Source organism: Fistularia commersonii, chromosome 5 (genome assembly GCF_037954325.1).
Source record: "Fistularia commersonii isolate RoL2024-O1a breed Wild chromosome 5, RoL_Fcom_v1.0, whole genome shotgun sequence".
In the NCBI taxonomy this organism is placed as follows: domain Eukaryota; kingdom Metazoa; phylum Chordata; class Actinopteri; order Syngnathiformes; family Fistulariidae; genus Fistularia; species Fistularia commersonii.
The window spans coordinates 2,025,173-2,096,016 of NC_141288.1; the positions used below are offsets into that span (position 1 = coordinate 2,025,173).

The 70,844-nt window shown below is 44.5% G+C and overlaps 6 protein-coding genes and 1 long non-coding RNA gene across 10 annotated transcripts in view; 4 read left to right on the plus strand and 3 right to left on the minus strand.

Moving 5' to 3' along the window:
* The first annotated feature begins 8,189 nt into the window (after positions 1-8,189).
* LOC147233781 (G1/S-specific cyclin-D2-like) lies at positions 8,190-19,341 on the plus strand. Its single transcript, XM_086146350.1, has 5 exons — positions 8,190-8,495; positions 9,504-9,719; positions 13,517-13,676; positions 15,798-15,946; positions 18,038-19,341. Exons 1-5 carry the CDS (start codon positions 8,301-8,303, stop codon positions 18,200-18,202), a joined length of 885 nt encoding a protein of 294 aa, XP_086002476.1. The 5' UTR covers positions 8,190-8,300; the 3' UTR covers positions 18,203-19,341.
* A 3,380-nt stretch (positions 19,342-22,721) lies between these two features.
* On the plus strand, positions 22,722-27,247 carry tigarb (TP53 induced glycolysis regulatory phosphatase b). The gene is made up of 6 exons (XM_086146099.1): positions 22,722-22,811; positions 23,094-23,131; positions 24,043-24,164; positions 25,364-25,441; positions 25,534-25,644; positions 26,808-27,247. Exons 1-6 carry the CDS (start codon positions 22,780-22,782, stop codon positions 27,198-27,200), a joined length of 774 nt encoding a protein of 257 aa, XP_086002225.1. The 5' UTR covers positions 22,722-22,779; the 3' UTR covers positions 27,201-27,247.
* Positions 27,248-35,845: 8,598 nt separating this feature from the next.
* fgf23 (fibroblast growth factor 23) lies at positions 35,846-39,822 on the minus strand. 2 transcript variants are annotated; one of them, XM_086146101.1, is made up of 4 exons: positions 39,686-39,819; positions 38,922-39,209; positions 38,728-38,831; positions 35,846-37,684 (listed from the first exon to the last, which is right to left on the minus strand). In XM_086146101.1, exons 2-4 carry the CDS (start codon positions 39,136-39,138, stop codon positions 37,208-37,210), a joined length of 798 nt encoding a protein of 265 aa, XP_086002227.1. In that variant the 5' UTR covers positions 39,139-39,209; positions 39,686-39,819; the 3' UTR covers positions 35,846-37,207. The 2 variants fall into 2 exon arrangements, with proteins under 2 accessions (XP_086002227.1, XP_086002226.1); XM_086146100.1 differs by having other exon boundaries at positions 38,922-39,822.
* Positions 39,823-42,600: 2,778 nt separating this feature from the next.
* LOC147233784 (fibroblast growth factor 4B-like) lies at positions 42,601-47,879 on the minus strand. 2 transcript variants are annotated; one of them, XM_086146354.1, is made up of 4 exons: positions 47,237-47,879; positions 46,666-46,769; positions 44,769-44,994; positions 42,601-42,927 (listed from the first exon to the last, which is right to left on the minus strand). In XM_086146354.1, the coding sequence occupies exons 1-3, from the start codon at positions 47,568-47,570 to the stop codon at positions 44,818-44,820; spliced, it is 615 nt and encodes a 204-aa protein (XP_086002480.1). In that variant the 5' UTR covers positions 47,571-47,879; the 3' UTR covers positions 42,601-42,927; positions 44,769-44,817. The 2 variants fall into 2 exon arrangements, with proteins under 2 accessions (XP_086002480.1, XP_086002479.1); XM_086146353.1 differs by lacking the exon at positions 42,601-42,927 and having other exon boundaries at positions 43,904-44,994.
* Positions 47,880-52,801: 4,922 nt separating this feature from the next.
* Positions 52,802-64,031, minus strand: LOC147233785 (uncharacterized). The gene is made up of 4 exons (XR_015106089.1): positions 64,006-64,031; positions 63,820-63,885; positions 57,374-57,413; positions 52,802-52,989 (listed from the first exon to the last, which is right to left on the minus strand). It is a non-coding gene; the product is annotated as an uncharacterized LOC147233785 (long non-coding RNA).
* A 225-nt stretch (positions 64,032-64,256) lies between these two features.
* rad51ap1 (RAD51 associated protein 1) lies at positions 64,257-67,058 on the plus strand. Of its 2 annotated transcripts, XM_086146357.1 has the most exons (9): positions 64,257-64,546; positions 64,620-64,666; positions 64,975-65,101; positions 65,196-65,302; positions 65,385-65,477; positions 65,556-65,684; positions 65,790-65,972; positions 66,267-66,389; positions 66,459-67,058. In XM_086146357.1, the coding sequence occupies exons 1-9, from the start codon at positions 64,530-64,532 to the stop codon at positions 66,584-66,586; spliced, it is 954 nt and encodes a 317-aa protein (XP_086002483.1). In that variant the 5' UTR covers positions 64,257-64,529; the 3' UTR covers positions 66,587-67,058. The 2 variants fall into 2 exon arrangements, with proteins under 2 accessions (XP_086002483.1, XP_086002482.1); XM_086146356.1 differs by having other exon boundaries at positions 65,385-65,684.
* A 2,971-nt stretch (positions 67,059-70,029) lies between these two features.
* Positions 70,030-70,844, plus strand: part of LOC147233787 (putative polypeptide N-acetylgalactosaminyltransferase 8) — a 9,227-nt gene continuing 8,412 nt past the window's right edge. The window contains 1 exon segment of the mRNA XM_086147373.1: positions 70,030-70,222. Coding sequence (XP_086003499.1) covers positions 70,030-70,222 — 193 coding nt within the window.

A 70,844-nucleotide genomic window follows, 5' to 3' on the forward strand; every position in this document is an offset into this window, starting at 1 on the left:
CTTTCTAAACATTTTTCAAAATATTTGTCATATTTCTAAGTATTTAAGTATTTTAATTTATGATACTTTTCAAGTATTTTTCTGCATCTGTTCCTGGATAATAACCTTGGAGCTATCACTGGAGTGAGTCAAACCATTTTTACAACAAGTACATCTCACCGTCATCTCATCGCAATGTATCCGCAACATCAACAAGCGGAATTGAGAAACACTAATGATCCCTAAATGTCCAGTAGGAGAAAAGCTGATGCAGATGGAAGGCTGTTTTCAAGAAAGATGGAAAAGCGAATACATGTTTGTGGGTCAAGAAGAAAAAGCGGTATGTCTTTCGTTTTATGAGGCAGCGTCGCTTGTCAAAAAGAGTTCAATCTACCTCCGAACACAGAGCTAAGTATGCTAAAGTTAGCATTCCAGAAAAGCGACAAATTAATATTGATTTATGTTATAACGGAGCAACTAGTGAACATTTTTTTGTTTAACATCTATGCAAAAGCAGCTGGACTAGCGCTAGAAGCTCGACAGGAAGCCGAAGCATGAGATACGGCTGAAACGGTAGAAGATTTCCGCGGGAATGGTTCTCGGCAGCGTCGGAGGGGGGAAAAGAACGTCCTGGCGGTCTAATCCGATTGGATATCCAACACGGCAACCGAAGCGCCGCCCGTTTTGGAAAAAGACATTTACAGGACTGTCAAGACACTTGACATTCCTGGAGTTTAATGCTACGTTAGCACGGAATCCGGCGAAGGCTGGACGGCAAACCCGATCCCTGGTTATGTGGGAGTGAGCGGGATGGGAAAATCAGGTGAGCGTCGCGGATAACAGCAGATGAAAGCGAAGCGCGACGTTAAAATGTAACTTCGCCGTCCCCGCGGAATTTACAAGCGGATATTATGTAAGCGTTGGCCCAGGTGCGCCTCTTTCATTCTCCGCGCTGAAATAAATGGAAGAAACTTACGTTTTCGAGGGAATTGAGCGTAAATATCAAATTTAGAGGAATCCGCGTTTTTAGAAACAGCTGTATTACCAAGTCGACGCAGTAACTCTTTTAGATTGAACGTATTCAATTTGTTTTTTTTTCAAGCCATCGCCATAGCAACAGTTCTTCGCTGGTGTTTCGTGTTGCCCCCTCCGTGCACAAATTTTATCTCACTTCCTGTCTGCCGGATTCCATCTTAGCGCTGCGCGGCGTTTTTCGAAACGTTTTCGAAACGCGGATTGTCGGTTGCCGTGGAAGCGGAGCGACGTTGAACCCCGTCTCTCGTCCAATGACGGATTAAGCGATGCAGAAAACGAATGAATGAAACCGACCGTCACAGTTTTCGGAGCGTTCCTCTCTGCGTGAGGGCGGAACGGACGAAACTCCAAAACCGTCATGGATTGAAATATTTTTCGGGCGTTTGGAATTTCTCAGCCGTCGCAACCGTTGGGTTTTTTTTTTTTATCGGGTTTGGACCGATCGGCTCTGCGATGCAGGAATCCGACGGAGCGTTGGGGGGGGAATCCTGAACCGTTCGTTCGCGACTCGAGCTGCTCCGTGCAACCGAAACCGACTCGAATGGCTTTCCGGGGGTCGTGATTTTTTTTTTTTTTTCTTCCCCTTGCATTTCCTGCGCTGTAATTGCACCCCATTGGATAATTGTTGTTAGTTTTTGCAATGCAAATTGTTGTCCAAGAGCTTTAGACTGGTTTCAATTTTAAAACAAAGTCATTACATCAAGAGTTACCTCACATAAACACTATTCCCCACCCTCACTCGGATCTATTAAGCTGTCAGTACTTATTCATGTGCATGGAGATGTTTGGGCGGCCTTCAGTTCACAGCCTGCCTCTCTGTTTCCAATACATGAGGGCCATTGTTGTGGCAGGCTCCAACTCTCACACTGATAACAAGTCGATTTCCATCCTTCTGTTTGAATGCATGAGATGTTTTGGAGGTGGGAGGTGGTAAGGGGGGGCTTCTGAGTCTCCCTGCTGAATTTAATCAAGCAATGAGACCAATGAGGTGAATTAAGGCTGGCGCTGACTCAGCCTTACAGAGGCCTCTTTATGCCACTGCTGAAGTCAAGGGGGCCCAGAGTTAGCATGCATCACACACAGGAAAACACCAGGCAGTCTCCAGACAGTCCAGGCCCCGGCAGTCCACCTCCGAATCCCTCCCCGCTCGCCGTTCGTAAGGGGCATATCGCCACACAAGAGCTACTTTCAAAGAGCTTTTCCTTCGCGTCGCGAGGCCCCCCGTTTCCTCCCGGCTCTCGGGAGGGAAACGTAAGCGTGCAGGAGTGGAAATGTCGCAGGGTTGAATGGAAGTGAACGGATGAGGAGAGCCGTGTTATTTGTGGAACATGAGGCCCGTCGCCTTAAAATAAACGTACAAAGAAAAAGGAGAGAAAAAAAAAAAAAAAAGTTACTGGAAAGTTTTCGGCTCGTGATTAATGCTTCATTTTTCTGCGGGCACGGAGAGGATCTGAGAGCGGCGCGAAGAGCAAAAGCCAAACTTTTGTTCACTTCAAGGTCATGAAGTGGCCAGCTGCAAGGCCCTCTGCCTCCAGAACCCCTGGGACACGTCTTCCTCGTGGACATCCTGCCTCCGATGAATTGTCACTCTTCTCATTTAAGATCACACGGAGGAAAAGGCCGGGCGGCGGCGGCGGCCAATCGTCTCGCTCCGGTTGTCCAGCATCTTTTGCAGTCAAGGAAAAAAAAAAAAAAAAAAAAAAAAGGAAGAGAAAAACCCGCAGCTGCCACAGGAGCTCCTCCGCTGGAATTTTTGTTTGTGTCCTTCCTTCCCCTAATCTCTGACCACACACACTTGTTCACTTGTGACAGGCAGCCGCCGCCTCCTGGCCGCGACCCAGCCCCCCCCCCCCCCCCCCCTTCCCGACCCCCCTTCACCTCCCCCTTCCTCCGTCCTCTGCACTTCCCTGAGACATCTGTGCGTTGTGAGGCAAATGAGCAGGCAAGCTAGGGGGAACTTGAGAGTCAACTGCTGGAACAGAACAAGGGGGCCCCCACAGCAGAGTTATATAACGCAAATCTAACCGTACGCTCGCATGAAAACACGGCTCTCCTCTGCCGATGCATTCCTCGCCGCCGTCGCTTCCGCCGTTTCCCTTCGGTTTCGGCGGATTCCTCCTCGGAGTCGTTTCGCCGTCGAAGCGAAGCGGAGAGGATGTGACCTCACCCGCTCCGAATCCGACCTAATGTTGTTTGCCGCTTATGACTTAATCCAGGCTTCCCCTTTTGTGTCCCTTCCGCCGAAGCGAAGAGAGAGAGGAAAAAAAAAACAACAAAAAAAAACGCGCTTTCGCTCTCTACGTTTTCGCAGAAAGCAGGTAAGGAAGCGGGTGGTTCGGGACGTTTCTCAAGTGTCCCTCAAAGCGCGGCGGCGCATTCCAGGGCGCCGCCGTAAATGCCTTCTTCTGGCTCTTTATAGAACTGCTTTTGTTTAAAATATACCCTCTTCCTCTCCCCTCCTCTGTCTGCTGTTACCCCTGAGCGGAGAATAGGGCAATGTTCTCAGAGGCTCTGGTAGGAGTGAGGGATGCAAGCTGCTGGACGTCAGACCCGTCTGCAGACTTAACCGGGGTGTGAAGGGGGGGGTTCGGCGGTGACGAGGCCCGAACTGCAGAAAAGAAACCCTCTTGTGTTCGGAGACGCGGACCAAAGACCAGGCCCGGATGTTGCTATCTGTCTCTCATTGTCTCCTCAAATGTTGGCATTTTAGTTTGAATGATGGCTTTCAGTTTAGCCAAAACATTCCAGAGCCGCAGTGTGGGAAACACCCTCTTCTTCCTGTGCTGATTCCACGATGCGCCGCTTGTTTGCTAATGTGGCCGCGGAGCTTCCAGTCGGGAGGGGATTTAAGAAAGCGGATGCGAGATGAAGGCGGCGTTATTCGGGGCGCGTCGCCGCCGCCGCCGCCGCCGCCGCCGCCGCCACGTGAGTCGGGCGGACTCCTGGAAAGCGCCTTCCTCGCCGCGCCGCAATGAGTGGCGCTGACGGAGCAGCTTTGATGCGCGACACTCGAGATAGAGGCCTCGTTCCTGATAGCGCGACCAGAATAGCGCGAGAACAACGCGACGGCCCTGGTGAAACCTCCCCGACTTTTTCGGGGGGGCGTGACCGGTCGATGCGGAAGCGTACGGCACGCGGCCATGTGACGGACAGAGGCCACTTTATCTGCTCCCTCGCCGAGCGACGGCGCCGGGAGGAGCGTTCACCGCTGTTCACACCACAGCATTCCAGCCATAGCATCCTCTTCTCTACTGTCAGTAAACCCAAACAGCGAGCCGCGCTCCGGAGCGCGTTTGCAACCTGTAATCAAGCTCGGCCCTCAAACCGGCATGTAAAAGTAAATCCTCTGTTTATATCGGAGGGAGGCCTCCCTCGTGGAACATCTTACTCGGCGCGGAGCAGGAAATACACAAGATGATGTGAAGCTTCAAAAGCAATCTCCCGGATTAAAGCGGCCCTATTGTGCCGCTTTCCAGCGCGTTATTTTTATTCCGGGACTCCTCTGGTGTAGCTTTGAAGGAGTCGCGGCTATTTTAGAAATATTCCGCATCCCTCGCCGGCCCTTTATGGAGATCCCGGGACTGAACATTTCACCCGCCGTCCTTAAAAACCTGACTTTTTTTTTTTTTTTTTTTCTCTCAGGGGCTAAATACCAGAAGCCTGGTGAGGGGCAGATTCCCCCAACACACACACACACACACACATGCACAGATGACCAATTAGACTAGGTTCAAAATGAGAGAGGAATCCGCCACCAACATACTGAACATTTTCTACGCAGACGTCGAGGACTATAAACTGCCCATGAATGCCTCGTATGTTGTCGGCACGACAAACACGACGTGACGTAACCGAATCGTCACGTTACCTGTTGAGGAATTGCGGAATTTAGCTCGGCGCATCAGCTGCATTAGCATGCATTAGCATCGCATTAGCTCGCGTCTGTAAAAATATATCCAAATTTTTTTTTTTTTTTTTTTTTTTTTTTTTTTAATTCCTCTTCTGCAGCTGAGCGATAACGATTAAAGTTATAGAAAACCTCGGTGCCGAAAAGAGAGAGAGTGGAGGTTTTAACCGGACTGGCTAACATTAGCACGCCAGCTACTTCGGCGAAGATTTCCCCTCCTCCATCGTGAAAGCGCGATAAACGTCCTTCCGAACCCCCGCGCGTTCTCATCCGGTCATTTCGGCCCGCGATTCTACGGCGACGACGATAACAAAAGCAGAGGTCTCGGCTATCTTCCCCCACCTCTCCTGTCTTATTTTTTTTCTTTGTCTGTTTCTCTTGATCTGTGGCAGCCTGCCCATCTCCGGGCCCCTGTGCTCTGGTGGGTTCATTGGACTGGTATGCAGCAGGAATCTTTGGATCAAGGTGATTTCACGCTCCTCCACGTTTTCCCAGGACTTTGGGCGCTCTCTATTACCTCTGTGCAGACCGCAGTGTGTGATAGCGGCTGACATGTGTTATCATAGGACACATGCACAAACAGCAGCAAAAGGGTAAGGCTGCTTTATCTGTCTAACACCTCTGTTTCCCTCAAGTGTCAGGCTTTGGCTGTCTGGTATGGTAGGCTTCTTTGGCCCCTGGGGAGAGACCCCCTTTGGATGAAAACACCGAGCGGCGGGAGGTCGCGGGGCTGGGGGTGGGGGGATTCGTCCGCCTCTTCATTTGCAAACAAAACGACGACACGAAATCCGAATTGGAAGACGACTCCCCTCGAACACGCGGCCCCGTCTTTGAAGTGGAACTAATCTTGCTAACCTTGACATTCCCTCGGAGACAGTTCCCACTCTGGCTTCACAATCTGCTCTCATAATAGCTCCACAGTGTTCTCTTTTTTCCTCAATGAAACTCCATATCTCATTCAGCTCTTTGGTGGCGGCGACGGTGAGGAGGAGGAGGAGGAGGAGGAGGAGGAGGAGGATCAGGAGGGGGTCGGGAAGTGTTTCGGTTCAACCCCTGTCACTCAGCTGGACTGAGAATTTCGCTCTCGCTCCAAATGGGCCCACACATGATCGGAAATAGACAATTCGGCGAGAAAAAAAAAAGGACTTTCACAAGTGTTGATGGGGAATTCAAGATAGGCGGGCGACCGCGAACGCATCGCTTCCACCTTTCTGCAGATAAAAAAGGTGCTGCTTTGTGACAAACACTTTTAGACATCCTGGAGACGCCGCACAAGCGCGCTCGGCAGATGTGACTCCTCGTACTTTCATCCTTCGGCATACCGCGACGCCGGAGGACTTCCTCTACGGGAAGGGCTCAAGACGTCGTCCACACCCGAGGATGTCGACAGCGTGTCCCCTGGATTCCGGCTCATGTGGCAGGACTATGACCTGATTAAAAGGAGCGATTGTTTCAGATAGTGCGCTGATGTTCCACTGGTTGACACATAGTAAAAGATATTTATGTGACCATCGCGGACGTGCGTTGACACGTATGGAAGGGAAAATTTACTGCCGAGCGGCACTTCTCGACTGAGATATGCGTCGTATAAATGCCGTGACACACGCTGAAATGCCTCGAATTCCTGGCTGAAAAATGTTTTGCAAATAAACGGGAGCTGAAAGGCCACGGAAAAAAAAATGAAAACACACACAAAAAAAAAAGAAAAAACGCAAGGTTAAACGGCGTTCGTCGCTTTGGCTCCGTGAGGAAACGACGTGAAACGGGTTTCTGACCGGCCGAATGTGTCGAGCTCGAGCGGAAATAACCTTTTCGAATGTGTCGGCGGGACATTTTCGATAGCATAGCATAGCATATTTACGCTACCTACCCGTGTGTGTTTTAGTTGAAATCCGTGGCGATAGCGGCTAGCCTCGGGCCGGAAAGGTTAGCTTCCCGGTGCGAAACCGCCCGCTGGGAGATCGTGAACCGTACGCAACGGTTTATTTTGATTTTGGAGGCACGGCGCTGGTCTTGTTTTATGATTAGTTTGTTTAGCAAATTTACAAGACACTGGGAGGTAACCGTCTTCAAGCCGTAACATGGAGGTGTAACACCGGTTGTCTCGCTTCCCCCGCATGAATGCTGTGCAAGTTTGTGCAAGCAATTAAAAAGAATGTGCATTTTTTGAAGAATTTCCCTCTATTAATTAAAAAAAAAAAAAAGTTGTAAATTAAAAACCCGTGAAAGATATTTCTTAAAAAGAAACAGCTGTAAATTGAAAACCTGTGAAAGATATGTCTCTAGCTTCCTTTTCATGCTATATCTAGATAAAATGTTATCTTATATCGGTCTTCTAATATCTTAATCTGTTTGCGCAAATGTTTTGTGTGCCCGTCTTCTCTGCATACCTGAGCGTTATCAGAATTTAAAAACAGCTGATGTGAAGATTTTCATGCACCCCCCCCCCCTCCCCCCATCGCAGTATGCTATCTAACAAATAAGCTCTTATATTATGGGCTCATACATCTGCAAGCCCATACATCACCACATGTTTGGACAGCGTAATAAAATGAAGATTAAATACAGCAGAAGTGGCAGATGCTCCCGGTCCAGTGGTGGATGTTTAGTAATGTGACATATAGGAGGGTCTCTCCACACATACTTGCACATTAAGTGGCCATCATTTCTTTTAAACGTATACAAGAAATACAGAAAGAGTTCACACGGATTTCACGGCGAGGCTTTTTTTTTTTTTTTCACCCAACGCCATAAATGTGACATTTAAAACCTCGTCTTTTTATGAATTGGCACCCTGACGTGGAAGCATTAGACGTGATAATTGCGTGGAATTCGTTTTTCACCTCGACTATCGAGAGCAGGCGTTAAAAAGTCTTTATTTCCGTACGTCTGATTGATTAAAACGTAAAGTATAATAATTGAAAGCCAGGCAACGTTGTCGTGAAATAGCATACAAAAGGCGACACGACAGAGCCGGAAGTGAGGCGAGCAGTTCCTAAAAAGGTTTTCCACCACATGTGAAGGGGACGATGGGAGCTTTTATTTTGAAGCTTTTATTTTGAAAGTCCCGAGCGGAAGTGCGTCCGCCTACACGACGGCTAACTTGACGACGAGCAAGGCGAAACCGAGGAAGAAGAAGAAGAAGAAGAAGAAGGAGGAGGAGAAGAAGAAGAAGAAGAAGCGGAGCGAAGCGAGGCGGCAGCAGCAGCAGGACGGCAGCAAAAGCCAGCAGTCTCAGCCTCATGCTTCGTCCTGGGCGCTTCTCCTCCTGTCCGTTTTCGGCTGAATTGTGACAATATTTATTCTTTTTTTTTTTTTTTTTTTTAATTATTATTTTCCTATCAAAACGAGGGTGGCTGAAGAACGGGGGGGGCGAGTCATGGAGCTTTATTGCCTCGAGTCGGACGCAGTCGTGAAAGCCCAGGCTGACCCGAACATCCTCTGTGATGACAGAGTTTTGCAAAGTTTACTAACAATCGAGGAGAGATTCGTGCCGCAGTGCTCGTATTTCCAGCGGGTCCAGAAGGATATCCAGCCGTATATGAGACGGATGGTCGCATGTTGGATGCACGAGGTTTGTGGGCGCTTTAACTAAAACACGTTGACGTGCTAACCCCCCCACTCCACCTCCTCCCACCCCCCACTCGAGTCGAGCTAACGCCGTGTTTTCTTCTTTTTTTGCACGCCGGAAAGCGCCCCTGTCCGCCGGCGGCGGCGGCGGCGGCAGCCCTGCGCGTAACACCGCCCGCAGCCAGGCCGCGAAAGGAAGAAAGAAAGAGAGAAAAAACAAAACAAAAAAAAAAAACCCGGCCGATGGGGTCGTTTTTTTATTTTTCTAGCGGCTAATAAGATAGCTTGCGACGCCGTGGAGCGACGTGAAAATTGAATGAGAATGACTCACCAAAAGGCGTGGGAGAGTCGGAAATTCCACCACGAAGAAAATTGGGGCTTCAAAGCAGCCTGTCCCAGCTGTGTATTTACATTCGGCAAATGCTAAAAAGGTGACATTTTTGTCTAATTGGCCGGTCCGGTCGACAGAGGAGACGTTTATCTTAATTTACATTCCCGAAAAGCCGCCATTTTAGCCCCACAGTAATTACTATTAATTTTTCTAAACTGCGTAAGCAAGCGGGCGGCCGCGATGAAACCCCCCCACTTCGCGTTTCAAGGCAATAAAGTGGGTTTTTCCGTGGGGATCCGTCCCGGGAAACTGTCGGGAACTGTTCCCACGCCGTGTGGGAACATTATGCACGCTTTTCGCGTTGTCCAAACGGCGTCGTTTAATTTTTATTAATTTTTGAAAGTCGGCGGAGCCCAACAAGGAAGACGTGTCGAATGGCGAGGCTTCTTTTCTCTCCCCCCCCCCTCCTTTCCTGAACGACTTCCTATATTGAACTAATTTATTTGTGCAGTCGCGACATTTTCAGAATAAAGAATCTCCACCTTTTAGCGACTTTTTGGCCTGAAAGCCGTTAACATTTTTTGCACCAGAAAAATAACACCCGCCCTCCCTCCTCCTCCTCCCCTCCTCCTCCTCCCCCCCCCCGACCCCCCCTTTTTTCGCATTTCTATCTCTTTCTAGGTGTCCGAAGCGGAGAAAAGTAGTGAAGAAGTCTTCCCTTTGGCCATTAATTATTTGGACAGATTCTTAGCCGTGATGCCCACGAGAAAAAGCTACTTGCAGCTCCTGGGAGCCGTGTGCATGTTGCTGGCCTCCAAGCTAAAAGGCAGCAGGCCGCTATCTGCAGAGAAACTTTGCATGTACACAGACAACTCTATCACACCACTGGAACTGCTGGTAAGGCCCGACGGTCGGCCCGTCCGCCCCAAACACGGCCTTGCATTCATTTCCGAACCGCTGTCTTATTTTGGAAGCGATATCGTGATGCTAATGGCTGAATTGGCTCCACAGGAAGTATCCCATTTTCCTTATGAGTGGCGTGCACAATACAGTCACATCCTTTCATAAGATGCGCCCTGCAGGAGGAGTGCGATGCCATCTAGTGTCAGACTGTGGATTTGTCACGCCGTCCCGTCATTTTATCTCTATTTGATGTGAAATATTTTTCTGATCAAGCAGTCCAAATCTGTCTTTCTCATCCGCGAGGCCGCGCGTCTTCCCCCCGATAGCGTTCTCGGCAGCGTTATTTCGCCAGACCCGTCGGGTTTCTTGGGTTTTATTCGAATCGTAATATTAGTTTCCTCGCCTGGCGCTAGTTTTGTGCCCGATGAGATAAACGTCCCGAATCGTCGAATAAACGCTTGATACGGCGACGGGTTCGAAGGACCGGCGTCGTCGGCCGCTGCCGTTTTTTTTTTTTTTTTTTTTTTTTTCAGCAGCTTGCTTGTACGATTGCAACACCTTCCTTTTTTTTTTTAAGCATTTTGAACTTTTCCCTTTTTTTTTTTTTTTTTGGCTGCATTTCAGAAATGACACAATACTTTCAACTTAAAATCTCACAAGATGGCTCCGGGCGGGGGGTTTCCCGACATTTCCCCTCCCGCGTGTCGACCTGCAGACGATTAACCTTCGAGTATTCAGAGGTATCCTGCGGAAACGGCGACGTATTCTGTCGTTGTCGGCCGAATCGGCGACTTTTGTCGCCCAGCCGGGGGGAACTTGCTTTCTTTTTGGGTTTCCGACTGTCTGACGGACAAAATAAACCCTTCGGAGAAGCCGAAGTAGCTTCACCAGACGTCGCGTCCCCGGGGTTGCGAACGATGAGTCAGCGGCTGATTTTTTTTTGTCTTCGTCTGGCTAATTGTACTGTAATTGAACGAGCAGTTGTCGGGGTTGACGTGCCTCCACCAAAAGGCTCCACATGCTCCACACACATCTCATTGTGTCGCCCGCAGCTGCTCGGGGAAATGACACGGGTCCCATTTGATGCTCCATATTGTAAAAAAGCCTCCAGATTCCTGGATATCCTCACAGGATGCACCGCGAGAGTCAGTGAAATATGTTGCCTCTTCTTCTGTGATGAACACATCGCCGCTGGTTCTTCAGCTGGAAGACAGAAGTTATGCGGTGGGGGTGGGGGTTCAGGACGGCAGATGTCCAGGAAGTGAGTGCACCAACTGCAAACCTCTGCCCTGTTCTCCACAGGGGGTTAAAATTTTGTCTGTTGACGTCGGGGACTGTCCCTATCCGTCTCGGTGATGACCGCATTTGGTTTTTTAGGGGTTCGGTCGTTGAACCTTTACACAGTGCAGTTGAAGACGCCGCTTATTTTCGCTGGAAGGGACACGTGTTGCCGGTGTTTTTCTAAAACAAGGCCAAACTGAAGTCCGTGTTTTGTCGTTCACCCCGGCGGGGCCGAGCACCCGGGGATTTTCAACCTTCCAACGCGCTCGATCAGTTGGTTCGACGCGTTTTGAATATATTTCAAGAAAACGGTCCGGACAGATTTTTAGAAACGATGTTTAGGATTAAAGAATTCCTTTTATAATGCCTGGTGAAAATGTCAAAATAGCGCTTATTAGCCTTTAAAAAAAAAAAAAAACAAACAGCTGAGCCGGATTGATTTGGTGTCGGGACGTCGGGCGAGCAAACGTTTGGAGTCGGCGATCAAAAGGGGCTCGGAGAGTCGCGTCATGTCGACTCTAACCTTTGGACGTTTGCGAGATGCTCGGCGGGGGGCCGCTTTCGGAAGATGTTTGAGTTTGTTAGCGACGTCATCCGTTGGCAACGTCTAAATCAAATGTTTGTGATTAGACGGCTTTGTCCCCGCCGGGAAGTCACGGATAACAAACCGATCGTGTTTCTCAAAACATACAGAACTATCAAATGAGCAATTTGACTAAAACATCCACCGCTGCCGTTTTGATTTCTCTTTTTTTTTTTTTCCCGCCGTCGAAGTCGACCGACGGTTAAATCCTAATATCCGATCCGTTTGATTTACCGAGCGGATTATGTGAAATTTATGAACTCATGCGAGCCCACGTTCTAGACAGATGTTGTAATATTTGAATAAACCCCACCAGTGACAGTCAAATAAGTTTGGGCTCGTATCCAGGAAGAAATGATACCCGGGCTTAATTTAGGCGTCCCTACTTTACATTTTCAGTTAAATGTGAAATGGCCTGTTCTGGCTGGCTGGTTGTAATTCAAACAGATGACCTGCGAGGGGAAAACGGTGTCTTCCAGCTGCACTCGTTTTTTAGAAAAGGAGGGGGGAGAAGCGGCGTCAGGAAACGCACGGTTTTTGGACCTTCTCGAAGATCCTTTCACCGTTTGATAAAGGCCGTGCAGAAATAAGGTACGACGGGTTATGATTGCAGTCCTTAACCTTCGCGGAACGAGCCGACGCTTGTGGTCGCGTAGCCTGATTCGAAAATCCGGCACGTACAGAAAGATGTCGAGATGCACACCGATGCTGATCATGACGTAGCGTATGCGGGTCTGGAGGAAATGACTAAAGACTTCTGGGAACCCTTGAAACACCACTTGATTATCTAATTCGAACTTGACGAACGCGCCCCCCCTTTCGGTGGAGCGAGGCCTCTTTTTAAAAAAAAAAAAAAACAAAAAAAAAACTTGGCGCCAATAATGTTCCAATTTTGTGCGGTCCTTGTGTGTTTCTGCAGCAGCAGCGGCGGCGGCACATTCACTACCTTTCCCAAAACATGGGCGAATATTTCAGAAATGATTCCTGCATGTAAAAAAAAAAAAAAAAAAAAAATTCAGTTCCTTTTTTTTTTTTGAATATTCATTCATTATTGAGTATTTCATTCATTTATTAATATAAAAAAAAAAAAAAAAGACAGGAAAATAGATTTTTTTTTTTTTTTTTTTTTTTTTTAATATTAATCAGCAGCGAGAAGCAAAAATTGAAACCATTTAAATATTTGCGATCCGGTACCGCAATGGTCTCACTCACAGGAAATTAATTCACCTTACCTCCCCTTGCAAAGGCCGGCTGAAGAGGCAGCTCTGTGCTGCTCCTCCCGCCCGAGCTTTGCAAACTCATTGTGGCTGTTTCAGGCTTGTGACAGGAAGGACGGAGCTGGCTGTCTCATTGGCAGGGCCTCTAAGCGGGGCAAAGCTTGTCACATGCCGGCGATATGAACACAAAGGATGCGAAGAATGAGAAAGGCATGCAGATAATAAGATACAGCGAGGAGAGATAAAGAGGAGAAATGTTGCTCTTCTTACAGAGCCATTTCCTCAAGAAAAAGAGGCTGACTGATGTTTTTCACGGTCAATGGAATCATGGCACCGTGCCATTCAACCCTCTGACTGAGTTGATTTTTCCAAGAAGCCGAGTTCTAGCTAGGGCCGGGCGTCATGGGGAGGGGGAAAAAAAAAATTAATATCGCAATATTAAGAAGCCCGTTTTGTGTATCGGGAGTGCGGCGGATCGCGTTAGATCGCTATCGCGGACGAATGTCGACGCGTGTGAAAATGGAGAAAGAAAGGAGATCGCCACCTTCTGTTTATTTAAGGGGATTTCTTCAAAAGGTGGTTTGTTTTGACGACGACCGTCGACGCGCCGCCTTTTCCCCAAGAGACGACCGACACGCGGGGAACGGACATTTTCACGTCGGTTATGTCAACCGGGTCGAATTCCGACTGAATTTCTTTATTTCTTCAAGGACTGGGAGCTGGTCGTTCTGGCGAAGTTGAAGTGGAACATCGCCTCGGTCATTCCCAATGATTTCATAGAGCACATCATACGCAGGCTGCCCCTTCCCAAAGATAAGCTGCCGATGGTCCGCAAACACACACAGACGTTCATCGCCCTCTGTGCCACAGGTAACGCCGCTGACAAACATTTTCTCCTGACATTTTTTACTTGTTCGCTCCGGTTACTTCACCGCCTCGCCGCTTTTATTCCTGCATCCACCAGAATATTCCCACACACACACACACACACACACACACACGCGAGCATTCTGTCATCATGAGTCATCTGTGACCTATTTCTTCTCTCACCATAGTCCTCTGGCTCCTTTTCCCTTATCCACTTTCTAGTCTCTCCACAGACTGTAGTAGGGTTTTTCCAAACAGCGTCCCAGCTGCTAAAAGCTGTGCTGGAGTGCTTAAAGTGGTCATTTCCAGGTTACTCTCCTATCAAGGCTGTGTTTAGATTAGCCACGTATACGGCTAATAGTGGCGATTGTATCATGCTGTATCTCACACACACACACACACACACACTGCAGGTGCAGCTGAACTGCTGCGCCACTTTTCCCTGTATTGTTTGTTGACAGGGAAGCTTCCCAGGTTTAAAAAGTCAGGGCACTGATTCAGCGATCTTCCTTCCTGCTCCGATCGTGGCCTCGTGTCCAAAATAAACTCTGGAGCCTCTCAAAGTCAGATCTCCCCTCAGGCCTCTCCCTATGTGAATTTCCACGCCGTTCTCATGCCTATACTAGGAATCCTGGCTGATATTCTTTCATATCCTGCAGTGAAATGCTCCGGCGGCTCCCGTCTAACACGCACAATATATAGAAGTGTTTTGTCACGAGGACGGTTTTTTTTTAGCGTTCCGCTAATTCAACGGAGAGGAATCGACCCAGCGAGGTCACTTCGGAGCGGCGAAAATTCCTTGCCGTCACCAATGTGGTCAGATTTGGCCAATAAGCACTTGTTTACTAGAGCTAGTTATTGGGAGCGTAGGCTTTTCGTCCCGTTTTAGCGCGATTTAGCGTCGCGCTTTTTTATTTTATTTTTTTTTATTTTTATATATTTTGGGTGTGTTTCCGTGGTCGCCTCTGCTTCTCATAAGCAGCTGGCTATATCCAAGCACAAAGCGGCCACAGTGGGGAAAAAAGAAGGCCTGCTGTGGTTCTGCAGTAATGTAAATGTTTGGAGTTTTATATGGAGTTGAGATGTTATTCTTATGATAGAGGAGCTCCTCCTATGGACAGCTGGACCTGGGAGAAGGAGCGCGGCGCAGCGAACCAAACTTATCAGGCCTCCGGTGCCGGTTTTTGCGAGGGAAGTCTCCGCTTCATGAGCGAAACCTTGCAGAAATCCACCAATGTCCATATCGTACCGCTTATTTCTTTTTTCCCTCGAGAACGACACCGCTTCTAATGTGTCGATTCATGAAATGTCATTTTTTTATTATTTTTTTTTCCACTCCCAGAGCGTCTGTGTGATTCCTGGTTTTAAAATCTAAACTCCGTATCTTTTAGCTAGAATAGCTGACCCGACTGTTCGTACATGATGTTGGAGATGCTAACGGCGTGCTAATCACGTGCCGACGCTGCAGATATTGATATTTCTTTGACCGTCGTCATGATCTTCGGGGACTTTTCTTGAGAGTAAACAGCAATACGAGTCACGATGATGGATAGAAGCCGGTCTAACGGGTGATCGTGTAGATTTATAATACATCTTTTTTTAATACATATTATAATAAATTGCAACGCGTTGAAGAATCGATCCCCCTTTCTCGCGACGGCTCTCTGGGCTGGTCGTCTTGTCGATATATCACGCTGGAAGTACCTTCAGAAGAGCCGTTGGGTTTCGGTGCAGAAGAACAAACCCAGAACATCCCCGTGTTTTGTCGAGGAGATGTTTGGTGGTCCGCTCTTCCAGCCGCCTCCGCGCTGGCCCGTCGTCGCTCAAACCCTCGGATCGAGGACGACGACCACTGAAGGGAGTCGTCGTTGGAACGGATTTCTCACTGAGTAGGAGGGTTCCTGCTCTGCTTTTCTACTCACGACTGGAGTTTCTATCAGAGTAAACCACATCAGGTTCCACCGCGTGGAAACGCAGTCGCCGGGAAAGCCGAGTTCGGCCGCCGAGCACGTACACGGAGATGTTTTCGGCGCTCGTACTTTCTCCTCGCGAGTTCGGCGTCAACACCTCGTCGCCGTCGTCAATAATGACATTTCCTTGCGTTGTTTTCTCGGCACCTCCCAGATGACAGCCTCGCCATGAACCCTCCCTCCATGATTGCCTCGGGCAGCATGGGAGCTGCCGTCTGCGGCCTCCAGCTGGACCACGCCAACCCGAGCCACAGCAGAGACAACCTGACCGACCTGCTGGCCAAGATCACCAACACAGAAGTGGTGAGTGCGTCCGCCGGAGGGAGGCGGGAGGCGGGGGTGTGTGTGTGTGTGTGTGTGTGGTGGTGGTATCTGCCAGGAGGACCCGGACGTGGGCTTCGGGGTTAACGCAACAAGGCACGTCTAAAAAAAAAAATTGCACTGTCTCACGAGCAGGAACAAAGGGTCTTTAGTAAACAACAGGGATGACTTCAGTTGGGGCAGATTGAAGCTATTTACTTTTCATGGAGAGAGAGGGAGAGCGAGCGTTTGGCTCTTGGCTGGGGAGCCAGACTGTTGCTATAAAGAGCAGTGGCAGAGGGAATGTCTTCTTAAAACTCAAAGCCCACATTCTTGTGGTCGGACACATGCAATTTCTTTCTCCCACTTTAGCAGTGTACCCCTCCTGGTGGAGAAATATGTTCACGATGGGACTCGCAGTGTGTCTTTCCAAAGCAAAAAAAAAAAAAAAAAGTTCTAGCCCAACTTGTAGCGTGTGAACGTGCAGCCGCTGTGTGGCCGAATGAATAATATATCAGGGGCGGACGCGGCTTTGAATGACTAGCGTCGCTAAACAACGTCCGTGATGGAGGACGAATCTGTGCGACGCAACGCTTCGAGGAAAAATCAGTTTTTTTGGATTTCCGGTCTCTGAAAGGGTGTGACTTCTTGTGCATAAGAAGAAGGTCCACACGCTGCAGCTTATGATGTCACTCCTCTGCAGCAAAAAAGATCTGTTAGCATTTTGTAACTTTTTTTTTCCCCCCTCATTGGCTAGCTGCTACATGCACTTATACTCCAATGACCGCAAACATGTACACACACACACTTCAGATGAATGAAACTTGCAAAACGGTTATGGTAAACGACACTTGATTTTTCTGATCTATTGATGACGTTTGCAAGTTTTTCCAAACACGAGCGAAAAATGTCCGCAAGGTTGAATCGGAATTGGAGTTTGTGCATCTTGATTTCAAATTTGGTTCGAAATTCGGGTCTTTTTTTTTTTTTTTTTTTTTCCAGTGCAGTTCGTATTGCACGTGCGGCCGTTTAATATTCATTATTCCTCAGGTGAGTGTTTTGCAAAAGGCAAAGTCATGACACATCAATTCCGAACCTCGTCGGTCACGTCGGTAAACTCGTCGTCCGGCAAATGTTTCTTCAACCGACGCACCGACGGTGAATTCACCGCATGCGTTTCTCCCGGTCGGTTCTTTTATTGTCACAGTATCCTGTGACACCAGAGGATCCCTTCAGAAGCCTCCAAATCCTAAAAAGGCCACAGTTCAGAGGAACAACACAGTTGCCTCTCGGGTTGTGGTTGTGCTGCCATGGCAACGTGGGCCCCACAACCCAGCCGTCACAACAGGCGCTCTGACTGCAGCCCATCGGGTTCCAATTATCCGTACATTTCAAAGGAATGTTGGCCTCTTTGCGAGCCGCGGTGCATTCTTTAAGGGCCCTGCAGTCGGCTCACCGAGGCGGACCTCCCACATCTCCGCTCAGACCTGCTGGGAAGGGAAGAGGGAGCCGGAGACGGCCGGAGGATGGCTTTGCACAAGAGGGGCTGTCCGAAAACATCCGGTCCCACTGTCCTATATTCCCTTTCGCGCCCCGATGCGCGGGGTCACGGCGCACTAGGTCAAAGCCATTTCCTCTCCGTCTCCGCGTGGGTCCGACCGGGCTGGAAACCCGAGGGAGGCCAGAGCTCCTCATCCGCTCGCCGGCTCTTAAGACTCCCGCCTCCCTCCCTCTCCGTCCTCACATCCAGCCGCGAACCTCAGACACGCCGGGGTCTCGTGTCTGAGCGTTCCCGTGCCCGCTGCGCGGCTCGCCGCCCCGCGTTCCTGCCATCGGAGTCGGCTGGTACTCATTGTTCCGGTCCCGATGCAGACGGGACCACCTACCTCAAGACGCGTAAGTCCCCACTGGTATGCGTCGCATGTGACCATCTCGCAATCGCGTCAGACGCCGCTTCTCGGTTTTGCGAGGGGGAGCGCGGGGGGGGGGGGGGGGGGGGGGGGGGGCGTACAAACGAGTGCGTGGTAACGCCCGGCCTCGCCTGCTTGTCACCGGGGCGCGCGTCGCAACTGCTGACTTTTCTTTTCGTTTCAGGATTGTTTGAGGGCGTGCCAGGAGCAGATAGAGCGCGTGCTGGCCACCAGCCTGCAGCAGGGCCAAAAGTACCGACAGGAGCCCGGGGTCACCGCGGGCAACAAGGCCAGGGAGCAGCAGGACCAGGCGAGCACTCCCACGGACGTACGCGATGTCAACTTATGAACTCCTACTGCTGCCCGATACGTCTCGTCACGCCTGCGCACCGACAAACCGGCAGGGGCGAGAGTTGCGAGGATCCGCGTCAGGTCACCCCCACCCTCCTCCTCCTCCTCCTCCACCCCCCCCCACCCCCCCGACCGCCCCACCCTCCCTCCCCCTCCGTGATGCGATGGCGTGACAATCGATGAACTTTTAGAAGTTAAACAAATTTGTCCTTTTGCCCCATTCATAACCAAATCTTTTGTATGGGCCACATTTAATCATAAGGTATTTAAGATTCTTGAAAACTTGATAGTGCCTTTGGTTTTCCAGAGCGGAAAACCTGAATATATTTTCATACTTGAAGAAAAATAGCTTAATTATATGATATATAGGTATTTCTTTGAATACAACCTAGCAAAATAAATATGATACTAAATGTATATTTAGTTAGTTCTTATTTACGTTATTCTTTTATCGTCTTTAGCAAGCAACTATTAATTCACGGTTTCATCGGGGCTTTCCTTTGTGATACACATTTATTTGTGCAGGAAAACCTGTATTGTAATCCTGTGATTGATATGCTGATAATACAGTACATGGCATTTATACCAAGCAGATATCCAGCCAGAGGAGCACTGCCGTAGTTAGCTGCTCACGCCATCTTAGCATACCGTGCACCTGTAGCACCGCTACTATTTATGCTATACAATGCTGGCCAGGAGTGGGCTGGGCCCACTCACACAGAAAGCCGAGGGCCCGGAGCAGTGGACGCCGTCGTACGGCGGCCGGTCGGCGAGAACTTCACTGCCATCATAGCGGACCGGCGTGCCGATGCGACGGTGCGTGCATGTATTTAAAATCCAGTTCTACGTTTTCCGTCTCGATGGAGCCCCGACGTGCTCGGCTGGTTTTCCACGGTGAAACGTTTGAGACACGAGTTGCGTGAAACGGTTCTTACACGGCTCTTGTTACGCGGATTAATCCAATTGACTTGGCAAATAGACGTACGGTTCTCCGTCTGTCGTACCCATTTTTCCCTCCCTCTCTCTGTCGATAAAGCCGTGCACGGTTACCTTTTTGCATATCTGGCTCTCGTACGGTCGTGTAAAAACGGGATTTCTCAGCTCCACGAGTCAAAGCTAGCTTTGAACCTCCCGACCTGAAATTCTCGCGTCGCTAGCGGTTTTCCAGCTTCGGAGACGAAATCCACCGGTAAACGCCGTCGACGCCGCGGCGGTCGGACGTCCTCGTCCCGCCCGTTTGGGCTGTTTTGATTAGCTGAATGAAACTGGGTTCACAACGCCGACATGTTTACAGCTACTGCAGCTGAGTTTCCAAGAAGTTTCAAGTGGGTCGCAGAGGGACATGTGTTATGAAACCCTGAACCCGCCCCACGTTTCTAGCAACCATATTTGTGTGAAAGTTTCACTATGTAAAACCAGCCCTCGAGAGCAACTAAGTGTTTTCGTAGTTGGTTTGCATGAGCTTTTAGCTGCGGTCAGTTTGGAGAGAGGAAATGCAAGTTTTTTTTGTTTTTTTTTTTTACAAAAGTTTGAATGGAATCTGGTGCAAGTTGAAGGGTTTCTGGCGATGTCATTTTGGAAAAGGAACGTACGTGCAAAGTGGGAGAAAATGCTAGTTGTCTGGACTGATGAACGATGGCGTAATGGCAAAACTTAAGCTAAATATTTCTGTTGCGTGATACTTGAGCAACACACAGGAGGAGAGGTGTGAATCCCTGGCCTCGTGCAGTCGATCCGATCGGAGTTTTATGTCCGGGGATCCATTTGGCTTTGCTTCCTGTCATCAATTTGACTCTTTGGAGAGATAGGAACAATATTGATGCACTTTTAAAACACACTCCTTAAAAATGGTAAGGGGATAGGTGTTGAGGAGAGTTCAGTTGGTCATTAGGGTCTTTTTTTTTTTTTTTTTTTTTTTTTTTTTTAAACTCTCATTTTTATTTTATTTTTTTTTTAGGTTCTAGTTTGCCTTTTAATTTATTTTTTTCCCTAGTTATTTTTCCTTTTTTTTTTTTTTTTTTTTTTTTTTCTTTTGGTTGGTTTTGGGCTGGATTCCCACAGGGGTGATGCGCAGTATCTTGAAAGCCAAGCCCCGACAGGTGATTATACGTAGAATATTCCATGTCGTAGTATCTTAGTTTGCATACTAAGAAAAGACAAGTATGAAATCCGTGTGTTTTATTTAATCTTACTTGAATTTTTGTCAGTTCATAGCCAAACCTTCCAATAGTTCTTTCAAAGAGTTTAATATCCTGAATTTTGTTTGTTCATGTTTTGACTTTTCATGTAAACTGCTTTCTGAACTGAAGTTTAAAAACTGCAATTTTGTTTTTGTTTTAGTTCGTTTTTTTTCTCTCCCCCCCCCCCCCCCCCCTCCTTTCTATTATCCACATGGTTAGGGGTTTACATGGTGTGAAAGTTTGACTGTATATAACAAATTTCACATAAGCAGAAATGCAAGAAATCCTCATTTTGGACAAAAAATGTTTTCTAAATTGTGCGCGGCTTGTTCAGGTGTGCACAAGCCAAATGTTTTGGGTTTTTTTTTTGTTTGTTTGTAATGCTTTAAAACATAAAAAAAAATGTTTATGCTATTAAAAGATTGGTGTATAATGGGAAAGAGCTAATTCCAAAGTGAAAACAGACGATTATACACATCATCCTCTTGCTGCTATGAAGCTTTTCTTTTCTAGTCTTACACAAAGATGCCTTATTGTGATTCACTTGTGTGCTGCTATTATATAATTTTTGTAAATGTTAACGAGTCTTCTTGCTTTTCTGTTGTTTTTTTGCGTTCTGGAGGGAACGTAACTGTTTGGCGCGGGACTGGAAGTACTCGTGTTTTGGCGATCTTTGATTTAGCATGTTTTTATTCTTGTTTTTAATTGTACCTATATTCTGTCATATTCTTGCTGCTTCCTTGTAATGTTTGTGTACCTCAGGTTAATTGGATGGATAGAGTGAGAGCCCATCTCACGTTACCTCATCACACTTCACACACATCGTTTTCATTCTACATTTTTTTTTTTTTTTTTTTTTTGGGACGGGTTTTTTTTTTTTTTTTTTTTTTTTTTTTTGTTAAATCAAAATGTCTGCCACCAGATTCCACTGTGCTGTTAAGCGCCTAAACATTTATTTCATTTGTGTGGTGCTGAAGAGAGAAGAAAAAAAAAAACAAAAAAGAAAAAAATCAAACAAAAAAAAAAACTGCCTATACTGTATGTTATACATGTATCAGAAAGACAAAAAAATTATTTTTCCTACTTGGAGTTTCATTGACGTGTTTAGATCAGTTCGTGTTGAGTAAAGTGAAATGTTGAGGTACCCATATAATTGAAATAGAAACCACCAGAATGTTTGTCGTTGTTCATCGTGTGTGGTTGTTGTTCCAACACTTTCTCCCACTCTTCCCGTGTTCAGCCACACAGTGTACCTCGAGTTCTCCTCAATAAATTGGCCAAAATCATCTGCGTGGCTCCTTATTTCTGCTCCTGCTGTCCTGCATAGCCTCCTGCGGTGGGTACAGTTGCTTCCAGTCGCCACTAGGGGGCGCACTTCCAGAAAGGTCTCAACAAGCATGGCTGGTTTGTGGCTGTATGGGGGAGGAAAGGCCCAAATACTTTAAATACACAACTTTTAACCTTTTCTTTCCCAGAATCAGAAATCGTTCAGTTGCATTTTTTTTAATTCAAAGACACTACCTCAGTTGTTTGTTTATTTATGTGCTATCAAGCAATATACAAAATATATACATTTTTGGTCTCTGCAAAATAAAGGGCTTTATTCCCTGCAATGTGTGTGAAAGCCATCAGCGTGTGCTGTTAAAAAGCCTGTGTGTTTTGTTTTCTCTCCATGTTTATTTTCTTCTAGCATCATTTCAGGATCGCATCATACGGACTTTATGTCAGAGCAGTTGAAATTGGATAAACCCTTCAGGGAAACGAGACAGTAAAAGCACTAAGTGTTGCGATGAGTTAACTTGAGCAACACACATTTTAAATAACGGGACTGATAAAAGTTACAGTGCATGTAGTGCATACAAACAAGGATACCATGTATTTATCATGTATAAAAGGTGCCTAAATTACTTGGAAATGGCAAATTATCTGACCATTTGTTTTAAATGGCAATCTCCATATAAAGCACATGTATCAATCAATCAACCTCTGTCTCTCGCTCTCTCTCTCCGTATATATATGTATATGTATATATATATATGTGTGTGTGTGTGTATACATCTTTTGCGAGTTTATCTGTATTGTTCTTTTTGCTACATTTCTCAATACAATGTGTTACATTTTCCTCTGTTCCTCACGTTTAAGAAAAAAAAAACAAGCTCAGAATTAAATAAAATCAGATTTTGTTTCACACTAAAATGATCAGGAAAAGACAAATTTGTGGAGAAAGAAACTGAAAATGAAGGCCTGTAAAAATACAAATATATAGGTTTCTATTTAGCGTGGCAGGCTGCGTCACGCAGCGCCGCCGTGCCGCCTGCGTCATTGCGTCATCACGCAGGTAGCCTACGTCACACAACTCCGGAAGTGCCCGCCGGGAAGCACCACGACCCTGGACATGTTTACATTCACTTTGACGCTCGTACGCCAGTAAGTCCACGCCAACGCGGATCATTCTCTCACATTTCCTTGCCGGCGGGCGGAATCTGGGCGAGCCGGTCGGCTGGGTGCTCTTCCCCGGCCACGGTTTGCCCTCCCCGGGGCCGCCGTCACAAAGCATGGCGCCCCCCCCCCCTCCTAGCCGTGAACCAGTTGTCCGAACGTGTCAACCCCCCGCCGGGTCTTTGCACCAACTGCTCTGTCTGTTGTCTGTCTCCCTCCGACTGAACAACCCTAATAAAACCATTATTGTGTGTTTTTGCTTCCGCACAGCGGGGAAACGCTGTACAACAGGGACAGGCTGCTACAAGGTTGGTTGTGGCCGCGCCGGCCGTCTGCATGTATTCGCACTCAGGCGTTTTTACAGCCATCACAAAGTAGCTGAGTCAACATCGAGTAAAATCCATTTTTATTTAAGCATAATGTACTTAAACTCAGCACTGTTATCATTTGGCATACCTTGCCATAGGTTTTACAGGCATCACAACATTTTTTGCACTACCCCCATCTCTACCACTGTCATCCATGCAATATTTATATTTATATTATATGTCTACATCCTCCAGGACACTTTATTTATTGTGATTTCATTGTTACTACCTGCATCTTCTTCTTTACACCTGATATTTTAATAACCATTCCCTGCACAAGGCATTTCCTTTGTATTTTGTGTTTTATTATATATACTGGACAGTCTTTCTTTATTTGAATATTAGCATATTCTCACTATGAGACTGTTTGCACTTTTCTACCCTGTAATGCTGCTGTGGCAACTGAGTTCCCCTGTCTTGGGATCAATAAAGCCTATCTTATCTTTTATTTCAACCACTGCAATATGGCCCCTGCCTACCCGCCCGCCCACACACACACACACACACACACACACACACACAGACAACCAACTGCAGGAGGAAAATGTGCAGAGAATTTAATTAAAAACCGCTAGAAATTATGCAAAAGTACTGAAGTTCTGCGGGTAAATGCCACAGATTCAACAAGGGCTCTCTTAAAAATAAGCCGGTTAAATCACATTTGATAAATTAAATTAGATAATTACTAAATGAATAAAAGAATGCAATGACCTTTAAGTCAACAAGAATGTTTGTAAAGATGTTTTTGTTTGCGTTCTGCATGTGTGATTTTTCACACTTAAGCAGAACAACCCCCACCCCCCCATCCTACCCTGCAGGGACTGGAGATCCTGTGTATTTGTGTCGTTCAGGTCAAGGCGTGGACGCGACCCTGTCGGAGACGGGCGTGCAGCAGGCGGAGGCGGCCGGCCGCTACCTCAGAGACATCGCCTTCCACAATGTGTTTGTCAGTAACATGCAACGGGCCGTACAGGCGAGTACAGCTTCCTTATTGGGGGGAACTTAAAGTCAGCGCTAGGCTAGCCCGCGGTGACGCTACCATCGGCTAACGCCATGATGCACCCTCTGCATGATAGCGGCCTCATATCTTCTCCCGGCTCTCATCGGGCAGGTGGCTTAATCTACTGCAATATTTTATTGATATTAAAGCTACTATTTCTTCTATTACCATGTAGGCACCATGCAAATGCTGCTGGTATTAGTAGGAGATCGTTTACACGCCCTCTGTTTCGGTCCAGGCAGAAAGACGCTCGCGCTGAGCTGGGATCTGTCCGAGGTTTCTCTAAAAGGCAGTTGTTTCCTCGCCGTCGCCGTCCAAAAGGGAGGAATGTCACATCTTAAAGAGTGTTAACCAGAGCCGCTCTGCACGGAAGGACAACTGTGTTGTGAAATAACTTCTGACACGGCTTAAGATGAGCTCACGGACACTGGTTTTTCAGGGCAGGAGAAAATCGGTTTGCTTTAGACATGTTCTGCTCAGAAAAGGCAACAGGGGATGAATGGCTCCGGTCAGCTTCTCTGCAGGAGACAGGAGATATTACTCTTCTTGTGTCTCCCGATCTGAGATATTCAAGATTAAGTCCGGTCAGTTTTTCCCTACAGTTGAAGTGCACGTGTTCTTCACCCCCCCCCCCCAAAAAAAAACGCTGAAAATGCATCGTCATCCACATCTTTAATTATTGTTTCTTAAATTACTTCACGTCCTGAAGTCAAATAACTCCCCCGCAGGAATTTGCGCTTTCCTTTCCGTCATGTTTAAAGGAACCAAAATTGATGTCGTGGGGTCGCGGTTGGCTTCCGCGCAGGTAGGCGAGGGTAATTTTCCTCGCCGGGGCGTAGCCGTGGAAACGATGCGGCGCGCATACCTGATATGAAGATGTGGCTTCCCATCAGGAGCTGGAAAGGAAATGGAAAACCGATGAGAAACGTCCGTCGTCTTGCTAAGAACAAGGGAAAGTAGGCAGCGAGCGGATGACTTCCGCACACCAAATAGTTCTGTGAACATTCACTGGTCTGTGGTCTTTGACTCACCGGTTCTGGCGCGGGTTTTCCATTTTTTTTTTTTTTTTTTTTTTTTGTCCTGCGGTGAGGTTGACTTTTAAAAAACAAACTTTTTTTTTTTGCGCTTCCGATTGCACCGAATTAAAGTCCGCTTTGAACGTCTTCCATCAGACAGCCGAAGCCGTCCTGAGGAACAACGCTCACCGTTCCGACGCAGAGATGGTTCTGGAGCCGCTGCTCAGGGAGAGGGTGAGAACCGACATTTCCGGGAAAAACATTTCACGCAGAGAAATGGAAGCTGTTCTGTCTTTACAATTTGGTGATTTTGATCCCCGAATCAGAGCTTCGGCGTGGCCGAGGGTCATCCCAAAGACGACCTGAAGAAAATGGCCAGCGCTGCGGGACAGGCGTGCCATAACTTCACCCCTCCGGGTGGAGAGACGCTGGACCAGGTGAGTCAGGGTTAGTCAGAGTTCAGCATTTTGCAAATGAGTCCAGTCATGTTTGCAGTTGTTGCCGGGCCATATGGGGGAAAATCACACGCCCGATTTTCTCAGTATCAGTATTTATCTCAGTCATAGTGCAAATGTCAGATGTTCGTCGCCTGAGAATCAGCGACCTGAAACCTTCAGTCGACACAAGATGTGACAATATTTGTTTCCAAAGTTTATCTCGCTTTTCACCTTCGTGATTTGGGTTAAAGTCGTAACATCCAGGCCGTCCTTTTTATCAATACATTTGTCATATAAATATAAATACCCGATGATTCTTAGCTGCTGTCTTGATTATATTTAGAAACATTTATGATGGCTTTAAATTTTAATGCAGCTAATGTTGATTACTAATTTAAATATACTCGTCAGGATTGTATCTCACTAGAGTTTGGATGCAGACGGTACACATATCTACTCATTTTAAACATAAAAACGCATATATATATATATATATATATATATATATATATATCCATATTTTGCTGAGCTTCATTTATATTTGAATTTTTTATTTTTATCTGATCATTGAAAGAAGGTGCTTAGAAACTCAAGGCCTGAAAATATACGTTGAGCAACAGCGCCATCTAGTGGTCAAACTGTGTCACTGCGCCAAAAAATCCAGACGGTTCAAATAGTCTGAAGCTTTTTTAACTTGAATATACAACATTATTATTTTATTTGCAGGTGTTATATATACATATTGTTATGTATTAATATTATATATAATGTATACATTAGGTCAGTTACTTGTAGGGGAGATAATTACTGTATTTTTAGTTGCGAGCTCTGAAACTAATCTGCTAATTGAAGGGTTTTTCGCCAGTGCTAGTGTTACGCAAAGAATTTGGACCAGAGTTTGGTTCCTCAGAAGAAGCCGGACAAACGACTCAGCGTCTCAAACCCGGTTGACTTTGCCCAACAGCTCAGTCTGGATATCTAATCTGAAAATACATTTTTGCCAATTTGAAATCGCACCTTTTTCCGCTGTGCGTCCCTGTGATCGAGTCACCGTGAAACAGGGTTTCCAGTCAGGGAGCTCAAAGCACGTCACTCACCTCAATCTTCTCAGTTTGGCGGTGGAATTCCCCTCTTAGCCGTGCTTCTCGTCCTCTCCCTTTCAGGTGAAGCGGCGTTTCCAGAAATTCCTCGCTTCCCTTTTTGGCCACGTGCTGGAAGAGCACGGCTGCTCCGAAGCCGCCGCCAACGGGACGGCGGCCTCCAACCCGGACGCCGGCTGCGCGCTCGACGGCTGCCACGGCGTGCCCGTCCACGTCCTGGTGGTGAGCCACGGCGCATACATCCGCGTCGCCATCAAGCACCTGATCAGCGACCTGAAGTGCTCCCTGCCCGTCGGCGCCAAGCCGCACCAGCTGCTGTCCTCCTGCCCCAACACGGGCATCAGCCGCTTCGTTCTCACCCTGAGCCCGTCCGAGAACGGCCCCGTCCTCACGGCCGCCCAATGTATCTTCACCAACAGGAAGCGCCACCTGGAGGACCTCACGGCGGAGAAATAGTACCGGGATGGGAGAAGAGGTGAGCGATGAGCAGGAGGTCAGAGAGAGAGAGAGAGAGAGAAAGAAGGGAGGCAGAAGGTGGAACTTCAGATTAGCGCCGAGCTGCAGTGTCAGGATGGAAAATCACCGATGCACAGGGTAAATGTTCGATTGACACTTTAGGGACTCTTAACTCGTCCTCCCGACGCTGCATTTTAGCAATAACTCTGCGGCTTTTTACCAAAGTCCAACTATTTATATTGAAATGTGCGGATCTGGTGCTGCTCGTTTCACCTGTGCAATATTGTAGAACAAGACAGAATGTCTGTTTTTTCTTGAATGGAAGGGTTCGGCTCCCGTGAGAGGAAAAGCGCGGCGGCGGCGGATAAGAGCTTCTGGAAACAGGATAGCGTGTCATCTTTGTCCTCGGCTACAAGCCAATCTTTTCATTTTCGGTGTTTAAACCCCATCTTGCTCTTCATGTCGAGACCCGCGACCTCCACGAATCTTAACCTTTTACCTTTTAAACCCGTCTCTTATCGTCTTCGTCATCAATCTCCTTTCTGACGCTCGCAGTGTTCTCCTCTCACGGTTTAGCCGTCGCCCAGGTGTGTTCGGATGGCGTCTTTCAACAGAAGCATCTTTCTTTTTCTCAGCACTAAAGGCAACCATGGATTTCAGTCACTTTAAGTCTTTTTTTTTTTACAGTGTTACTTTAATTAATCTTGAGTTTTCGCGTTCCTTCAAGAGAAAGCGACCGTCACACCGTTAAAACCGTTGTTTCACATTTACTTTGAAAGTTTTCACAGATCTGTGTTTGTCACCGGAATGTTAAGAATTAAGATATGTGTGTTTTATCAGCGTTTCAGTCGTCACTCCACTGCTGTTTCAAAGTTGAATTTGAGAAAATGAAAATTAAAGGAATTTGCATTTCCTGCAGGCCGAATGGTTTATGCCGTTAAATAAAAAAAGACGCTGGGAAAAGTTATTGTATGTATTTTTATTTTCATATTTTTTATGTTATTTATATCTATTTAATTATTTAATTGTTTCTAATTTATATTAATTATATGATAATGATTTATAATTAATTAATCCTTCATAATCCCTCAATCCCTCATGTGTGTATATATATATATATGTATATATGTATATACATACATATGTGTGTATGTGAATATATACATGTTCACATATACATATACAAACATCTACATGAACAAATCCAAATATAATCATAATCATATGTACATAAATATATGTACATATACACATATATGAATTTAAATACAAAAGGAAGGCACTTGTATATATATAAATATCCATATATTTATATACATGTATATATATATATATGCACATGTACATATACACATATACACCTTTATACATATAGATATATGCGTGTGTATATACACACATATATCTATACAAAAATAAATTCATGTATATATACATATATATGTATGTATATACAAACATATATGCTTAAAGAAACACATGTATATATACACACATACATATATACAGATACAGATATACATGTATAAACATTATTTTAATATATACATCTAGATATATATGTATAGATATACATATATCTATACAGGTATTTATATATCTATATCCTATATATGTATACATACATATATAAGCTACATACACATGTATAAAGCTTGATACTCATGTACACATATGTGCATAGATCACATGAAAAAAAAAATTGTTTCTAAAGGAGTTTATTTTCTTCCAGGTTAAGGACATAAATGCATACATATGTGTATGTACATATACATATAACATGTATACACATACGTATACACGCACTCATATAATGTGCATATATGCATATACATATATGCAGACATATAAATAAATTTATGACTTATGCACAAAAACATATATTCACATCTACATACATAAATAAATATACAAATGTGCATATAGATAGATGCATGTATACATATTTACATACATATACATGCATGTATACATATATGTAAATGTATACAAACATACATAAATGTATATGTCTATATATGTGTATATATATCACAAAAATAAAAATATATACAAATAAGAATATACATATATATATGCAATAATGCATATATATAGAGATGGGTACATACATACATACATATATACATATATATACAAGCATACATGTACATATTTATATACCTGTAAGCAAAAATATATACATATATACAATTACAGGTATGCACATATATACAAATGCACATGTACATATATATACATATATACATTAATGCATTTCCTTATTTATACATATATGCACACATACATAGATGAATATATACACACAAAAACTTGTCCACATATATAAACATCTACATACATAAATAAATATACCTTTATACATATATATACATGTATACATATTTAGATACCTATAGATTCATATATAGGTATATATAAATGTATACATATATACTCACATACATATATACATCGATAAATAGGTGTATATCTATATATAAAGTATATATGTATACACACATATATAAGCTACATATACATATGTATATAAGTTATACACATATAGAAAAAAAGCACACATAAATATAACTACACATATACTTGCATACATATGCAAATAGACATATATACATATATACGTATAAATACATAAAATATATGCACATACACAAATTTATTCATATACATACATATTTATTTACACATATATAAATATATACATATATATAAATGTAAATGTATTTACATATAAAAATGTTTACACAAATACATACATATAGACATTGACATACATGAATACATATTCATATATACATGTATACATACATATATGTATATATCTATGTAAATAGACATATGGAAATTTACATATATATACAAATTATGAAATGTATGATACCTATACATATATAAATACATTTATAAGCATTCATATTCATATAGATACCTGTATACACATGTTAACAAACATATATACAACTAATTAAATATATGCATACATACATATGCACTTATACATATATACATGTATATACGCACATATATATATGATTATACAAATGTATACACATATATATACACACAGATATATAGATTAAAAATGTTTTCACACATACATACATTTATAGATCAACATACATATATACATACATATACATACATAAATATATATATATATGTTTATATATGCATACATATACATGCATATAAAGATATAAATATAGATTAAATATACTTATATGCATACGCATACATATATACACACATAACATATTAATATGCATATACATGTATACATTTATAAATATCTATATATATTTACATAAATATATGTTCATATACATATGTACAGGCGTACATAATAACATATATGAACATGCATATATATATATACATGTATATATGTATAAATGTATAAACGTGTATATATATTTACATATATACATATATACACATAAAAAATATACATATATGAATATGCTTTAATAAACAAAGCACATACATTAACACAGTCATACATACATATGCACATATACATATATATACATATACATACAAGTACGCACATATATATTCATGTACATACAAATTTATTTGCACATATATAAACATACTTATATACATACATACACACTACATATATCCACATCTACATGCATAAATACAGGAAAACATGTACATATACATGTATACATATTTACATTCATAAGCATGCATTTTTACATAAATGTATACATACACATATGTGTATATATATATGTGTTTATATAATACATATGTAATTATCAATATACATAAAGATATACGTATATAAATGTGCTTTTATATATAATGCACATACATAAATACATACATTCATATGCACATATACATATATACACACATATTAATATATATTCATATACAAACATATTTATTGATACATATGTAAATATTGACATATATGCATTTACATATGTTTAATGTACATATATCCATATATATATCCATATATATATCCATATATATACACCCATACATACATACATATATACATACACACATACATATGTATAAATGTAGGCACAATGTACACCAATGCATACGTAAATACATATACATTTGTACATATACATATATACATGTATACATACATATATGTATATGTATATATATGCACATAAAAATATGCATATAAATACGTATGCTTAAATATAAATATAAATACCTATAAATACAATCATATTTACAAATAGACATACATATCTAGAAGCTGTATATATACATACATATATATAAAAGTGTATACACATATATACATGCATACATACAACTGCATATATACACACACATTTGCACATATCCATATACAGATTCATACACGCACATATACATATATATTCATATACATACACATTTAATCACACATATATAAATATGTACATATTTATACACATATATGTACACACATATATAATTTTGCACACAAATGCCTATCCATATATACACATACATATAAACACACACATACATACATACATATAAAAATCTATACACACATATATACAACTACACATTGACATAAATAAATACATATGCAAATACATATATATGTATACATACATATATATGTATATGTGTAATATATACACATATAAATATATATACATATACAAATGCTTAAATGTATAATACATATACATATAAACATACGTCTACAAGCTACATATACACATATATACATACATACATACAGACATACATACAACTACATATATATACATACCTACATACATACATACATTTGCACATACTCATATACATATATACATACATATACGCACATACACCCAGATATTCAGACATACATATTTAATCATACATATCTAAATATGTACATATATGCATTCACATATTTATACACACAGAAATATACACACATAAACATATAATATATGCATATACATTCATACACCTAAATACACACACATACATACATATAAAAATGTATACACAGAGACATACATTTACATGTATACATACTTAAATACATTTACATGCATACATACACACGTACTGATATCCACATATATATACATTGACATACATAAATACATATACATAGACGTATATACATAGACTTATATATTCATGTACTCTTATAGATATACATATACACACACACATATAAATATATATATATAAACATATGCATATGTACATACATATATATATATATATATATATATATATATATACACATACATGTTTTATTTTCTTCCAGGTTCAGGAAACACCCCCTCTTCGGTTCTCTTACATTCTGAGAAAAGAAAAATATTTTCATAGACGTTAATACGTATGTATAAATATATACATACATATGTGTAAGAACATATGTATGTATATATACATATATTAACATTCATACCAGTGACGTGCAATCAATAGACCCAGGGGAGGCTTGGCCTCACCCTCAGCTCCTCATTATCAAGAAAAAAAAAGACAAATGAAAAAATAAATGTAATATTTACTCAGTGATTTGTACTATACAGTTATTTCCTCTTAGCTTCAGCATTTTGTTTTCTTTTTTCAAAATCAATGAAAAGAAAACGTTCAAATATGAGGAAGAGACTTGCGGTGACGCAGCAACCAGGTGAGCCCACGATGGATTGCACAACGTTATGCTAACTGTGCTGGCATGCTACGCACTGAGACGTATTGCCGTCTCTGTGTATGTCACTATTTAGATTTTCACTTTTAATATATGAACTAGATTTCCATAGTTTAGCTGATGTGTATAATGTTTTCATCCACAACTGTAAAGTGTTTGTTCTGCTGAGAAATTATAAAATGACTGCGATTAAGTAAGACACGCAGTAACAGTGCTTCGTGGCAGTGGGCACTGGTAATCCCAGGGATCCTTCTTACTACTCAGCTACAGAATAATATATTTAGCAATAGCAAGCACCATTAAATAAAGAAAGGATGGCAAGGGATGAATGTAAATTTCCTGTGCAGTGTAGAAGTATCTCATTCAAACTGTTCCTGAGACGACAAAGTTGCTCCAGCTGGTGGTCACTGTTCCTGCGACGACAGCATCGGGGGAGCGGCCTTTTTTTTTCTATGCTACAGTTTGTATTTGTAAAGAATGCTGATAGAATATTTTAAACAAAACACGTTAACTGCTGCCAATAAAATGGTGAATAAGCTACTCTGTAGGGCTCATGACATCATGATGATGTCAGTGCCTCACCAGCCATGAACTTCAGCGCACTTCACTGATTCATACATATATATATATATATATATATGTATACACACACACACACAAATAAACATATATATATACATATACATGTATTCACATATATACATATATCTATGTATATACATATATACATATCATACATACATGTATGTACAAACATGTATGTACATATTAATACATATGTATAAGTCGAGTCAAGTTGGACATACCTGTTCACCCAGTCCCAGGTAAAAAACAACACACGAAAAGAACTAACGGTTTCAAAGGAGTTTATTCAGCAAACAACACCCGACTCTGCAGACGTATATACATGCAAAATATATGTAAATATATACACTGAACATATACATACATCTATATAAATACATCTACATAGAAACATTTTCACACATATATATATAAACATATACGTATATACGTACAATTATATACATATATATGTATAAAATATATACACATACATGTATAGATATACATACATATGTGAATGTCTACATATATATTTATACATATATAAACACATATAAATGTCTTTATATATTAATTTTGTGTACCTGCCCACTCCCAAGTAAAAAACATGAAAGAAAAAAAATATATGACAGTTACATGCATACAAATATTGTAAATTCACATAGATGTATATAGACATTTGTAGATGTTAATGTATACATATATGCAGATAAACATACATATATACATATACACATAACCACATAGATATAAATATATACATCGATACAAAATTGTATATGTACATACACATATATACATGTAGACTTTATACTTAATATATCCTACATACGTATATACACGTACACATGTAAACATATACATATACATTTATATATATCATTTATATATATTTACATGTATATATATGTATATATAAATACAAAACAATCTAATACAGATATGCATATATATACATATGTACACATATATACATATATATGCACACATATATATATATACATACACACATTAACTGTATATATACATGTAAACACAAATATACACATATACATATATACATACATATATAAATCAACATATATGCAACATATATACAAATATATATTTTCCATATATGTATGTATACACATGCATATACACATGAATTTATACATGTAATTGTATATATGCATATACATGTATATATACACATACATATATACATTTGCACATGTATATGTATATATATATATATACAGATAAACATACATATATGTATACACATAACTGTATACATATAATATACACATCTGTACACGATAGTATATGTATATATATATACATACATATAATAAAACTGCATATATAAATATAGACAATATATAGAATATGTTGTACATATAGAAAACATAGAATATTTATAAATATATATATATATACAGATATACATGCATATAATTTAAAAGTAATAAAAATAAAAGTTACACATACATATATACAGGTACACACAAAACCATATACACAAACGTAAATATATACGTACATACCTCCATATACGTTTGTATACACATGCACATACATATGTATTTCTACATATATATGTGTATATACAGAGACATTTATATATACACTTGTACATATATACATGCAAATGTATTTACATATATACATACATATCAACATATATATCAATATATATATATATATTGATATATATTTTCAAATACATTTTCATACATATATATTTATGTGTATATACATACATGTAAATATGCATATATATGCATACATACATAAATATAAACATATGTGAACGTATGTATAGATATAATATATATACAAACATATACACCTGTATAAATATACACACACATATATATACATAATATTTATATATATATTCATATATTATATATACACATATATATACATTTATAAAACATATTCACACTATGTATATACATGTATATCTATGTATATATATGTATATCTAGAAAAGCACAAACATATATACATATATAACATATATACATATATATAAATATAATATATCTATACACATAGACAAATGTATAGACATATATACACATATATATACCGTACATACATACATACATATGTGTATATATATACACACATATATACATAAAGATATTTGTATATATGTACATGTATATATACATATACACATATACATACGTACATACAACTACACATATCTACATATTTGCATACATATATATGTATATATATTTTCCATATATATATATACATACACACACACATATATACATACACACACACACCTTTATATATATATATATACACACATATATATATATACATGTACACACGGTTATATATACATATATATATATGTATATACATATATAAGGTAACATCGGATCAGGGCGTATAATCTCACCCATACCCAAGTAAAAACAACACATGAAAAAACGCCAAATGACTGTTTCTAAAGGATTTTATTTTCTTCCAGATTCAGGAAACGCCCCCTCCTCCGACACTCTTACATTCAAAGAAAAAAAACATATTTTCCATATATGTACACTAACTGTATAGCCTCAATATAAATAGCATAAATAATAATTAAGGAACGGCTTTAAATAAATAAATATCCTAAGGGAGTGTGTATTTGTGAAGAATGTCTGGTGATGGTGTCCAGCACCTGTGAAACACCATGATCAGATGAGATGAGACATGTTTGGTTGAAGGAAGGTCTTCAGGGTTATATGTTGAAAATAAGACAAAAAATGAAGGAAAAACATTTTTTGTAAAAAGTAAAAACCCATATATATATACACACACACACACACAGACACACACTGTAACATATGCTGTGTTGAGCTTAGGGTTGGTTGGGAGTTTTTCCAGGCCAGCCTGTAAAACCTTGATTGCGGTAGGACTCAAAGAGCAGTTGAAGACTTTGAAAGGTTTTTTGTTTTTTTAAAAAGGCTTTTTTGGAGGGGGCGGGAATTGATTTTATCTGCTAACAAATGAAATAAAAAAATACAAAATAAAAAAAAAAGTAATAAAAATGTCATACATATGTTGTACACATATATGTATACAAACAGACACAGACATAATATACGTATATGCATATATATTTATGTATATATACATATACACATATAAAAATACAAATAAACATATACATGTATATGTATACATATATACACATGTACATACATACATACATATATATATACATATATATATACACACATACATATATATAGATACATACATGTATATACATATATATATGCATATACATACATTTATATGTTGCATATATATATATGTATATATATTGAAGACAAAAGTTTTTGATATTTGAATTTGCAAAGATCCGAAAAAACGAAGTTAAATGGACAATAGGAAAATAGGATTTTCAAAAAAAATATATGAATCTAATTAAATTTGAGTTGTTTTTATTTTCCTACCCTAGGGAAATATATACACACGCGGGCTGTGAGCTGCTCATGAGCGCCCCCTTGTGGTCACGACTGGAAGCGCAAGGCCAGATGACGTCAGCGTGAGTTGTGAATGAGCTGGAAAACATTGAACTGCGAGAAGACAGAAATTAGATAGTTGGATTTTTTTTAAATTAAACTGGTATGTGTGTGCATGTGTGTCGCCTGTGGATATTTTTACATAAAGCAATATTTGTATATATTTGGTCCTTTCAAGACAGAAATTGTGCAAACGGGGCTTCAAGTCTGAGTCTTTACATTCAGTGTAGAAGCACACTGCACTTCCGACGCCCTTTCAAAATAAAAGCCTGCTGAACGGGGACCGGAAGTCAGCCCACGGTGCCCGCGCTTCGCGGGCTCGCCTGGCCAGCTGCGTGCACACCCCACGGGTCGTGGGGCGCCGGGAAGAGTGGCGTCTCCAGGGACACGTTGAGGCCGTCGTCCCCGGCCTCCATCTCCAGCTCCAGCTCCATCTCCAGCTCCAGCTCCACCTCCGGCTCGACGTCGTCCTCCGCCGCGGCGCGGGAGTCCGACGCCTCGCCGGTGCGCGTCAGGCGGACGCTGTGCGGGTCCGCCGGGTCCACCAGCTGGTTCCGCTTCTCCCTGTGCAGGAGGAGGTGCTCCAGCGGAACCGTGTTCCTCCTGGGCAGGAAGAGCGCGGTCTGCGGCGGGTTCTGGCCCGGGGAGAACACCTGGCGGGCGCCCTCCAGGTTCAGCAGGATGCCGGTCCTGCAGGAGTAGAACACGTCCCGGTTGTTCTCCAGGAGCTTGTGGGTGAACAGACAATCCTCCCGGAGGCATGTTGGCTGCAAAACATTGAGGAGGAAACAACAACCGAATGAAGGACCGTCTGGCTGAGTAGCCGTCTGTGCGCAAGATGCGCGTAAAAAGCGCGTAAATCACGCGAGATGAAGGGCCGGGGTAAAACTGGGTATTTTTCCATGGGGTTTGGTTGGAGTGAAGTGAACGGACAGTCCTCCCGGAGGCAGGTGGGGTGTAAAAACACGGGGAAAAAAAAAATACAACCGAATGAGGGACCGTCTATCTGCGGTGTCGCCTATGTGCACAAATGCGCGTAAAAATTGCGAAAATTCACGCATGATAAAGGGCGCGGGTTAAATCTGGAGATTTTTCCACGGAGTTGGCTGGAGCGACGTGAAAAGACGGTACTCCCCGAGGCAGGTGGGCTGCAAAAATGGGGAAGAAAATATCCGAATTGAAGGGCCGTCGAGCCGCGGTGGCGTCTACGCGTAAAAATGCGCAGAAAAAGCGGCGCAACGAAGGGCGCGGGGTAAATTTAGACAGTTTTCCTCGGAGTTTGGGTTGGAGAGAAGTGAAAAGACGGTCCTCCGGGAGGCAGGTGGGCTGCAAAAATATGGGCAAGAAAACAACCGAATGAAGGGTCGTCTATCTGCGATTCCGTTTGTGCGCAATAGATCATCAAATGCTTGTAAAAAGTGCTAAAAATCCACGCACTATGAAGGGCGCGGGGTTAATCTGGAGATTTTTCCACGGAGTTTGCTCTGAGTGAGAACGCACAGACCCAAAGGCAGGTGGGCTGGCGGGGGGAGGAGAAGGTGCTGGACCAGCAGAACTTCATCCAAAACAACCGAACTGGTGCAAATAAATTGGGTTAAAAAAAAGCACCGAATGAAGGACCGTCGAGCCGCGGTGCCGCCCGTGCACAAAAACGCGCGTAAAAGCGCGAAAATGACGCGCACTGAAGGGCGCGGGGTAAATCTAGCGATATTTCCACTGAGTTTGGTCGGAGTGAATCCATGCGTCATGGAGTTGATCGCAAAGAAAACGCTCTTTGCTGTGCGTAAAATGTGTTTTTTAAATCACTCACGGAGCTGAAGGGGTTCCCATCCGGATCCATGCACAGGTATCGGCTGCTCTTGACGCCGAAGATGGCGACGCGCTCCCGGGTTTCAGCCTTCAGTAAAATCACACCTGAAGGAGAGAGCAGAGGACATGAACAAAAATCTGAAAAAAAAAAAATATTGTGGAGAGAAAATTATTTTTAGAAATGAGCAGACGTACTGTACGAGCCGCGGGTCGTCGCTTTACGCACGGTTCCGTCCAAGCGGATCTCCAGGTAGAAGGTGTTCAGGTCGGTGGAGGTCTGCAGGTGGATGTATCTCCTCGGGTTCCCCCAGTTGGAGCCCACCAGGGGGGACGGGTTCGGAGCCGCGTCTCCGCCGGGGAGTCCATGGAGGACGGCGAGGAGGAGCGCCAGCACGGTGTCCCTCACGTCCATCCTGTTATTTCTTTATTATATTGATTGTTTTTCCTCCGCCAGTCGTTTTCGGATGCTCTGCCGTGCCGGAGCTGGAGGACAGATCCTATTTAAGGAGCCCGGGCGCCACTCCTGCTCACATCCTTTGCGTAAAAAGACACCAAAATACACTTCTACTCGCCCCCGAAGCAGATGTGCGGCTTTGCTGCACCGGAAGGGCAGCTTCCACCTCTGGCGTGTGTGCGTGTGTGCGTGTGTGTGTGTTTGGGGCTCTTATTTTTGGTGACACGTGTTGACTAATCCCGGCTCGAAACGTCCCCCGGAAACGATATCCAAAACCCAATCCGGGGGCTGATGATGATTTTCTCACTTTTTGGAAACGTGTGTGGGTTTAATTTAATTTTAAATAAACAAAAAAAAGACAAGTAGCGCTTTTAAAATTGAATTCGGAAGGAAGAGGTAAGTTGTTTACTCGACTTCCGGTGGGAGAAGTGGGGTTTCTGGACTGAAACGATTTTAGCGGGTCGTTAATCGCAGTTATCGGAATATTTTGGCCGCTTTAACGCACCTGTCCGATTCAGCACTTCCACCATTTGTCCACTAGGGGGCGCCAACCATCCGGTCTCCACCATCCCGCGCAGCTTCTGGAAAGTTACTAGAAATGTAATGTTACAAAAAAAAAAAAAAAAAAAAAAAAAAAAAAGACAACCCTGTATTTTTAGACGCTTTGGACGCATCAGCCTGAGGCGTTTTTACAAACCTTTCAACTTTCAAGGAAAAAGTTTCCATGGTTGTTTCTTCCGTCCCTCGACATCCTCCAGAACGAAGCGGAAATCCCAGAAACGCTAAACGCTAAATCCCAGATTTTGCTTCGCCGTCCAACGCCAGGTGACGTTTGTGGACCGACGTGGACCGCAGGCCTCGGCTTCCCTCTTGGAGATCCTGAAAGGAGCTCCACGGACTCGTCCAGATGCAAGAAGAGAGGTGCTGAAAAACTCATAAAAAAACAATTTATCTCCTTTCTCTGGACAATAACACGAGATTGTAATTTTCATGGGTTTTCAGACCAGCACGGGATTTAATCTCAAATAGTTTGATAATTTTGATTATCCGAGTCTGAATTTAATTATCCAAATCCAATTTGGATGACCTTCATTTTAACGTTAGATGATCTAAACCTAACTTGGATGTTTTAAGTCGAATTTATAAATTCTATTTGGATCATAGATTTAAATCATCTAACTTGGATTATCGAAGTCTAATTTAGGATTAGTTTAGTGTAACTCAATTTGTCCCTCTCTAATTTAGAAAATATAGATCCAATTTAAGGTTATCTTTACCTTATCTGAGGCTGAATCTAACTTGGATTATCTAATTCTAGATTATCTAAATCTAATTTAATATTATGTCACTTGGATTACCAAGCTCTTAGTAAGATTACCAAAGTCTGACTTGGATTTATCCAAGTCTAAATTAAGATTATCTAAGTCTAATTTGGATTATCGAACTCTTATTTAGATCATCTAAATCTAATTTTAGATGATCTAAATAACTTACATTATCGTCTACTAATTTGAGATGATCTAAATCTAACTTGATGTAACTTTTACTTTGATTTTCATATCTACTTTGGATTATCCAACTCTTAGAACTCTTAGAAAGTATGATATAAATGTATCTAAATCTAGATTATTCAAGTTTAATTTAGGTGATCTAAATCTAACTTGGATGATCGAAGTCTAATATAAGATTATTTAAATCTAACTTGGATTATGTAACATTTACTTTGATTATCTTATCTACTTTGGATTATCTTGAAATGTATGATATAAATGTATCTAAACCTAAATTGAGATTATTTAAGTCTAATTTAGGCTTTTAAAAGCTAACTTGGATGATCGAAGTCTAATTAAAGATGATTTAAATCTAACTTGGATTATCTTTGTTTAATTTAAGAGGATCCAAACGTAACTTGGATTAGCTCAATCTAATTTAAGATGATCTAAGTCTGACTTGGATTATCTAAGTCTAATTTGAGATGATCCAGGTCTAATTTAGGGACGCCGGAGCTGCTCAGATGTAGAAATAGAAATCCGACCCGACCCCCGAGAACGTACGGATGAAGGAAAAGCCCAGTGACCGACATTAATATTGACCTGTTTGGGGTTATTTCTCGCCGCCGTTCCGGGCCGTCCGATTGGTCGGCATCTCAAACCGACCGCACGGATCGCTCGGATCGGCCTGGCGGTGGAAAGTGAGGAGACTTCACCAGCCGCTAGTTAAAAAAAACTTTTATTGGTATCTCAGGAATACAGTAGACTGCTGTGCACAGCACATACGTACAAAAATAAAAGGAGAAAACTTTAATATCCTTACTTAGCATCGTCTGTCATGGGAAACAGATCGCTGAAATTCGTCTCTTCTAAATTTACAGTCATCAGCAAACCAAAACTAAGGCAGGAGGTGAGGTATATGAGAACAGAGATGAAGAGGAATCGAGCGGAGGCTCCCGTTTCCGAGTCAAGAAAGGTAAATAAACAACACATGGAGCCGCCCCTCGGCGGGGTCGCGCTCGGGGCTCGTGCACGCCGACAGAATACTGAGATATTCCCCTCCGTGACGTCGCTCGAAAGCGGATCCGCGACAGAAAGACCAGAGAAAGAGTCCGGATCGAATGTTTTGGTCAAAGCTGAAAGCTGAGCTTTTTTTTTTTTTTTTTTTTTTTTTTTTAATTCCTCGCGCAAAAGCGAAGCAGCTCTTCACACGCTAGCGGCCCCTCCGGCGGCAAAGTTTAATCCCGTAGATTTGATTTAAAAAAAAAAAAAAAGTCCTCCGGTTTGTGATTTGAAGTGCAATGCCCGACAACCCCTGAAAAAAAAAAAGAAAAAAAAATTCAAACGGAAACCCCCTGCTGAGCGCCCGGTATCGGTCGGACACCCCGATCCAGACGTTGCTAATAAGGTGCTACGACAGACGTCACATATCTGGATCTGGATGGCGTTGCGGGCAGCCTCGACGCCATTTTTTTTTTTTTTTTTTTAAACCGACTTCCTCTTGTTTCAAGCCGAGCTCCCGATAAATGACTTCTACCCGCGGCCGGAGGTCATGACCTCCCGGGGGAGGAAAGGAACAAAAAGGAAGGAGCAGTTCGTCTGCGAGGACGCCGCCGCCGCCGCCGCCGTCCTGCAGCAGGAGGGAGGGTGGGGGGGGTTGACGCTCCTCGCACACTGCATTAACTCTGCAGATGTCCCCTCCCCAGAAATATCCCAACACAAGTACTTGGAGGTGGGGGCGGGAGGGCGGCGGCGGAGCTAGATTTCAAAGGGAAGAGGCTCCAGATCTAGAAGGGGTGGGGGGTTGAAAAAAAAATATATAGTGAGGATTGAAGGTGGAAGGAAGTAAAGTTGTCCGTGCATCAAAAAGATACTTCAAATTCCTATTTCATGGAAACAGTAGCGGGTGGAAGGTGCGGGGGGGGAGGGGTGCAGGGGGGGGCTTCGGCCAGGGTCGGGGTCCTGGGGCCTGCAGGGGGGGGGGGGGGGCAAGGCCGGGCCGTGACTCTGACCTTGAACTAAAAAAGGCTGAAAGGAGAGGAGGACGCTCCTCGGTGACAGCGGGAATCCAAGGTCGGGCGGAGGTGGCGCTCGGGGAGGGGGGGGGGGGAGGGGGCTCAGGTATGCAGGGGGGGGGGGGGTGTCATCCCTGCAGCTTCACATTCCTCCAGATGGTCTGACAAACAACAAAAGGCCGCCGGCATCCTCCCTCGATGGAAACGGCCCCGCTTTCCTCCCACGAGGAACCGGCTCGAAACTGAGCCAGAAAGAGGGAGAAAGACGTTCTAGCATCTTCATCTCGCCGGAAGAACCGATCCAACGATCCACCGCGACGCCCTGAGGTTCCTCACTGAAAGCTACAACCTCCACAAAGGCGGCGGCGGCGGCTTTCCGCTCCTTCACGCGCTCTCATCGCATTTTAAAACTCCCTCTCTGCAGTGCTGCTGCAGAGCACGGGGCGTGCAGGGGACGGGGCCCGTGACTCGTGGACACACACACACACACACACACACTCTCGCACGCATCGGACACGATGATTCAAACAATTAGGATGGACGAATGGGAACGATTCTCACTAGAAACATTCAGGGACCATCATGGATGGTCACTGAGCGACCTGAAGTCGGTCCGCCTGGCGCAGGCAGCCGTGACGAAGCAGCATAAGAAGCTCCTCAACTCCTCTTTTACATTTTGCTAATATTTACATTATTATTCCTTTTTTTTTTTCACGTTTGTTTTGTTTTTCGGGGGACAGACATCATTTTTTTTTCTCGTCAGAAGCGGCTGGAGCTCGGCGAAAACCCGCTCCAGGAGTTCTGTCCGCGACGTTGTGAAGATACGTTGCTACTGTGCACGCTAGCCACTCCTGTCTTTTTTTTTTTTTTTTTGTTTGTTTTGTTTTGTTTGTGCAAGCCTGGTTCAAACTATCAAACCAGAGCCTGACCGAGGGGATGCGTCAGCATCAGGCGGGGAGACGGCGGGACACGAGACGCCGGAATTTTTGGTTGAGCGTTGGGACGTCTGGACGAATAACGCGGGTGATTTTTTTCCTCAGCGCCTCCATTTTATTGTTTTTTTTTTTTTTAAACCGACGTCTCCGTGAGTCCGGCCAAAATTAGCCGGGAGTTACGACGACGTGCGAATGCGACTCGGATATCGTCCGATTCGTCGTCATCGGAAAAAATTTGGCACCGGGATCCCGAGTCGGTCGGGCTCTGGTCCGATATTTAGAGTTTAGAAAAAAAAAAAAAAAAAAAAAAAAATTAAAAGTTCCAGAGTTTTGACTCTGCGCTCTGACAGGTTAGCATTCCACCCTGTTTATTTGGTGAAAGGATACAGAGATCAACCCCCCCCCCCCCCCTTGACCTCCCCACATCCATGGCCGACCGCTCTCTGGTCTCGACCACAGATTGTATATTACTTAATCGATCTAATTACGGAAAAGAAAATAAACCAGAGATAGTCTATCCCCCCTCCTGAGGCCCTCTCCGGAGTGTCAGCCCTATTTCTGACTCTGCCGGGTGTCTCTTACATGCAAGTTTAAGGGGGCCACAAGTGGGAACACCAAGGCACCTTTAAATCGTGCAGCAAAGGTAGTGCAGTTAAGAACCCCCACCCCCACCCCGACCCCGACCCCGACCCCGCCCTCCCTCCCTTTTCCCCTCCGCTGCCGGCGATCCAACAGGGGAACCATCAAGCGCGAAAAAAAAAAAAAAAAAAAAAGGGCGAAAAAGAAATGCGGATATTTCTGCAGAAGTCCATGCATCCCTTCGTCTAGTAAAACGGTTGTCTGAGGTAATAAAAAGTATTCCATGTCACTCTTTAAAAGCACAGGGTTCACCGCGGCTCTCCCTCCATCTCAGAGAAAAGGAAGTGACACCTCGTTCAGTTCCAGCAAGCACCAAGTGAGACAGGCCACGTCTCCCCCGTCCATAAAAACAATAAGCAGCACAGTATGGCATACATATACAAAGATAGCTATCCAAATATACACATATATATAAACAGAATAAATATTTGTGTTTTTTTTCCTCCCCCCTCCCCCCTCCCCTCGCAGTCCGTCGGTGTCTATATCATGAATATGCGTTTCTATATTACCTGGAAGAAACATCCACATGTGCAAATTATTGAGTTATTGCAGTTCCGATCATAGCCGCGGGAGGAAGTGTGTGACGGTCATGGCGGTGGTGGCCCTGTTGCCCCTCTTCGCGCGGCCGTGCTTGCTGAGGGCGATGTAGAAGCCCTTGTAAACAAAAGACTCGTAGGCGTTGTAGTTGTTGGGCAGCAAAATCTCCTTGAACTTGCACTCGTCGGCGAAGGTTCTCTGCAGAGGGGGGGGGGGTGGGGGGAGGGGAAGGGGGGGTCAGTGCATCTGCAGGACGGACAGAGCGCACTTTCCACGTGACCTTTACTTCGGTGCACGCCGGCATAGGAAGCATGTTTGGGGGTGTGGGGGAGCGGAAAAAAGGGAGGAGGAGGAGGCGGCGTGTTGCAAAAGAAATGGCCGACACCCGCGTCCTGCTCAGAACCCCCTCCAGGTGCATGGACTAGATAACCGCTAATGTTTCCGTTAATCCCGAGGTGGTACTAAAAGGAGCCTCGTCACGGGCCGCGGGGGGGGCAATGTGCACATCAAGAGTGACTTTGCAAAAATGTCTGTTTCTAAATCAATACATAATGAGCAAAAAAGGGGCGACGATGAAATGAAAAGGTTCGATATCATGACTTTCAGGCCGAGTTTTGGGAATGCGAAAACAAATCGAGACGTTAGTTGGATATATTTATACTGTCAGCAGGATGCCCTAGAAGAGGCCTCAGAGTGTGTTTTATCTGCCAGGTATCCCAGCTTTAGATGTGTGTGTGTGTGTGCCCCACGTTTCCATGCTGTGTGTCTGACCAGAGGCAGCCGCCACATCCCACGCGTTAGCCTGACGCTAACACGCCATCGATCCCTATCGGCCGGGAACCGATATTCGATCGGAGTTAACGGAATTGATTTCGCACTCTTTCTCCCGATCGATCGGTGGCCAGCGGGTGTCAGACAAATCGAGCGATCAATACTGTCGGGTTTGACCGCCGTCACCGTCACACCAGCCTGCACCCGATTTATGAAATTTAATAAAAGCTTAGAAGATCCAAACACACAGTTTCCGACAAGATTCATCCCAATCCTAGCTTTCCCCTCTCTGATATGACCTGACGTGTTGAGTTCGAGCCGCCCACAGCGCCCCCTAGAGGACGGGAGGTCTAACAACACAAGGGAGCAACGGACTGATCGGAATGTAAATGCGTGTCTGGTTTTTGAATTCCGACATTTAGGGCCGAAAATGGAACGCCTCACGTTCCGTATCTTCGCCACATCTGAGAAAACCTTTTTTCCCCCCCGCGCTATCGCTATCACACCAAATATCATCAAACGGAATAGCAGCATCCTCCAGCGTAACTGACGCGGGGAAACTTCGGCCTTTGACCCTGCAGAGAGAGGGAGGCCTTATTTCTTTCGGAGTCTGCGCGATCGACCACGGAGGGACAGGAGAAACCCGACGTTCGGTGCCAAAGTTGGCAAAAGGCGAATTCGACCCTTCAGACGTCCGTCGCAGAGTCATTATTCCGCTTTCAACATTGCCGAGGCCTCGGCGGGAGCCAAGACGCGGTCGTAGGACGGGAGGGGGGTTTAATGTCCCCGCCGTTAATTTTAATGACGATTCCGCGCATTTTGACCACCTGCCTTTCTGAACACCCCCCCCCCGCCCCAGAGGGGAGCAAGGGAGGGGATATATTGAGTCAACATCCTGACTTGGAGCAGGACGGCGGACATGTGATCGAGATGTATATGGAGCTCCCTGCGCCCTACATTGACATCAGAGCATATTAATACCACAACAGTGCTCATAAACCCCGCGGATGCAGCAGCAGCCACATGAACTCGTCTTACACCGAGGGGGGGATGCGTGAGAGGCGGGGTGGGGGTGGGGGTGGGGGGGGGTGGACGTACCGTTCCGTACAACCTCCCGAAGCTGTTCATTGCGACGAACAGCTCACTCCTCACTCCGAACAGGCTGATCACCCCTCGGTCCACGGTGGAGATCTCGATCAGACCTGAAGGACAACACAGTGTTAGTGTGTGTGTGTGAGGGAGTGTGTGTGTGTGTGTATCTGGGGGGGGGGGGGTCAACGTTACACTGCGTATGGAGGCAAAGTGACCGGCCTCTGCAGCACGCAGTGATGGGTGTAACCTTGCAGGTGCAGTGCGACTGGAGGATGCTCGGGAACGCACGCGTTTGAGGCGTTATGGTGTCGTGAACAAGCGTGTGCATGTGCGTGCGCGCGCATGTGTGTGTGTGTGTGTGTGTGTGTGTGTCCGCGAGTGTGTGTGTGTTTGTGCTGCGGCAGCGGGGACGCGGGGTTAAAAATAAGCCGGCGTCTAAACTGGGTCCAAGCATTCATGTCGTGTCTTTGGCTTCGCGCTGCGCGGATGCACCGCGCCGGCCGTGCGTGCGTGGGAGGCGGTCACGCAGGACAGGTGACCCGCAGGAACTTTTCCTCTCTTTTCCGGTGCCACTCACTGTATTGGTTCTCGCTGTGCGCGCCGCCTATCCTGCCGTCCGGCAGCACCTGCAGGTGGAAGCCGATGCCCACGTTGCAGTAGAGCCGCCGCACTCTCTTGATACCCTGCAAATAGTCACTCTCCCAGCTGAGCTCCGCGCGGCCGCCGCCGATTCCCAGGTACGAGCGGGAGAACAGGGTCTCCCACTTGCTCTCCAGCGCCGTGGCGTTAGTCCTGCCCGGCACCGGGTGCGACGAGGCGAGACACGTCCACAGCAGAAAGAGCGCCGGCAGCGTCCAGTGCGCCCTGGCCGCGCTCGACATGCTGCAGAGGCGCCTTTGCGCAGCGGCCATGCGGTTCACCGCGGCGGGGGCGCCCGCTCGAAGTCACCTGCCCGGAAAACGCGACTCTTCTTAGGTCTTGTCCTTTGGCATGGCGGCGGCGAAGGCTGTGTGCGGGATCGAGGCAGATCAAGGCCCCATAGCCTGAGACCCGGGCCGGAGGAGAGGGACGGAGCGCGTCGGAGGAGCTTGAATTGGTGCCGGCGGCGATGATCATCTTTCGCCGCTCCGCGCCTCTCGACGGGCGACGCTGGCCGTGGATGGACACCGCAACACCAGCGCACCTTGCCCCGCACGCTCACATCCTAGAATGACATCACGGTGACTTCACCGCAGCGACTCCCCCCCCCGATGAAAAGTGGGAGATGGGAGGGAGGTGGTGATGGTGGTGTGGGGGGGTCGGCAGAGAGAGAGAGAGAGGGGGGGGGGGGGGAGGTGGGTGGTGGTGGCGGTGGTGGGGTTGCAGGACTCCGGCAGCAGGCGCTCTGGTAGGAATGGGCAGCAACTAGCAAAGCTCCCCGCAATAACGCAAGGTGTTTCCGGTGGGGCCTTTCAAAATAAAAGCATCCACTCGCGGATTTCAGCTCCCCAGCCCCACGCATCTCCACCCGGCAGGACAAAGACAACGGAAGGAAGCACGGGAAAGTAGAGAAAATATATAAAAAAAAAAAAGGATGTGGAAGGAGAGGGAGGACAGGTGTGCTACTTCCGGTTTCGTTGAGGCGACGCTTTGTGAAATCGAATAACGTGGAGATGTATTCTATCAGCATGGAAATATACTGCTCAAAAAATAGTGAAAACCGAAACAACACATGCCACTCCAAGTCAATCGCACTTGTGTGAAATCAAACTGACACGGATTCATTTTGACTCGTTTTAAGGACATTACATCCACATGGAATCAGTGTTTTTCCGCTTTCACTTTGAGTGCAACTCCAAATCCAGATCTCCACGGGTTAATAAATTTGATTTCTATTGATCATTTTCGTGTGATTTTGTTGTCAGCACATTCAACTATGAAGAGAACAAAGTATCTAATAAGAATATTTCATTCATTCAGATCTAGGATGTGTTATTTTAGTTTCCCTTTATTTTTTTGAGCAGAGTATATCTGGCATATTATTCTGTTACTTGGTTTATCTCTCTAAATGCCTGTGTGCATATCTACACATATATACATACACACATATCTACACACCTATCTATGTACAAACACACACACTCCTGCATGTTTGACTTCATTTTAAGGAAATACACCTTACAGCGTCAGACCTCATCATTATTTCTTCATGTTCTGAGGACCATCTTCTTTTGACGCAACCGTATTTTAATTTCTGGAGTGAATGAGTATCCTCACACTTGAGGTTGCTGTACTGTTGTATTTTTTTACCCATTTTTTTTCCCCATTCATTATCTTGATCACGTAACGGCCCTGGAGCGTCGAGGTTCTAGATGGATCCCAGATAAAGAGACGTGCACGTATTCACCCTCTCATTCACAGGTCATATCGGGACAAGCGCTCACTCACCGGTCAAATAGTCATAGCACCATTCACACGGCTGGACAATTCAGGCTCTCCGATGCACCTGCTGCATGTTTTTGGGACTGCAGGAGGAAACCGGATGTTCTTGGCCTGAGGTGGAAACATCATCTAAGGTAGATAAAAGAAACAGGTTCCAGTTTATGCGAATTATAACCCTATAAATGATTTTTTTTTTTAATGAACCAGCCTCTGTCGTTTCTCCACTGACGTCCATTCGCCGCCTCAAGCCTGGCGACCATTCGGTCATTCCATCAAAAAAGGCTTCGCTGTCTCGCGCTCTTATTTTGGAGACAAACTAACCCACTTTCCAGTCGTCGACGTCCCCCCCGGCCGGCTGAGTGCGTCTGACTTGCGGCAGCGTTTCCTCACATGGGAAACCGGTGCCAGGGGAGGGTGTGCGTTTGAGCAATCATGGGATGGACGGATGGATCCTGTGTCCAGAACCCAAATCGGGACGGTGCTCATATGTCCTGGCAGCCTGCTGCCTTATTTAGAGGGAAGGTGTAAAAACAGTCACAGGAGAGCAAATGGCGATGGTGTCTGACACTTCCTTCGCTGTTTGTTCAGGAAGTTTACACAACCAAATATTCTGCCTGGTCAGATTGCAACCAACAGAATAATATATAGCTTGCATGAATCAAATTCACCGCATTGTTGCGGTTATATCAGCGACGCCGTTCTGCAGGTTCCCGTCCCCGTTATACCACCAGAGGCCGAAGGCGCCAGCTGATTCCGGCGAAGTCTTTTCCGGAACGCATACATGCATATATTGGATATTATAAATATGCGTAAACCGAGTCCATTGTGCTTTCCGTCCCGGCCTGCGTGGCACCGGGTGGGGAATTCCCAGCGCCGCGGCGGTGCAGGAGGGCCCCGAGGTGATCGCTGCTGCCAGGGAGCCTCAGGCCCACCTTAGCCACCGGAGACCATTTGTCTCCGGTTGCACACACACACACACACACACACGCCTCCTCGTGGAAAACAACACGGCATTTCCATCCGGGGAAAAAGAGTTTGGCCACGTGGAGGAAAATGAATATCATTGTGTAAAGACGAATGTCCTATTACGAGAAACGGTAAAATCCCCGACGCGATCAATATCCCCGCTAATTGGATGTGTGTGAAAAGCTCCGGTCTCGAGACACACACAGCGTTACTGTTACTGACTCTGAAATATATCATCGCTTGCATATTTTTCACAAATGAGTAGCGTATTTTTCATTACAATCGGTAGGTTAGACGTTTGGAAAAGTAAAAATCGATCCCATAATTGCACCCGCCTCTCGTAGAAGGCGGATTTTTAATCGTATTTCATTTATTTCTAAACATCGACGCAGTCGTTTTTTTTCTGTTCTGCTTTGTGATGCTACACGGAAGCCAATGAGGCTAAATAACACTCAAAAATTGCTCAGAGGGAGGAGGAAACGCAAGATTGGGGGACGGACGGCAAACATTTATAGAATCCCGGTCTCTTCCCGTGCTGCCTTTTATTTCTAAAGCCTGAGTTGGGCTGAAGGAAGCAGCGGAGCGCAAAGTCACGCATACAGGCCCGGGCCGGATGGCGAATTGATGGCACGAGCTCTGGATCTGCAGCGTGAGCATGTGCTTTGCAAGTCAAGTCAACAAACGGCTGAATAGACAAAAGCCCCGGCTTATTGACCAAAGGGAAACTTGAATCAATCGAGGGCTGATAATGAGGCAGCGCTGGCGATTAATTCAGCAAATATTGTAGGGACGCCGAAAGAAAGAAAACCTTTGGAGGAATCATACTTTACATTCATTTACTCATGCATTGGTTATCCTGCAGTCGGGGTTGCCATGGAGCCGGAGGCTAAGCTAGCGGTCAATGGGTTCATCTCGGATCGATCATAAGGACACTCACCCTCTCAAAGCACCGGAGAGCAATTCATTCACTCATTCATGTCTTATAGAGACATACAGAAATTCACCTTCTCATTCACAAATCATTCAGAGACAAACATTCATCCTCTCATCTGCAGGTCATACAGAGAAATAGAAAAATTCACCCTGTCATTCATTCTTTCACACGTCTCCATTGTAGAGAAACGCAACAATTCCCACGTCATAGAAACGTACAACCATTCGCTCACTCATTCACACGTCATTTAGGGACCGACAATTATTCTCCCTGATTCAAACATCATATAGAGCTCGTGTCAAACTCAAGGCCGGCGGGCCGAATGTGGCCCCGTGAGAACTGTTACTGGCCCTTTGAGGGCAACCGTTATGCTGATGTGGCCCTCCGTGAAAATGAGTTTGACACCCCTGATATAGTGACGTGCAACTGTTCGCCCGCTCATTCTCACATCAGTGACCAACATTCACCCTTTCATCCACGGATACGTGCACGATAACATGCTGCCCGGTTGCACAACTTAACAAAAACGCAGAGACGGAGTCCGATCTCTCTTATGCGACGCGACAGATTGATTTTGGCGCCATTTGAGGGCCGAAGTCCCCGTCAGAGACGAAAGGAGCGACTGAAGCGGGAGGAAAAAGCGTCGTCCTCGGTCGGGTCAGCTGCCCGCGATTCAATTAGAAGATCTATTTAGCGCGTGCCTGCTGGCATACGAGCGCAGACATCAGTCGGAGGACGGGGCAGAGGCCGCGCGCACACAAACGCCTTTTGTACATCTTATTAAAAGTGTAAGAAACTCGATACAGGAAGATGCAAAGCTCTTTCAATTACCGTTTTATTAACGTGGGGTTTAGGGGACGATATTGCGGCGGCAGCTGGGGGGGACCCGGCCTCGGAGGAGGATTTCTCTGGAATGACGGCAGAACGGCCGACGCTGACGGGCAATAACAATCAGTCCAGGCTAGTTTCGGAGACGGATGATTCCCTATTGTCCCCCCGCAGCACGTCCCTGTCTCGGGACGAACGCCGCCGCAGAAGCTACGCTACCGGGGGGGACGCTTTTTGGATACATTAGGTGGTAAATAATTGATTAAAACTGATTATCGTAATTTCCGGACTATAAGCTTTGAATACCGCGGCATAAACAACAACTAATTTACATAAACAACGGCTAATTTATGGATTTTTCTGGGTTAATGAGGTTCACGTCGCCACAATATTTTGCCTGGTCACGTCGGATCGATGAAATAACCGTCAAATTCTGAGGACGTTTAATGGCGACATTGAAGAAGACCACTTTTTAGTTTTAGTGCGCAGGAGGAAAACCAAGATAGAAAGCAGGGATAGAAAATGGATGGATGGATTTTTCCTTGTGTTATTTATTATTAATCTTGTTCATCAGCCGTGTTACAGGCAGTGCTTGGGAAAAAAAAGCATTTCCAGTACAAATTTGTGGACGTTACAGCTATGAATTGAATTAAAGTTAAAGAAAATGTTTCTGTGTAAATATGCTACAACGTGGACACCTGTGGCTTATAGACAAGTGCGGCCTATATATGAACTCCTATATATATTTAGTTATTTTTATCTATATTTCATGATTTTTTTTTAAATTCATTTCACTTTTAATGTACATATTTATTCATATATATTTATAGACAACTGCGGGCTTTATATGTACACATGTTTATTTAGTTATTTTTAGCCGGTGCGGCTTATATTCAGGCGCGCTCAATAGTCCAGAAATTACAGTACATCAGCCTGCCGCGGTCGCAAAAGTGCCAAAACACACAAATACTTCTGAGGAAGACTTACCTTGTCCTTTGGGCTGCTCCCCACCGCCAATGCCCTTCCTCTCCATCCCTAGACCTCCTCTCTGGTCTTCCTCTGGACGTCCTGCCTGGCGGCTCCAACCGCAACGTCATTTCGGTCACCTTCTTTGTATTTGTATCCTGACACTCGTGACAGAAAGCTGCCGAGGGAGAGCTTTCCACCTGCGGCAGTGGAACCTGGAAAACAGAGATTTGGGATCTGGTTTCCCGTGGAGCCGGTTGTGACGTTACTGAAAATTAGCATTAGGGAGACATTTAAATGCAGTGGTTGGTGCTTCTGCCTCACATCAAGAAGATCCCCGGTTACTTAAAAATAACAATCCTATACTTTTTATGTGGAGTGTGAATGTTCTCTCCCGTGTCTGCACAGGGGTTCCCGTTCGGGTTCCTCCCAAAAAATATGCAGGGTTGGGCGATTCATTTTTCCAAGGGGCTGAATGAGGATTCCGAATGACGTCGGAAGGGCGAATAACCGAAAAGCAACACACTTATACGACATGAACGGATTAAATATTTTTTTCATTCATGTTCCGACTGACCTCAGGTGGGCCGACCTGCGTGGTCGCCGCCTCTCGCCCAATCGCGGCAGGGATTGAACACCGACATGTCTGCTTTTAATGCCTTTAACCTCTCCAGAAGTAACCACGGGCTTCTGCCCCCGGAGAGCCACCTCTGCACTGCAGCAGGTTTCGCACCGTGGCAACTTTTACCGATATTTGGCGCCTCCTGCCTGAACGGGATATTTGACCTTCACGTCCACATCCGTTCCGTGCGAGAGCGGCGCACTTCACCGGCAAAGCTGTATTGTTGAGCAGATGGCGGTGATGTGGGCAAATTAGCGGAAGGTTTAGAAATCTTGCTGAACCAGCTGATGTATAATTCAACAGCCAAAAAAAAAAAAAAAAAAGATGGATCCTGCACTGGATCCGCGACAGGGAGAAGCAGCGAAATGCAACGCTGATAAAAAACACACGGAGCGGCTGAAATAATACACCGCGTCTGACCCGATTCCTCTTCGTTACAAATTACGTGGAGGCTTAGCTGCTGTTGAGGGGGAAGAAAACGGTTGGAAAGATGGGATACGTTCCTGGTAAAAATAACTTTTCAAGGGTACCGCCGGTGCACCTTGCAGAGGAAGATGTGGCTGCTGCTAAATTGGGCGTGGAGAGTGACTAAGGGGAAATAAAAAGCCAGGCAGAGGTGACTTTTACACCAGTCAGAAAACGCAGCTCATGACACAGCGATTTTTTTTTTTTTTTTCCCCTCCAGATCAGACCGGCCGGGCGTGTTTTGATTAAATTGATCCTATCGGTATCCTGATAATATTACTCCACAGGGTATTTGACTTTAGCAATTAGTTGGGACACAAAGTTATAACAAATAGCAGGCAGTCCATGACAGGCACTTTCTGTGTTGAATTAACCCGCAGATAAAAGTTTTTAATCACATTTTTTTTCCTGGGACGTAACTCAGCTTCGATATTAGACCCAGAAAAAGATAAATGATTTTAAAGAGATGTGCAAGTGTCTCCCCGGTACCACCGGGAAAGACACCAGAAAATATAAAACGCATTGTGTGGAGGTTCGCCGTCGCCTTTGTATTTCTTAGTCTCCCTCCTTCCTACTATTATCTATAATTGTTATGTTTTACTTGAAACTCTGGCATGACAATTTTCCTCGGGACAAATAAAGTTGTTCTTATCTTATCTTATAGCAAAATATGTGGTGTTGATGGCGTCGCCCGGAACCATATCGGTCGATCCGAGCGCGTAAAGCAGGTGCTCGACTTACAGCGCCACGCGATTACGTCGCCTCCTCCCATCAAGTTATTAGGAAATGTTGTTTTACGCTGGGATTCATTGGCGAGTGTCACGCGCTGCGATACAAGAAAGACGTCTTACATTGGTTGGATGTACTTTTGTTCTTGGACTTTTTCCTGTTTTCAGAGAAAAGTCGCGTTACGCGTCGTATCACATTGGTCTCCACCTGAATCCTAATGACTTGACCTATAAGAATTTTCCATTCTCGGAGTCCATTGTCATTGGATGCTTGGATTTCTAACATCGGTTCTGGAGGTTCCAGAATCAGGGGTCGCAGACCAACGGAGGGGCAGGAGGTCGACGGCGAACAAGCGGAACGTCTGGCCCGAAAAAAGGAAGATACGTCAACGTGTCATTTCAGGCTGATCTTTCTCCTGGTGAAACATCAGTCGGGACGGTACGCGCTGTCTTTGCTGGATCTGATGGCTTTGAGTTGTTCATGACCTCAGACCGTCGACTCAACCTTTGGGGGGAAAAGTAATATCGGTGACGGCTCCAGATTTTGAGCGAGGTGTTTACGGTCGACTGTTTTCGGCAGCTCCGTGGGTTCTGATTGAACGGAGGTGCGGGTCCAAACGGTGAGTCACTGCGATCCCTGCCGTTTATTTTGACGTGTCCTGTCAGCCTGTGGAAACACGTCACGATGCGGAGGGGAGATGGCGTCTGAATGCTGTTCCATCTGCATTTTAAACAAGAGCTCTTTCCATTAGTCAAATTACGACGTCGCTCCCGTGTTTCGGCGCCATGACTAAAATCATAAGCCGCGGATCTGGAGGGGAATCGGCGGGAACGGGAGACGACCCCGGCGCTCCGGCTGACGTCAACGACCATTGATCTCCCTAAAAGCCCAGTAATCACGATCTCGTCCCCGAAGAGCCGAAAGGTGCGCGGTCGGCAGTTCGGCGGGACGTGATCGGGGGCGGCTTTCAACCTCAGCACAGCCGTCAGCTCGCTAACGCCGCCGACCATCTTCACGTCTCGCTCGATTGAGCGTCAACTTGGGGCGCGCGTGTCAGCCGATTAGCTTCATCGGCGGGTTTTCGCACGACTCCCGGGGGCCCGAAGTTACGCCGACTCCCGTGCCGCAGCAGAACACCTCGGGTCCTCGAGGTACACCGCCGGTGAAATAATCGAAGGGGAATAAACGTCTCAGTTTCCGCAGGCTTGTGTTTTCCTGGCTCGGGCCGCTCCATCCTCACCGAAAGGGCGACGCAGCGTCTCTCAAAGTCGAACGCCGTGTTTACGTGGCCCCTCTGCTGAAAAGTCAGATGATTTGGTTTATGGCCGCAGGAGGAGACAGAGATCACAGGAGGTGTCAGCTGCTGAGTCGGCTGCCGACTCTCCTGGCTCCTCTTCCCCCTCTCCCAGGAACCCAACACCGAGCGGAGCCACCGGTATCGAGCAGCAGAATGCGAGGAATTCTCTCACACATTTGCTCGCCGCTTTGCACGTTCTCACCCCTATAGGACGAAAACCATCCCGGCAGGGCCTGAGGATGCGACCACCTCGCTCCGCCGGTCGGGGGCGGGGGGGGGGGGTCGGCCGAGAGGTGGCAATGAGCGGGGTATCAAGGCAATTTGGCTGACGGGTGGAGGAGAGCGTCAGGAATGGCATGCCGCTGAGAGAGTGAGTCATCCTGGAAAGGGATCCTGTCATTCTGCCAGCACAACAAAGATCAGATCGTCTATTTTCGTCAAGGCCCCTGCTGGATGAAATCTACACCCGCAGGGAGTTAATCAAAGGTTTTGGCATGCTGCTTGTCTTGGAGAGCAACTAATAACAAATGAGATTCAAGAATGATCCGCAGGAATCATTGGCAAGTTGGGGTTTACCCAGACCGGGTTTCAGGAAAAAAAAAGTTGCCAGCTTTTGGAAAAAAAAAAAAAAAAAAAAAAAAAAAGCAGCATATTGACAGACGGGTTCTCTTCGCAACCTGGATGGGATTTTTTTTGACGTTTCCGTCTAGAAAAAAAAAAAAAAGACGCAAACGGGGTATTCGCTTCTGAGCTCGACTGACGTCGGGATCGACCCACGTGCCCGTCTGGCTGCCGAGCGTGAAAAGGAAGTAAACAAGGGGATCCTGACAGCTCCGGTTTTCCGGAGGCATCCTTGAGGAGGATGGCGGGGGGGGGGGGGGGAGGGAGGGGGAATCTGGGCTGCATTGTAAAGAGAAAGACGGCTCTCCTCGTGTTCACCCCTGGCGGAGAGCGCTGCGGATCCCCGCCGACACCGGCTTTCGCGATCGAAAGGCGGAATCATCAGAATTTAAATGAGATGCGAGGGCGAACGGCGAGGAAAAAAACGATACGGCGGCAGATTTCAGATCCCCGTCCAAGTTATTGCGCCACGCGAACGAGACGGCAACTGGTTTTTTGGTTCGTGTACATTTTTGCACAGTGAGAAACGGAGTCCTGACTGAAACTCCGTTTTAGTACTGAAAGATTTGAACGCACAGTCATTCATTCTTACCATCTATCCCGCACTCGGGGCCGGTCGCCTGTCAATCATAACGCCACGTTGAGAAACATCCAACCATTCTGAGCCATAAAGAGACAAAGAAGATTCACACGGTGAAACATGCAACCATTCATTCTCTCACTCCCACATCTGGGCAACGTAGGTCTCCAAGAACCTCCTGCATGTGTTTGGGAACCTGGAGGAACCCCACGGGGCAGGAAGACTCCACACAGAAAGTATAGTAGGATCATCTTGAAGTACCTAAGGGTGTATTTGGTCGCTGACCTTCACTCCTCTGGTCTTCATCCCTTGCAGGACGGGGCTTCTGTATGTAGAGGAAGAGAGGAGAAGTAGTTACAGATGGAGGTTAAGAACTGCTAATCACAAATAATAACAGTTATCTGAATGTAAAAGCACCAAACGGTCACCTTTATGATCAGAACATGAAAAAAAAAAAAAGACTATTGACAAACGGGATAGTTTGTTTTGTGTGAAAATCTGTGTTTTAGATGCCACTAAAGGAAAATATTGACTTGCTAAGTTCAAGGCTAGGAAGTGCACAAACTTGGTATCACGGCTCAACTTAGACACACCAGGAAGTGCAGGTCCGTGTTCTAATAATAAGCGGCGAGAAGACGCATCTATTCATTCTCCAGTGGAAAACAGAGCCAGGGGAGTCGGTGTGTTTGGGGGGGAAAATATACTGCTCAAAAAAATAAAGGGAACACTTGAACAACACAATGTAACTCCAAGTCAATCACACTTGTGTGAAATCATAGTGTCCACTCGGGAAGCCACACAGATTCATTTCGACTTGTTTTAAGGACATTACATCAAAGTTGGATCAGCCTGGAGTTTGTTTTTACACTTTAATTTGGAGTGTGATTCCTAATCCAGACCTCCATGGGTTGATACAATTGATTTCCATTGATCATTTTTGTGTGATTTTGTCGTCAGCACATTCAACTGTGTAACGAGCAAAGTATTTCATAAGAATATTTCATTCATTTAGATCTAGGATGTGTTTTTTAAGTGTTCCCTTTATTTTTTTGAGCAGTGTACATCTCAGTGGAGCGTCTTCCTGCTCTGACATCTCCCTCTGGTGTCGGTCAGATGTTACGACATCCAGCTCCTGCGCGGGGGTTCTCGATGACTGCATTGCAGCGACGGCCAGGTAATTTGATTTGAATCGCAGTCGCTCTGCCGGGAGGCCGAGGCGAAAACATCTCGCCGAGAATTTGTCACTCGCTGAACTTTGCAGCCCCGCAATGCAGATGACGGCAGAGCCCACCTCCGCTCGGCTGACGTCATTTGCATTTTCCCTGACGGGCAGGTAAAAGCAATTTGTCGAAAACCCAAGACGGAGAATCCGATCCGTCAAACGAGACGCCGGTGAGAGACGTGCATCCCAGGCACGACCGGACGGGAGTGACTCAGATCTCATGTGATCGCCGCTTTCCGCCCGTGACCTCCCGTGGAAAGGTCACGCCGATGAGACAGCTCCCCGGGTGCCCTCCAGGCGCCGAAGCGGAGCGCAGGAAACAATGCCGTGCTACTCATGCTGCCCTCAATACGGTCACGGTGGAAAAGTGGCCATGTTGAATTTTTCTCGGCCAAGGGCATCGCTTAAAAATAATATATTCATAATGCAGAACACGTTTTCTCGCCTCCGTCCAAAAACGTAGCAGAAAATCCCGACGATCGCTTTCAAAACGAGCGATAAGAAGCGATTCAACAGGAAAATACTAACTTCACAGACTTGGGGGAAGACCGATGTTTCCTCATCTCGCGAGCCGGAAGGAAACATTTTCTCTAATCTTTATAAACTTAAAGGACCGAGTAGTCACCTGCAAGGCTGAGGAGTTTGTGTCAAACTCAAGGCCTGTGGGCCAAATGTGGCCCGCCACCTCATTTTCTGTGGCCCGAAAACGTCTGAAAAGGTCTGATAGTCTTAAAAATGAACAAGTCGAACGCGTGCCTTGACCATAAACTGCATTTCCCGCAATTCGTATCGATCATGAAGTGACGGCGTCACACCGTTAGATCGCAGCGTGTCCATATTAATGCCATTTTCAACAAATGGAATTGAGAAATACAAATGATCCCTAAATGTCCAGGAAGAGAAAAGCTGATGGTTTTTTGAACAAAGTTTATGTCATAATTAATGTTGCACGATATTTTTCTTTATTCCCTTGGATAGTTTGATCATTAATTGACGGAGTAATGTTGGTTTCTTAACCTGACAATATAAAAGCAAACTTTTTTTTTTTTTTTTTTTTTGCATCTATGCAAATGCATATGTAACATTTTGGATTGGAATGAGTAATAAACTCAGTTAATCATTTCATGTCATAATATTTGGTTATATTTAGTGTTACTTTAAGGGCAACCATAATGCTGATGTGGCCCTCGGTGAAAACGAGTTTGAAACCCCTGCCTTAGAGGATCACATGTAGGATTTACCGGCACCAAGAGTCGAGGTTGCAGTTTGCAGCCGACTGAACTGACCTCCCCGGCTGGCGGCTCGGGCGATTCACCACGCAAACATTTTGCTCGAACGGAAACGGAGACACTCCCACAGCTTCCCTCTATCAGGATGTTCAAAACAGATGCCGATAGAGTGGCAGAATCCGCCACGCGTTGCGAAAACATCGGCGGCGGCACCCGGGAAGTTGCGTTTTTTTAATCCCGATCGACACGTTAGCAAACTCATATTCCAAAGTGACGGATGGTTTAAAATATTTCCGTGTCATCGGTTGCGTCTGTTTTTTTTGTCATCGGATTCCTCCAAGGAGAGCGTTTAAATACTTGAAGGACTCGTGGCGCTCGCCTCCATCCGATTCCTTCCGTCCGGCACATGGAAATAAACAGATTAAATGTGTTGTAAAAAAAAAAAGCGCATTCATCACTTTAATGAATTTTTGCATTACCGCGTCTCCTGCCGCATCTTGCGTGTCGTCCTAAATTTAAGCAGTCACAAGCCCACACTTCTTAAAATATCCCCGTGATTGTTCCACTCTGAGCTCCCATATCCCTAGCAATTAGCCCTGCGGCTGCCATGTGTGTACGCCGGGGAAGAGCAAAAGAAAAAAAGAACGCATTTAAAACGACAAGTTCTTAGAAAACAAACCCCCGGAAGCCACTGATTGACAGACATGTCTGCCCACTCTGGTTCCCTGGCTCGAGCCGCGGCCGCTGCGGCTGTGCTGCGGTCGCCGCTGGTCCACGACTAAAAAGACATCTGATGCGAGGCCATTTCTAGGTCACAAATAACAACACCGCACTGACACAACTGCAACGCCGGATATCCGAAACACTTAGGAATTCATCAAGCCATATTTAGTGCGGGGGCTTGTAAATAACTGGTGCCCCCCAACAGAACCCCGACGAATCCACGACCATCAATGTCATGTAGGGCGCTAAAAATAATCCCCGGCATCTCGGCGAAATAACCAATAAGTTTGTGTGGAAAACACGCTTTCCTTCCTTCGCTATTCGACGTACGCGAAACACGGCGATGCGTCGCGAAATCTCTCGATTGTAAAGGAGCGATCTATTTATTCTTTGCCCTGCGCGGAATGTAAATAACAACAGCTTCGTCTCCGTCTGCAGGAACAACCATACAAGGACAACGGCGTGGGGACCAGAGCGAGCCCCACACAAACTACCAGTCTGAGAAGCCATGCAGGACATAATGACGGTATTCACATCAGTGGTTGAGGGGGAAACTGCCTCCTGACCACTTCCAACTAACACGCTCAAATTAACACCAGCGATGACCTCACGGCTAACAAACAGGTTAGCGGACGGAGCTGGGTGCAGTCTAGGGCGGTCTGGTAATAGGGCCTGCCGCTGCTGTGAATAGAAGCCACAGTTAGGGCTTTTTTAAAAATACCCTCAAACTAAACAGGTGTACATAGTTTATGGATCTGAAAACTATCAGGTACTTTTAGGACGAGAGGTTATCTGTACGGGTGACGTCCGGCACGAGTGTTTTTTTTAACAATTATTGCATAATTCGGCTGGTATCTCATGTTGCCGCCCGTTGTTATCTTTATGAATATTTCCACATCAATATGGAAAAATAAGGGATGTGCTACATTATAAAAATAAGTTACAGAGAACTGGCAAAGGTATAAAAAAAAAAAAAACAACTATTTTTTTAATTCAACTTGACATTATGGTTGCATTTTCCTGCCCACTGGCTGAATCTCTCTGAAACATAGATGTGCAAATATATATAGTTTAAAGGGGTAAACTTGAAGCAAAGTTTTGTGCAATTAATTAAAAACAAAATTCAGGTACTTCAACCTACAAACATAAGTAGGCCCACTCGATAATAAATGGAGGTGTGATGATAAATTGCACCATTTGATATGTTTTTATTTTGGCTCCCTGTGGGGTTTGTATGAGAATATATTCCATGAAATTTATAAATAAAGAAGAAAATATTTGGCATTATATGCATCGGCATCAGATCGCAGCTTTCCATTCACTCTCCTATTTCGTTTTTTCCATGACGCCTCATTCAGCGCTGAGGAAACTGGAATTAATTTACAATTACCTCTATATTTACCTCTACATCCACAATATTTATAGTCTAGACTCGATTACTTAACTTTAGCTGTCAAACCCTCGACCGGCGTTCCAGTGCTGCTGACCCTTGACTCGTTTTTGATTTTTATCCATCAAACATTTACGGAAAAATTCTGTGTTCACAGTATAGCCATCTTAACCTTTGACTCCCCTCAATGTAAGCAAAATATTCCAAATGTGAGAATAATTTAAAGTGACTAAAGGCTTAAAAGTTCCAAATATCTATTTTTGTGGGTTAGGGTTACATGACCAGGTATGATGATGTAAGCTATAACAGGAAGTTCTATCTTTTTTTTTTCTTTAAACTAATTTTAGATACTACAAATGACAATATCAACTATGGAAAGCACAAGGTAAAATGTGCATTTTTTTTAAAAAATAAAGCCATTTCAGTGGGATATTAAATGTCATATATAGCAATATTTAAAAATGGGATAAATTTCCCCGTCCCCTCTTTTTTTTTTTTTTTTTTTTTTTTTAAACACTGGACTGGATTTCTACTTTTAGTTAAATGTTTGTGTTCTCCTCCGTCCTCCGCCGGCGGTCATGTGACTTTGTTTGGGAACATAAAGAATAGAGGTTCAACTTATCATTTCCTGTTCCAAGTTAAAAGGAGATGTACATTTGCAGCGAGGCCGGACACGCCGGGTCGTTACGTCACGCTTCGCAAAGGCGTTACGGCGATCTCACAGGTGATCGGCGAGTCACCTGTCGTCCCCGCGGCTGTTGCCACTCTGCTAACAAACACAACATAAATATATTCACGTGTGAATGGAAGTATAATGTTGTGACCGCAGTGTTTGCATGACAGGATCTGATATTTTGGTCGTGGCTGTAGGAAGCGCCGGAGGAGTTGAGGAATGTGTGACCACAGCTACATGTCTGCCTCCCTTGTCTGGGTCCGAAACACATGGATCATCACATCCCCGAGCGTCTGCTCCAGGTCCAGTGTGTGACGAACCGCAGCCGACAGCCACCCACTCGCAAACTGCAAAATGACAACCTTTGGGATGGCTGCCGCCGCGCTCTCTGAAGTGCAGTAAAGACCGAGCGATTTCCATTTTTTTGAGCTTCAGAGGGATCCGTGATTACTTCCTGCCCCGAGTGTAGGCGACTTGGCATGTTCCTGTCGCTCGGCGGATGGGTTCCTCTGGAGGCAGAGGAACTTGCTGCCACCTGCTGGGTCACTGCTGGCCTCCCTGGTTTCACCGATACACATGCTATTTTTGCATTAAATCCAAACTTTTTAGGTTGATTCCTTACACTTTGATTAAATTCCAGATGGCCAATTCACACATGGGGATGAGAAATATATACAGACACACGGCATGAATAAAATCAACTGTGTGTCCCAAGCCAGACGTGTCGATGGTGTAATGTGAAGCTTTAATAAGCTTTTAAGCCGCTGACCTTTTAAAATGTATTCACAACTTCAGAGAAAAATTCCTATTTCTGAAATTTTCTATTTTAGTATGTCTAGTATGTTCCCAGTGCGCTTTTTTTACTTTTTTTTTATTATATGCCCTTATCATTTCTCAGTTTAAGTAAATCCATCCTTCTTATCTTTTTCCTTTGACCGGGGTCTCATTTATTTTTTCTTAATTACATTTCTTTAGTAAATTTGTGGTCAGTTTCCCCCAAGTTTGACAATTGCTTAGAGAAAGCCAAACAGGAAGCACTTACCAATATTGCTTGTTGAACATTGTTTAAACGTTGATTTTACATTTTATTTTATAATAGTTTTGCACTTTTTCTTGATTCATTTCATGTGTCTGTTTTATTTTTATTATGTATTGATTTATTATTATTGTCAATGTGTAAACCTTAATTTCATGCTTGTATGAATGGATTAAAAATAGAGTGTGAAACGTCAGATTTTTAATCCTTTCTTCGGCTTTTTTTAAAATGTTGACAATAGATTGGTAACATCATTATTTCTGAGCTTCTTTTGTCATGAGACATTAGCAGAACATGCAAAGCAGTTTAATTTGAAAACCTGAACTAATTCTGTAGTTTTGTTCCCATCAGTAAGTAACGTGTTCATTATGGTTTTAATTATTGATTTTTAAAATAGCAACAAAATAAACAAACATTTTTTCCCCCCCAAGTTTAGCTTAATTAAGATTGTGACTCACCTGGCTCTCCGTTTCCAAACAGCTCGGACACCAAAAAACAAAGTTTAGGACCGGCCATTCTGTTACCTGTTCATGGGGACAAAAAAGGGCGGTAGTCGTTGTTATTAATTTTCAGATGTTGTAAATAGAAAAAATATAAATATATATCTATTATTTTAATTTTACAAAACCAGAACATGTACTAACCCATGTTGCGGTTGCTTCAGATCCGGCTACCCGACAGCTATGACCTATTTAAGAGAAGCAGATTCGACATATTCGTCGTGGGGAGGGGGGGGGGATAAAAATATAAAAACCGACGTGATGACAATTTATTTCACAAATTCGTACTCTGAATAATGTATCAATTGAAGCATTATTTTTAAACATTATTTATTATTTTTCAACCTTACATTATCGAATCTGCTGTAGCTTTTCGTCAGATAGGTCAACAATGCGTCACTTCTCGTCAGTAAAGGCGGGCTGGTTAAAAATAATAGCGATGCTCTGCGAGTGACTGGATAAATTAACCTCTAAATTAACTCTCTTGCACATTCAACTTGTCCGATGACCATGCGTAAATAATCGCTTGGCGGTATCAGCTTGTGGTGGGGAAAATAGTTAGCTTGCTAATTTAGCGGACGTTAGCTTATTAGCAGCGAGCTAACAGCTGTTTAACTGAATGCTAGCAGAGGAACGGCAGCTCCTACTTTCTGCTTCCCTCTGGAGACATGGAGCGACCATCGAGGTTTGAGACATTATCGCTGTCCCGATTCCCGAATTCTCGAATTTCCATGCTAACACGGCTTTTCTGGTTACAGGAAGACCAAAGCTGTGAATTACTGCGAGACGAAGGACTTCGACGATGGTGAGCTAAAGCTGTCCAACTTAGCAAAGCTGTGTTAAAGATACATCAGATCGTCCATCATCCCTTGTGGTGGATCTAAATTGCTGTGTTCACAGTGAGCAGCAGGGAGATTTGGTTTATTTTCCACTCCAAGGGAAGTAGGAAACACAAGCTGACAAAGAGAACGGGGTCACATTCAACAGGCCTGCAGGATTGCACCTCTGCAGTCCTGCAGGAACTCTTCATGCACATTTGGAGCTGATAGATGGCAGAGGTAGACCCAAAAAAGAAAACAACTTACTTGTCCTTTCTTCTGCACGATGGCACAGAGGAGGACTTCGCCATCGTGCCTGCTCCCCCCAGCAAGAAGCCCAGGGAGGCTGAGAAGCTTCAGAATCCTAAAAAATCCAGCAAGTCCTCAAGTCAGGAGTCCAATTCACTGATCCCTAAGGCCAGGTAGGTGGTTCAAGAGAGTCGTTTCGATAACGCTCTTTATTTTTCATATCGATTCTTGTGTTTATACTTACTGCGTTGTATGTTTATCTCGCAGGAAGCCGCTGGATGAGAAACTGTTAGACAGGGATCTGGAGGCGGCCATTACGCTTTCAATGCTCAATAATACAGATGAGGTAAAGGAACCGCAAACCCTCGGTAAAGGTAAGTTGTGGCTGGTCAGACGTTGTTTCTAAGTGTACATATGGAGAAAAACTTGCGCTTACGTTCCGACAAATGTCTTCAGGAGAGGCGGTGGAGGTTAAGCTGCCTGCAGACGAGAACACAGATCCAGCTTCCTTGCACTTTTCCAACTGCAGTGTGGATACGTCACTTTTGGGTTCGGTCCTCCCACTTCTGCCCAGTTTCGCTCTACATATCGTATCCAGAGCAGAAGGATTTATTGTGCTTTCCGTAGGCCTGGATGAAATCACCCCAGAGAGAGAAACCCCTTCCAGACCAAGGACGTCTGCATCCAAAGCAACAGAAACGCAGAGGAAAATCCTGCAAGAGGAAGATGAGGATTATCAGCCCAAACTGACTCCAGGTCGTCACCCTGCCGTCCATTCTTAAATATCTGGATTCCATTTAATTACAGATGTGTGTGTGCGTTTGGGAAAAGCTCTTCTATCGTTTGGGATATAATTTGCAGATTCGGAAAGCGATGAAGATTTCAGCGAGCCGCCAGAGAGCGAAGATGAGGAATTCACTGTAAAGAAAGTGAAAAAACCCAAAAAGGAGAAGGCGGCCAATCGCGAAGTGACCAAACAGCCTCCCGTGTCCAAGAAAGAGAAGCGACCGGCGAAATCGACAAAGCCCAAACCCCAGTCCGCAGGTTTGACGCTGCTTATTTCAGAAGCTGACCTATACATAGTGCCTTTGGGCACAATCAGGTTTACGACACCTGAGGAGGGGGAAAAGTGCACAATTTTCCAGAACTTAGCAAGAAATGACCCGAAAATGTACATTAAATTCTAAAAAAACAAAACAAAAAGGAAAGATGTTGCAGAAAATGCAGCAACCCTGTTAAGTCATTCATTAAACCAGGATTAATATAGATTTTTTTTTGGGAGATAACTGATTGACTGACCATGACGTTGTGGTGACAAGAAGGGGTTTGCATCCGCAGCTTCCACGGCGGTGAGGAGCCCGCCCGCCTCTAAAAGACCATCGTCCGTGGCCGCGGTCTCCAAGCCGAAGGCAGTCTCTACGAGCCCGGCAGGTGCCAGAGTCCCGAAGTGGAACCCGCCAGGTAAGAGAGAACGCCTCGGGTCCGATCGATCAAGCGAAGACGCGTGTGTGTGATGGGTTTTCTCCGCAGGACTCGTCGGAAGAAGCCCCTCCGCCTCCACGGGCGCGGCCGTCAAGTCTCCCGGTCCAGGCCTGCGACTGGGCCTGTCCCGGCTGGTTCGGGTCAAACCCCTCCATCCCAGCGTCGCAAGTCACTGACATTGGACATAAACTGCTTTTATGGTTTTGTTTTAGAAAAGATGCTTGTAAATATTTTCTATTTACCTCCGTTTGTGAACTACGTTTTGCTAGAAGTGACGGCGGCAGTCCGCTTTAGCCGATGTTTCTCTAAGCGGGAAGCTAATACTTCGACACCAAAATGTTTTTTGTTTCATTTTTGTCTGACTTCAACTCTTGTCTCACATTTTTCAACCAGAATAGAAAATATAAATGCCCATCTCATCCTTAAAATAGTCCAGAGAAAACAAACCTTGCAAATAGTGATTTTCTTTTTCTGTCTATGCCTGAAACATTTGCAGTGACACACAACTGCTGTGATACACACTTCCAAAAAAAAAGGAAAAATAAAAAGAAATGGTGCTCATTTGGCTGCAATACCCAATGATACCACTAGAGGTCGCTATTTCCTCCACACTGGTCCCATAGTTCCTGTAATAAAGTCTTTTAATTTCAAAACCCTTTTCCTAATTTGTGACATTGTATGATATGTATATGTGAAATAAAATATAACTTTATACTGTTGTATGTAAGTTTTTTTTTCAGCACAGGAGAACATCTGATGCAGTTTTAATTACAAATTGTAGTTATTCAGATTGAATTGAATGAACCTGCAGCATGTAAAACAGATACTTAAAATAAAGGAAGATACATTTGTGTACCTTTTAGCAGGAAATGTTGGAAATGTTTAGTTGGATTTCACTGCAAGATAATCATGGGATTTAGATGTTGTACTTCAATATTTGCAGTTATGTGAGCACATAAGGATGCAGCGTCCTGTTGGAGATATTAACCATGTTTGGACAGCAAACAGAACCATTTTCAAAAGAGATTCATAATTAAAGCAGACACACAAGCTTGTCAAAAAGCTGGGCTGACTTAAAGATAAATGAGTTGTGGGGATTTTCTGATATGCTTGGGTGATGCTTTAGCTCGGGAGGCTCCATCCTGGCCGTCCTGGAGAAAGCACATCCTCCTATTTGTGCACACAAACACACACACACACACTTCCATAGTTTCCAAGTATTTGAGTGATATGGCCCCCCAAATATACACTCACCAGCCACTTTATTAGGTACACCGGTCCAACTGCTGGTTAACACTTAATTTCTAATCAGCCAATCAAATGGCGGCAACTCAGTGCATTTAGGCATGTAGACATGGTCAAGACAATCTCCTGCAGCTCAAACCGAGCATCAGTTTGGGGAAGAAAGGTGATTTGAGTGACTTTGAACGTGGCATGGTTGTTGGTGCCAGAAGGGCTGGTCTGAGTATTTCAGAAACTGCTGATCTACTGGGATTTTCACGCACAACCATCTCTAGGGTTTACAGAGAATGGTCCGAAAAAGAAAAAATATCCAGCGAGCGGCAGTTCTGTGGGCGGAAATGCCTTGTTGATGCCAGAGGTCAGAGGAGAATGGCCAGACTGGTTCCAGCTGATAGAAAGGCAGCAGTGACTCAAATAACCGCCCGTTACAACCAAGGTAGGCAGAAGAGCATCTCTGAACGCACAGTACGTCCAACTTTGAGGCAGATGGGCTACAGCAGCAGAAGATCACGCCGGGTGCCACTCCTTTCAGCTAAGAACAGGAAACTGAGGCTACAATTTGCACAAGCTCATCGAAATTGGACAATAGAAGATTGGAAAAATGTCGCCTGGTCTGCTGAGTCTCGATTTCTGCTGCGACATTCAGATGGTCGGGTCAGAATTTGGCATCAACAACATGGAAGCATGGATCCATCCAGCCTTGTATCAACGGTTCAGGCTGGTGATGGTGGTGTAACGGTGTGGGGAATATTTTCTCGGCACTCTTTGGGCCCCTTGGTACCAATTGAGCATCATTGCGACGCCACAGCCTACCTGAGTATTGTTGCTGACCACGTCCATCCCTTTATGACCACAATGTACCCAACTTCTGATGGCTACTTTCAGCAGGATAATGCGCCATGTCAGCAAGCTGGAATCATCTCAGACTGGTTTCTTGAACATGACAATGAGTTCACTGGACTCAAATGGCCTCCGCAGTCACCAGATCTCAATCCAATAGAGCATCTTTGGGATGTGGAGGAACGGGAGATTCGCATCGTGGATGTGCAGCCGACAAATCTGCACCAACTGTGTGATGCCATCATGTCAATATGGACCAAACTCTCTGAGGAATGCTTCCAGCACCTTGTTGAATCCGACCTGTTACTAGCATGGTGTACCTAATAAAGTGTCCGGTGAGTGTAGATTATAGTGGAATGTAGTACCAGTTACACACATGTGTGTGTGTGTGTTCAACTGTTTATGACCTACATTCCCACCACACCCCTCTTTTACTATTTTAAAGTTGTTAGAAATGCAAGTTGTTAGAAATGCAATATATTCATTCATTAATTCTTCCTTCCTTTCATGCTTTCCTTTCATCTTCTACGCTGTTGTGTGCTGGGGCAGCAGGCTCAAGACAGCTGATGCGAACAGACTCAACAAGCTCATCAGGAGAGCTGGGTCTGTCCTGGGCGTGGAGCTGGAGTCTGTGGTGCAGGTGTCAGAGAGGAGGATGCTGAAGAAGCTCCTCAGCATCATGGACAACATCCATCACCCCCTGCATGCCACACTGACGTCCTGTAAGAGCTCTTTCAGCCGTAGACTGATACCACCGAGGAGCTCCACTGAACGCCACAGGAGGTCTTTCCTCCCTGAGGCGATCAGACTTTTTAATTCCTCTCCATTCAGCCGCCGGCAACCATAACAACCTATCTTTAACTTAAAAACAAACAAAATGTGCAATATCTCATTTCTGTGCAATATTCAGAAACTGTGCATTATTTCATCTCATAACAGCTACACTGTGCAATATTTCATCTCATCTCATAACTGCTACATTATAATGTTAAGACACTTATAGGTTTATCACTGCTAACTAAGACACTTTATAGTTTCACTGAAACACTTTATAGTTTATAGTTTATTTTTATTTCTAATTCTGCCTTTCTTTTATTATTTATTACTGTTTTATATTCTGTAACTCTGGCACTGCAATTTCCTTCGGGATTAATAAAGTTGTTCTTATTCTTATTCTTATTCTTATGCTGCACTCATTTTAATGTCTATTTCATATTTTGGTTATTTCTAAAATCTTTTTTTTTTTTTTCGTATTTAACTATCTGCATCGTTGCAAACCTGTCACTTCCTATCGCGCCCAGTTTCGTCTTGTGTCAATATGCTTTTTACAATTCTGCAGCAATGGCTCAATGAGCTCACGCCATGTTAAACATATTATCATAATCATGATACGGTTAACTTGTGACCGAGTGACCGAGTCGGGTCACACTGGGCGGAGACCCTCAAGGAGAAGCTCTAACTTCACCCTCCCACACACCTGTTTTGTCTGTCAGATGCAAATCCAAGGTGGTATCACAACACGCTTGGAGGCGCCATGATGAGGTCCGGCTGGGTCAAAACCATATTTCTGCTGTCGTCCCTGGCGGCGCTCCTTTTGTACCTCGGCTCCATCAAGAAGGAGGTTCACACGCACTCGGAGAGGCTGCAGAGGGCTCAGCGCAACGACTCCACCAGGGCCGAGGGGATGATGCAGAGGATGAGCAAGATGGAGGGCGACGTGGAGCGGCTGCGTGAGTTTCGGACAAAACAAACCGCTGACCGACTAACCTGCAGGAAACGCTTTGCGTCCGGGAAGCAGACACATATTTCTAATGCCTGGAAATAATAAAAAAAAAAAAAAAAAAGTCAGATTGCAACAAAAATTAGCCTGATTAAAACAGAAATTCACACACTTTACAATTTAATCCTTTTTTTTTGTGGGACTTTTAGAGCGTATTTGAATTGAAAAAAAAACTGAAACGCAACACAATCAGAATGGAGTGATTTGTTGTATTTTACGCTAGAATCCCCCGAAGCACTGTTTGCTACCTGCTTGCTGTTTAAAGTCAACTCTGTGCAAGATTTGCATGCAAGATTTTTATCCATTGGGGCCAGAATGGGCAGATGTATCCAAGGTTTTTTTACATGTCCCACATTTTGATTGATTAAAAAAAAAAAAAAAAAAAAAAAAAATTGCTTAACCCTTTTTTCTTTTCTACACCTGCAGACTGTAAACATAGTTTCTTGTTTTGAACCCATTTCCGACACATTCCTCCATCTATGCTGCTGTGATGATGGAATTTCCCTGCTGTTGATCAATAAAATTAAATTTGAAATAAACAGTTGTTACAAATGTCGGACAGAATTGAATAC

Coding starts and splice junctions, on each gene's coding strand:
- LOC147233781 (XM_086146350.1), top strand. CDS start 8,301: ATGGAGCTTTATTGCCTCGAGTCGGACGCAGTCGTGAAAGCCCAGGCT. Junction 9,720..13,516: donor TCACACCACTGGAACTGCTG/GTAAGGCCCGAC, acceptor TATTTCTTCAAG/GACTGGGAGCTGGTCGTTCT. Junction 13,677..15,797: donor CATCGCCCTCTGTGCCACAG/GTAACGCCGCTG, acceptor GGCACCTCCCAG/ATGACAGCCTCGCCATGAAC.
- tigarb (XM_086146099.1), top strand. CDS start 22,780: ATGTTTACATTCACTTTGACGCTCGTACGCCA. Junction 22,812..23,093: donor ACTTTGACGCTCGTACGCCA/GTAAGTCCACGC, acceptor GCTTCCGCACAG/CGGGGAAACGCTGTACAACA. Junction 23,132..24,042: donor CAGGGACAGGCTGCTACAAG/GTTGGTTGTGGC, acceptor TGTGTCGTTCAG/GTCAAGGCGTGGACGCGACC.
- fgf23 (XM_086146100.1), bottom strand. CDS start 39,138: ATGGACGTGAGGGACACCGTGCTGGCGCTCCTCCTCGCCGTCCTCCAT. Junction 38,832..38,921: donor GACGACCCGCGGCTCGTACA/GTACGTCTGCTC, acceptor TCTCTCCTTCAG/GTGTGATTTTACTGAAGGCT. Junction 37,685..38,727: donor ATGGGAACCCCTTCAGCTCC/GTGAGTGATTTA, acceptor AATGTTTTGCAG/CCAACATGCCTCCGGGAGGA.
- LOC147233784 (XM_086146354.1), bottom strand. CDS start 47,570: ATGGCCGCTGCGCAAAGGCGCCTCTGCAGCATGTCGAGCGCGGCCAGG. Junction 46,770..47,236: donor GCACAGCGAGAACCAATACA/GTGAGTGGCACC, acceptor GTTGTCCTTCAG/GTCTGATCGAGATCTCCACC. Junction 44,995..46,665: donor TCGGGAGGTTGTACGGAACG/GTACGTCCACCC, acceptor CCCCCTCTGCAG/AGAACCTTCGCCGACGAGTG.
- rad51ap1 (XM_086146356.1), top strand. Junction 65,685..65,789: donor TCAGCCCAAACTGACTCCAG/GTCGTCACCCTG, acceptor TATAATTTGCAG/ATTCGGAAAGCGATGAAGAT. Junction 66,390..66,458: donor CCCGAAGTGGAACCCGCCAG/GTAAGAGAGAAC, acceptor TTTTCTCCGCAG/GACTCGTCGGAAGAAGCCCC.